Source organism: Eucalyptus grandis, chromosome 6 (assembly GCF_016545825.1).
Source record: "Eucalyptus grandis isolate ANBG69807.140 chromosome 6, ASM1654582v1, whole genome shotgun sequence".
Taxonomy (NCBI): domain Eukaryota; kingdom Viridiplantae; phylum Streptophyta; class Magnoliopsida; order Myrtales; family Myrtaceae; genus Eucalyptus; species Eucalyptus grandis.
Genome location: NC_052617.1, coordinates 31,899,674 through 31,971,762, shown reverse-complemented (window position 1 = coordinate 31,971,762; position 72,089 = coordinate 31,899,674). Strand labels below are relative to the sequence as shown.

Below are 72,089 nucleotides of genomic sequence, written 5' to 3'. Positions count from 1 at the left end.
TGATTTTGGTTGTGGATTACTAGAGATTGAGATTAATGGACACTCGGACCCTTGGAGTGCCAAAAGTTAGCACAAATGGATGCTTAAGTGCCAAAAATTACGAAAGTGATACTTAAATGACAAAATCGAGTAAAATAGTCATGTAAGTGCTCATCCGGCCAAAATATTGATGTGGCGATTTTTCAGCAAAGTAAGCGCAAAACATCATCATTTTGGTGCTGACGTAGTAAAATATTAATATAAAATTAATTATATGAAATTTAAAACTAAATTTATTTAAAATATTTAAAATAAAAATACAAAAATTAAAAAATTAAAAAATATATATTTAAAATTTAAAAAAGTGAGGCGGCGAAGGCTAAGCCTTCGCCACCATTGCCGAGAAAAGGGCCAACAACGGAGTGGGGAGGGTTAGCTAGTGACCCCGGTCGACCAGCGACAAGGGCCTACGAGCCGTTGCCTCAATTTGGGGCAAGGGTCGATGGCCCTTGCCTTAGATTGGGGTGAGGGCTCGCAGGCCCTTCTTGTTGGTCCGTTGGGATTGCCGGCCCTTAGCCTAGGGGCTCGGCGACCCCGGCTGACCCTCCCCTTTGTCACTAGCCTTTCCTAGCGGCGGCGGCGAGGGCTCAACCCTCGTCGCCTCTCCCTTTTTTAAAAATAAAATATTTTTAAATGTTTTAAATAAATTTAGTTTTAAATTTAATTTTATTAATTTTTACACGTCAGCATCAAAACGACGTTGTTTTTGTATTGTTTAGCCACATCAGCGTACAAAACGACACCGTTTTACACTTACTTTGCTGGAAATTGCGCACGTTAGCATTTTGGTCGGATTGGCACTTAAGTAATTCATTTTGCTCGATTTTGGCACTTAAATATCACTTTCGTAACTTTTGACACTTAAGTATCCATTTGTGCCAACTTTTGGCACTTGAAGCGATCTTTTGTGGACATTAATGGATTATGCTCAGTATCTTCGTGAACGCATTAAAGGGTATGTGAGTATGCTCATACTAGTTTAGGATATTTTTGTGAGCCAAGCTATCGGCTAAGAATAGGTAGAGACCTAATCAAGGGGGATTTTGGTCGCCTTGTCACAGGTGTTATGCGTGATCATTGTTGAATATTTAAGTATGAGTTTGGTCAATGGAATGGACCATTAATGTTTGTTTTGATGAGATTGATTAATGAGCTGGACCATTGGTGTGTGCTTTGATATTATCTTGAGTATATTTGCTATATATTAGAGTAAGAACTATCATATTTTATTCTTCATGATATGTTAAATTTTGGATTTACCGAAAGTCAATTATGTTTGTTTTAGTTGTGCATAGTGATTGTTCGACTAGAAGAAATGTATTACTCATTGGGCCATGGTAACTTAATCCTTTCATCTACTTGCTTTTCAAGTTCTTTAGCGAGTTGTAAGTAAGAGGTGAGTGTTTCATTACTAGAGAGGACTTTTTGATAATGGGGATTTTTTAGTATGAATTATCTATAATTGATAAGTTTGTGAGTTAGTTTTTTATGGGGGTGTAGATATTTTGCTGATGGTTTATATAAAACTCTAATATTGTAACCAAATAACATTTATGTCGAATATATATATATATATAGAATATATATATGGATGTATATATGTTGATATCAGGTTGAACTTTGGTTATGTTGAGGCTACATCATTTCTTCAAAGGATAGTCGTGTCATGCCCTTGTCTTTGTTGAGTTAGAAGTGTGATAGTGTTGGATGGAGCCAAGCACACCCAATGGTAGTGATGACATCATAGCATCACTAGGTAAGCTCGGTCGATTAAGAAGAAAAAAAGAAAAAAAGGAAAAAAAGGTAGAATAAAAAGGTTATTCGATTTATATCAAGTAGGGATATGTAATAAGTCTTAAAATTTGTCGTAAAAATGTAGTTGAGTCTTAAAACTTTCAAAAAGTGTAATTAAGTCATAAAATTTGCCAAATTAGTGCAATAAAGTATTTATGTTAACACTATCAATTTGTTTAACAAAAAATGCCGACGTGGCATTTTTAAATTAATTTATTTATCATACATGGCATTTTTTATTACATTTTTCTTTAAACCTTATTTAAATAAACTTAAACAAGGCTAAAATAATTTAAAAAACAAAATTGGAAAACAAAGAAAAAAAGTGGCAAGGATTATGACTAGGCACGCTGCCACCACTAGTGGTGAGTGCGGTTCCCAGTAGAACTGGGAATCATAAAACTGAACCGGAGGGTAGGGTGGGAACCGGAGAACCCAATCGAGGGTCCGATTCGGTTCCCGATTCCAAGGGGATCGATTCCGATTCCCGGTTCTTTTTTATGGGGGAACCGGAACTGGTTTCGTAATGGGTTAGGGCTCCAAACTAAAAGGAAGAAGACGCGAGTATCTTTTGCAAAATAGCCCCAAATTGACTCTTCATTCAAATCTCACATAGTCACGCTGCCGGACGCCGCTTTGAGTCTTGCCGTCGGATGCCACTCATCTTTGAGGCCGCCGTCGCGATGCCGTTGGACGCCCGTTGCCTACGCCGCTTGCCCAAACCCTCGCCGTTTGATGCAAGCCGCTGCCTAAATCTCAAGAGTCCGATTTCGAAGTTCGAACACCACTCTGAGTCTCGTTGCAGGATGCCGCTTGCCCTTGAGGCTGTTGCCATCGGACGTCACCGGGCGCTAGTCGCCGATGCCGCTCGCTCGAACCCTCACCGCTCGACGCCAATCACTGCCAAAATCTCAAGAGTCGATTTTGAAGTTCGGATGCCACTTTGAGTCTCGCTGCTAGACATCGCTCGCCCTTGAGGACACCGCCGGATGCTAGTTGCCAACGCGCTCGCTCGAACCCTCACTACTCGACGCTAGTTGCTGCCCAAATCTCAAGAGTTTGATTTCGAAGTTCGGACACATCTTTGAGTCTTGTCGCCGGATGCCGCTTGCCCTTGAGGCTATTGCCGCCGGGCACCAGTCGCCGATGCCGTCGCCCAAACCCTTGCCACTCGATGCCAATTGCTGCCCAAATATCAAGAGTTCGATTTCGAAGTTCAAACGCCACTCTAAGTCTCATTGCCGAACGCCGCTCGCCCTTGAGACTACCGCCAATGGATGCCGCCGGATGCTAGTTGCCGACGCCGCTCGCTCGAACCCTCACTACACGACGCCAGTCGCTGCCCAAATCTCAAGAGTCCGATTTTGAAGACAAGGTGGCGCTTTTTTTTATTCCTTTTTGTTCCCTTTTTATGTCTTGATGCGGGTCAGTTTTTTTTTGTTTCGTTCTTGCCTTGTTGATAATGGGAAAGTCGTGGAATTTTTCGAGACCCTTTTGTTTCGGCAGTGATTTTCTTCGTCGTTCTAATGGGAAATATCATTTTGGTTTGGTGTTATCGATTGAGAAGCAAATTAGTGCTGTTGACATAAAAGAAAAGCTTAAGGTAGGGGCATAGCTCTAGTTGTTCTGTTTACGATGTTACCGGTGTTGAGGTCTTGTATCGGCATCACGTTATTCTATGTTGGGTGACTGAGTAGCTTGAGCTATGCCCGGAATCAAGCTGCTCTATGGGCTGATCTAATTTGCTTCTCAATCGTAAATAATTTAGTTGTTTTGGATTTTGAATGAAATGTTGCTAGATCTTCGGATGATAAGCAGTTTTTTATAGATCATCTTAGTGCAATGCCAATTACTATGGGTTAGGTATTTGTAAATGTTGGATTTTTTTTCTTCTCGCAAGTGACTTCTTTTTCCAACTTTTATCCCCTTTCTGAGTCCTAATAATTGATTTATCCTTTCTTCAAGAGAGAGGAGTTGAGAAAGCTGATTGGTTCACTTGCTTATATTGAGTGCAGCTCAAAGATACAACAAGTACTTGTGCATGTAAAGTAAAACTTAGCATCTTTTTCTACAATGCCTTTGTCAATCGTGTTTTGATATGGCCACGTTTTGTGACTGCAAAACATGAAGGCAATGTTTGATCAAGCCATAAGAGTTGTCCTTCAACCACCCAAACAAAAGAAAAAGAAGAGCAAAGCCCAAAAAGCTCACTCCATATTGTGATTAATAATAGCTCGAAGATAGAATAGTTGGTCCTTACTTATCATTTCTTCACATTTGAAGTCAATCTACTTGATGGTATGAAGGGAGTCCCATTTCTATGCTAAACATTCTTGTTCTAGTGGTGTTTCATTTCTAGTTTGCTCTTTGTTTTGAAATTTCTAATTATATTTTATTATTATTGTGTAGTGGGAAGTTAATGTATCAAGATAACACAACAATAAAGGTGGAAGGACGTGAGGAGATGACTCTAATTACAGAATGAGAGTTTTCTAGTGATGAAATTGAAGAAGAGGTACCACCTACTATGAGTGCCACAAATAAGGCACCTGGTTCTCATCTTTTCATGATAAGAAATATACATCCAATTGCTGGAATCATTATTTGAGAATCAATGATAAGGATGGAAAAATATATCAAGTGAAGTGCATCCATTGTGGGTCTATGCTTAAGTACCATGTTGCTAACGGTACTTCTACAATGAGGAAGCACTTGACCACATGCAAGAGGTTTCCCCGTAATGTGGATAAGAGGCAGAAATTCTTTGCATCACGTAATGTTAACATGCCTGGCAAGACATGAGGAGATTCTAATATTGGTAGCATCTTATTGACATGTTCATTTTATCAAGAATATTGTAGGCACATATTTGCTTGGTATGAGCAATCTTTTTCCTTGGTTGAGCGTGTTGGATTTCGTGAATGTGTTATTGAGTTACAACCTCTCTTTAAGAGGCAGAAATTCTCTACATCACGTAATGTCAACATGCATGGCAAGACATGAGGAGATTCTAATACTGGTAGCATCTTATTGACATGTTCATTTTATCAAGAATATTGTAGGCACATATTTGCTCGGTATGAGCAATCTTTTTCCTTGATTGAGCGTGTTGGATTTCGTGAATATGTTATTGAGTTACAACCTCTCTTTAAACATGTATCACGTTTTACAGTGGTAAAAGATTGCATGAAGTTGTATTTATGTGAAATAACTTATTTAAAGAATTATTTTGGAAAGATTAATTCTAGGATTGCACTCACGACTGATATATGGAGTTCCAATCAAAATCTGAATTATTTGTATCTCACTGCACATTTTATTGATGAAAATTGGAAGTTGCATAAAAGAATCGTCAACTTTGTGGTGATGCATAGTCACAAGGGTAGGGAGATTGAGAAAATGGTGGAGAAATGTATTGAGGAGTGGGGAATAAAAAAAAAAGGTGTCCACAATTATTGTGAATAATATTAGCTTGAATGATGTTACAATTAGTTATTTAAGGGAAAAACTTCAAAAAAAAATGTCATTGATATTAGATGGCAGTGTTTTGCACATAAGGTGTATAGCTCATATATTAAATTTAATTGTAAGAGATAGCTTGACTACAATACGTGACTCCATTGCACGTATCCTAAATGTGGTTAGGTATGTAAGGAGTTCTTCCACGAGAGCCAAAGGATTTTAATCTTGCATTAGGCTTCGGTAGTTCTTGATGTTGCCACTAGATGGAACTCCACTTATCTCATGTTAGACACTACGATAAAGTTCAAATTTTTTTTCGAAATGATGGAAAAAGATTATCCATTTTTGTAAGTGAGCTTAATTATGAAACTCCTAATGATGATGATTGGGAAAATGCTATTATTATTTCAGAATTTCTAAAAGTATTCTATAATGCCACCAATTAGATGTCTGGGAATCCATATGTTACTTCAAATGATTATTTTAAAGGGATATCTCTTTTATATAAATATTTGAAAGATGCGGTCAATGCTTCGGATCCTAAAAGTTATGGGTGTGAAAATGAAAGAAAAATTTGACAAATATTATGAAAACTTGGATAAAGTGAATATGATGGTGTTGTTTGCGGTTGTGTTAGATCTTAGAGCTAAGTTAAATTATATAAGTTTATTGTATAGATAAATTTATGATGATGAATAAAAAACTAAAAAAATGTATTACAAGGTGAATTATACATTGAGGTGTTTGTATGAATTTTATGAGCAATTTTATCTTATTTCAAGTAATCAAAATTTGGGTGGCCATAATTTGGGTGCAAGTAGTAATAGTTCCAATACCGATACATGTGGTAATGAAGGAATAAAAAAGTATGACGGCCAAGTTTGGAATAAAATGTTTTTATACTCGAATGAACAAAGATGCGATGACAACAAGTCCGAACTTGATGAGTATCTTCAAGAAAAAAAATGAAAATGATCTTGATCTTGACATTTTGATTTGGTGGAAGACTAATGGCTCAAAATATAAGATCCTTTCATTAATGGCTTGAGATATTTTGTCAAATCCTGTAACTACCGTTGCTTTAGAGTCAACTTTTAATATATCGGGTCGTGTGCTTGATAGCTTTTGAAGTTCTTTAACTCTCAATGTAATGGAAGCTTTGATTTGCACTTAAGATAGGTTGAGAGCCATTTGTGTATCGCTTGATGTTGAATAATGCATAAAAAACGCAGAAAAATTTGAGTTGGATAAGTAATGTTTATATATTTATATATTGCAATTCTTTTTGTATATCTAATAAGTGAATATTTTATTTAATATATTATTCTTCTTTTTTTGATATTATCGTTGATAAATAGAGTTGGTGGTGTCACATCTGCAATGGGTTCAGTGGTTGAGAAGTGAAGCAAGGTTTTTTTGTTGGTTTTGTGCTATTTTAACTGTGCATAAGTTGATTGGTGAGCAACTTTGTTTGTTGTAATCTTAATGTAGGCTCCTCTTATGTACATTGAATTTTTGAACTATGTTGTCAAAGAGTTTATGAGCCCTTAGATGGGCAAAATGGCATGCTTCATGGAGTATTATCGATATTGATTTTTTTTTGTGTCTTTACTTAGAATTTTGACTGATTTTCATCCATGTCTTTGTGAGGTTTTGTTGTGTCAAATGAATCATAGGAAAAAGTTGCAGAGTTCACACTATGTAGTAGATGAAAATTTGAGATTTTGTTGGCACTTTAGGTTTTTCATCTCCTTAGTATATTTTGCTTCATTATTTTCATTTGACTTAGCTGATAAGGCATATGGTATATGACAAATGTGACGATTTAAGCTTTAGTGCATATATATTGACATATGTGGGTACAATAATTATAGTTGATCAAGCATCTCCTTTCCTCTTTGGAAACTTCTTATTAAATTTTGATTATGTATGTCCAGATTCTTGGCAGTTGGCACTGGTATGTTTGCTAAGATGTAGAAGTTATCATAGAGTTATGCGTGTACGTTATAGTTCAAATCTGAAAATGAAAAAAAAAAAAAAAAAAACTTGTTAGAACCTGAAACTGATATTGGAATCTGTGACAGGGTATGTTCTAGGTTCTTGGTTTTAACGGGTAGGTTTTAGGTTCCAGAAAATGAGGAACCTGTACTTGAGGGTAGGTTCCACGTTCCATACGGAACCGAACCGGAATCTGAAACTGCTCACCTCTAGCCACCACCCATCATTGGAGAGGGCAATGGCCTTTCCCTGTGGCCAACAAGCTTTACTAACCCTAGGTGAGGGCTAGCTACCCTTGCTAGGCCTAAGCGAGGGTCGGTGTCACCCAAATTTGGCGGAGCCTCGTTAGTCCTTGCCTGGGTTGGCAATGGCCTCACCCAGGCCGGCGAGGACTGACCCTCCTCCACAACTTAGGTTGGCGAGGTCATTGGCCCCTTCGATGATGGCAGCAGTGGTAGCGCCTAGCCACGATCTCTATCCCTTTTGTCTTTTTGTCTAGTTTTGTTTTTTAAAATTATTTTAGTTTTTTTTTTAAATTTTTTTTACTATTGTTTAAATGAGATTAAAAAAAAAGTAATAAAAAAATGCCACATAAGAAAAATAAATTAACTTAAAAATGTCACGTTAACATTTTCTATTAGACAAATTGATAGTGTTGACATAGTGACTTGATTGAATTAAATCGATAAGTTTTAGAATTTGATTATATTTTTAAAAGTTTTAGAATTTAATTGTATTTTCGCGACAAGTTTTGGGATTTATAGTGTCCATATCTCTATTAATTAAAATTGGCATTTCTAATAAGGGTGTTCAACTGAATTGGTTCTATCCAAGAATTGGACCAAAGCTGCGTTTGGATTTGGCTTTTTCAAGCCACTTTAGGCTTCCAAAGCCCTTTGGGCTAAAAATGGGTGTTTGGCAAAAAAATTTGCAAACACCTTTGGCTTCAAATTTGCCTTTTGAAGGCTGAAAGCCCAAGGTAGGGGTACCCCTGCCTTGGGCATTTCAGCTTTCTCAGTAAGCTAGTGGGGTCTTTGTTCAATTTTTATTTTATTTTATTTTTTCGAAATTATCCTTATGAACATTTTGTTTTCTGTTTTTGCCCTTGTGAGGAGCACTGTTCATCTTCTCGTCGAGGGTGGCTTCGCCCGCATTTGCTCGGGTCGTGTTCATCTTCTCCGTTGAGGGTGGCCCGTAGCTACTCGGGTCGCGCGACCCGGGCGCAGCCCTCGCCGAGCTCGTGTGACCTCGGGCGAGGGTTGCGGAGCCTGGCGACGGCCGATCGGGGTCGCGCGACCCGGCGCGGGCCTTGTCGAGATCCCCGATCTCGGGTGAGGGTTGCGCAGCCTCGCGAGTGTCGGAGGTTGTGACAGGCGTTGCGCGACCTCGCCACCCTCAGATCCGGGGTCGCCGGAGGTCGCAACGGCGTCGCGCGACGTCCGCGACCTTGCCGGCCAGATCCGGGGTCACCGGAGGTCGCGTGGGTCGCCGCCAGCTGCCGGATGCCGCCTGCCCTTGCCGGCCTAGATCCGGGTCATTGGAGGTCGCCGGGGTCGCCGCCCGGGGCCGCGATGTCGCCCGCCTTGTCGGTTTTCATTTTTTTATTTTTCTTTTGATAATTTTTTTTTTCACAAAAGTCCTTTGTCTCCCAAACACCATTTTGCTCAAAGGTACTTCACAAATGACTTTTAAATTACAATTTACCAAACACGGTTTGCATTTTGGAAAACACCTTCAACTCAAAGATCTTTGCATTTTCCTAAAGACTTTCCCCAAAAGTCTTTCCAAACGCACCCCAAATCACCCAAAAAATAGGTTTGGGAAGCCTTCCTTGTTGGAATTAGTCTAGGAACATGTTTCAAGTGAATACCTAGTTGGGAATCAAACCGGACCATCATATTTTAGAATCAATTCTATAAGCTAAGAAGCCAAAAACCTAATTTTTTTCTCCTCAATTCTAATCTCAGCACTCATTCGTTCTTTGTCCTTCCTCAAGACTCCTCCTCCTTTGTTTTTCCTCTTTCCCTAAAATTTATGTTTTATGTTGCGTGTTCATCTCATGGATTGTTGATTTTGGTGGATAGGAATTTCAAGATGCGTTTGGTAATCATTTTATTTTCGGAAATAATTTTTGCTCAAAAATAGTTTTTCTTGATTTTGTTCCTAGAAACAATTTCTAAGTATTGGAAGACACTCAGTAAATTGTCCAAAAATTTTATTCCCAAAATAGAAATGCGTTTAGTAAAACCCTTAAATTTTTTAATACAAACAAATTTCTTTTAATCTTTTAATAATTTTATTAAATTTCTCTTCTTCTTTTTTCCCTTTTCATCTTCTCCTTTCCCTAGTCGATGGCCATGGCTAGAGGAGGGCTAGTGAGCTCGCCAAAGTGTTGCCGGCCGAGCCTCATCATGATTTTGTGAGGTTGAGCTCAACTAGCAACTCGTGAGGCTCGACCTTGTTGACGCCTAACCAAGGCGAGGCTCGACTCGAGCTTTGCCATGGCTCGGTGTCGCCGAGGGCTAGTGACGCTTCGGCGAGCTTGCTGGCTCTTATCTAGCCGGTTGCTAGCCATGGCCAAGGTTGGTGATTAGCTAAAGGAAGAAGAAGAAGAAGAAGAAAAAGGAAAGAGAAGAAGAGGAAAGAGAAGAAAAGAGTAGAACGAAAACAAAAAGAATTAGGCTTAATTGTAGGAATGGTTTCCTAAAACAAAAAATAATTCTTTTTTTTTTTTTAATTTTCAAGAACAAAAGAATAGAGTCGGTTTACCAAATAGGGCTTTATTGTTCATCTTTTACTTTGAACCATTTTGTTATTCATAATCTTATATGATTTTGCTGTAAAAATGAATGGAAAAAAGTAATATGAAAAAAGATTCTCAAGTAGACCCTAGAGTCGGAGTAGAAAAGTAGGTTTCAAAACCAGTTTCAGGTAAATAGAGTAATTTTAGGGTTCAAAGACTAAGAACCAATTATAACATGGTAGGTTCCAAGTTCCAACTCTAAGACCTACCCATCTTGAAACTAATTACCCATAATTTCTAATTCTCAAAAAGTGTAATTTATTGAATAAGCGAGTTATATATGAAAACACACGGTGTGGCATTTCTTTACACATAAGCCTCACATTGACTTATATTTTGAAGTTCGGATCCTTAATTGAAATTGCATTTTTAAAGTGTGAAAGAAAATTCATAGTCAGAACTTATGTCTTTCATAGCTAGATATAATGGGACGAGCCAATTTTATTGTTTCCAACTTTTCCTTTTTGGCTCTTCTCATTTTTGACTTTTTATGAATCTTGAGAAATTCATACAAAGACTTTAATTTAACAAAAAATATTCATAAATTTTCAAAGTTCTTAAATATTTTATTTTTATAATTTTATAATACTCGAATAATCTTTATTTTTATTTGAAAAGAGTCGAAAGAGGAAGTAAGAAACGAACATCGAGCTTGTTTGGTTAGGGCTTTGGGAAAATCTTGCTTAGAAGAACGAAATACTTTTGAGGTAAATGGATTTTCCGAAATGTTGGACTTTAGGAAAATGCAAGATTGTTTAGTAAACATATATTTGAAAAGCCCTTTAGTGTAACAAAATTAAGTTTTTAGTTTTAATATTTTTAAAATTGCAAAAAGAAATAATGACTATATAACCTTTTACATTTTCATGTTGAGAGTAATGTAAAAGATATATATTAGTAAATTTATTTAAAAATTATATTAAAAGAATTTGATTATAGATTAGATACAAAGCTCAACTTTTGGCCTAGGGTTCTTTTAGGTTTGTTTTCAACTTTGAATATTTTTCTTTAATTATTGTAGTATTAATCATCTTCGTTAATTAATGATCATTTTAGTGTATTGATAAAAAGTTGGGTTATTAATTGTCAAAAGATAAAAATGACAAAAAAAAAGGCGAATCCAACATTTATAAAAAGTTATTATTTTTTAAAATATAAAAATAAAATTCGATGAAACTCCGTCGCCGATAAGTGTGGCGGTTGGGTGTGGAGAAGATGGTCAATTTAAAAAAGAAAAATGAATAATAAGGGATGGACTTGCATTTTGAAAATATGAAAACTAAATTAGATCCCATCTGTTTTGGGCTTTCAGCATTTAATGTTAAATCAAACAACTAAATTGGGCTTTCGCGGTGGGAATGCCGAACCAAACAGGCCATCCTCTGCTGCCGTAGCGCGCTGCATAGACTGCAAGCAGTCGCCACCAGTGCCGCCCTAACGTCGCGGCGTCGAAGACGAAGACGGAGGGGGTAGCAGAGAAAATGGACGACGAGATTGAGGAAGGCATGTTGGTGGACGAAGACGTCCGCTCGCCGGAGCAGCAGCAGCGGCAGCAGCAGCAGCAGCAGCCGCCGCCGCAGGAGCGGAAGGCGGAGAAGTCACCGCACGATATGCTGAGAGAGAGCAAGAGCTCGGTGGAGGAGATCGCGGCTCAGATCCTCTCGATCAAGAAGCAGGGCCTCCCGAGGTCTCAGCTCAGGGAGCTCGCCACCCAGATGTTCCTCCACTTCGTCACCCTCCGCCAGGTCCTCTCGGAGCCCTCGCTCGCCGTTTTCGTTTCGTTGCCTTAGGGTTTTGCTCTCGCTTGGTCTGGAGTGGCGTTCTTTCTGTTCTGCTTTGTTTTTATGTGGGCGCTGTTCTTTAGTTTCGATTATGGCGGCGAGATTTTGTTCGAGCTCGGAGGTTGATTCTGTCGATTGAGGAAAATTGGGGGCTTTTGTGCTGAATTTTGGAGGCAAATGTGGTTACTGAGGGGTTTAGAGTCAGGGGTTTGTGGAGGAGATTGCCCTCAATTTTTGTGGTCGCACTGCGGGAGACATTATCTGGTTGTCCTTGATTATTTGCTATTTTACAAATGGATTCGTGGTGATATATGATGGAATGTGGAACCGAGGACCGGCTTCTGGTTGTAAGTTGGATGCAAGGAGGAGGAGAATGGCTTGTATAGGGAGCTTTGCAAAGTTGGAGCTTTAATAGTCCTGTTTCACTAATCGTCCCAAGTCCCGAGCTAATTTTGTAAGCGGTATTACTGAAGGCGATGTTTAGGATGAGTTCAGTTGACCCTATTCTGGTCCTGATGAGATGGAAAGTAACTGTTCTTTGTAGCTGTCACCGGGAAATTTTTCGTAGGATTTTGTTACAATCAAGATTTTTTAATTACATAGCGCTATTTGAAGTTGCGTGGAAGAAGGGAAACGATTCTCAAGAAAATTCTTTGAAGCCTTAGGAGAGTAGGGAGTGGTAAGAAATGAAGTTCAATATTAGAACTTTTGAGGTAGATAATATAAATATTATGACAAGGAAAGATCGATGCCATGCTTGTGAGTTGAAAAGGAAACAATCATCAGTGACTCCTTAGTATAAGGGCAGTAATTGTACTTCTCCTTTATATCCTCTTGCCCTACCTTAATTAGGTCTCACTTTTATTGCTCCCATCTCTTTTCTTGTGCTTTGGTTTTCACCTGATCCTAATTGGGATTGAAGATAGAATGGCTATAGTACACACATTCAAGTCTGCTGCTTGTTTTGTAGATGCTGACTTATTCTTATGTTGCACTACATATTTCATGATCTAGATAAAAACTTGATCATTTTTTATAATTTGATTTGTCTTCTTAACAGGCAAACCGCTCAATATTGTTAGAGGAAGACCGGGTAAAAGCAGAAACAGAGCGAGCAAAGGCACCAGTAGACTTCACAACCCTGCAGCTGCACAATCTGATGTATGAAAAGAGTCATTACGTAAAAGCAATTAAGGCATGCAGGGACTTCAAATCAAAATATCCAGATATTGAACTCGTTCCTGAGGAGGAATTTTTTCGTGATGCACCTGAAGATATTAAAGACTCAGGATCCCATAATGATGCACATGATCTAATGTTGAAAAGGCTTAACTTTGAGCTCTTCCAGGTGACTGGTGATCGTTCTGCTGTCTGCAATAGTATGTGTATGCTTATGCATGGTTTCTGAAATATTTATCTAGGCAGACAGTTTACAGTCAGCTTTTGATCACTTTTCAAATTTACTGCTTGTTCTTTTATAATTTATTGGTTGCATAATATTGGCGAAAAATCATCTCGCCAGTGATTTGTGTTACCTGGACATGGCCCAGCACTGAGATGGCTGGTGCAGTCAATGGTTATTACAATATGGAATTGGTTAAATTTCTTAGATAGGCAGTTGGAGTATTGAAACAAGTTAATTTCATTTTCATATTTTGTATGACCCATTTTGCTCAAGTTGATTAGAGCGTTTAACTTTGATGTCAAGTCTGTTTGCTTCTCAACAAAATTTAAGCCTAGCTAGCGAAAGTTTTATCTAGTGATGATCAATTTGCTAAAGGCCTGGAAAGATTTTCTCATTTGATCTTTTTGCTATCTTTCTTCCTCTGGTATAGTTATTGTCATCTTCTTTATTGTTCTTTTTCCCTCATGCATGTTACATATTGTTGACAATCATAAATAGACTGAGACAGAGTATATTACTTGGAACAGCGCAAAGAGTTATGCAAACTTCATGAAGAATTGGAAAAACGTAAAAAAGGCCTTTTGGAGACCATTGCTAACCGAAAGAAGTTTCTCTCTAGCCTTCCCTCACATCTAAAGTCTCTTAAGAAGGCATCCTTGCCAGTGCAGAACCAATTAGGGGTTTTGCACTCAAAGAAGCTGAAGCAGCATCACTCGGCAGAGTTGCTTCCACCACCTCTATTTGTGATTTACTCACAGCTAGTGGCACAAAAAGAAGCCTTTGAAGAAAGAATTGATGTGGAGATAGTTGGAAGTGTGAAAGACGCTCAATCCTTTGCACGCCAGCTAGCCAACAAGGATTCTGGTAATTGAGAAAGAGATTTTCTCCATTGGTTTTATCCTTTTGTTATTAATGATTGCTGATTTTATTGGGGAATTCATCTTCCCAAAATGCGGAGATAGTGATCAATATTATTGATAATGTTAGAAAGTTCAACAAAAATGCTTTAAGCTTTTGACGGAGGGACACTACTTGCAAAAGACCTAGACAACTCTTAGATAGGCGATTTTGGATACTTCAACACTCTTAGATAGCAAATTGGATATATGATGGCACATGTAATAGGTGGATGGGGAATAAGATATATAAGAACCATACTGATGAAATTTTTAAATGGGTCATGGATAATTGAGACTTGGCTTTGAAAACTAGAAAGCCCAACTTAAAAAGGTTAAGCTATTAGGGGAATGGACGCTATATGGATATAGGCTCACAGCAACCTTGTAGGTAATCCATGTTGCATACTTTAACAAGTTATACATAGAGCAATGCGTTGGTAGGTCATTACAACTGTTTCACAAGGTATTCTTTACTGCTGGAGCTTGTAAATAAATCTACTTGATTATGTTAGACCAAATTATTTGCAATTCCATTAGCCATAAGTATGCTGTCTCTCTGAGGTGCTTTAAGTAATTAGTTTCAAACCAGCTTCATCTTCAGACCCAAGACAGAAAGGGAACTAAAGTTATGTTCTTTGATGGTCCAGGGATCTCTGCCAACCCGGACAGCTCAAGGTTAGATGATGATGTGGTTGATGAAGATGATGATGGGCAGAGAAGGAGAAAAAGGCCAAAGAAGGTTCCAGTCAAAGAGAATCTTGAACAGACAGGGTTTTATCAAGTTCATCCCCTGAAGGTCATCCTTCATGTATACGAGGATGAAGCTTCTGATCAGAAGTCGTCAAAACTCGTGGCATTGAAGTTTGAGTATATGTTGAAGTTAAAAATCATATGTGTTGGAATAGAAGGTTCCAACGATAGACCAGAAGATAACATTTTATGCAACTTATTTCCCAATGACACCGGGCTTGAGCTTCCTCATCAGGTATGTATGTCTAATCATAGCTCTTCCAAAATCAATTAACTTTGTTTCTAGGACTAATCTCCTTCGTGTCTACATGTTTTGGACATTCTCATTTTCCCTCTAATGGGATGTATTTGGTGTGATTACGATGCAGTCAGCCAAACTAGCTGTTGGTGACGCCCTTAATTTCGATGAAGGAAGAACTTCACGTCCATATAAGTGGGCCCAACATCTAGCAGGAATTGATTTCTTACCAGAAGTTTCACCATTGCTTGCTGGCCACGAGAATGCAAATGGTGACATTTCCAAAAGTGAGGTTGTTGCATCTGGTCTTTCGCTATACCGCCAGCAAAATCGTGTACAGACAGTTCTGCAGAGAATTCGGTCACGAAAGAAGGCTCAGATGGCTCTTGTGTGAGTCAACATCTGTAGGATCTGAATCTTGGGTCACCCCTGAAGCTAAGATAATAAATTTTCATTGGGTTCCAAAAGTTTTGAATTCTAAGTGACTGTTCTAGTATGGATCCCCTTGGCTAGGATTGTTGTTGTTATCATTTGGTGAATATGGAACGATGGAAATGCTGATTTTGCCTTAATTTCCTGTCACATATCTACTTTATTTAGTCTGAGTTACATCTGCTGAGCTGTTTTGGCTTTGTGGAAGCATGTTCTTATTACAATAATTAGTGATTGTTCCCATTGAATCCTGTGAATATTTTATTTGTTACAGGGAACAACTTGATGCACTTGCAAAGCTCAAATGGCCTGCACTAAATTATAAAAGTGTTCCGTGGGCCTCACATTTCCTCTCATGTAATTTGCATGGGTGGTCATCCATAGGCTCTGTTTCTAGGGAGCCTTTAACTTTACCTGTCGTTGATGTGGAGCAGGCTTCAGAGCCTATGGATGCCAATCCTGATGGATCATCTGGTAAAGAAAAGAATGAGCTAGAGACTCCGAGTGAGGATGGGGAGCTTCCGTCATTTGGTGTTGCTGCATCTGTTGCAATCGATTCTAGAACTCCTTTCAGGGGTTCCAGCCGTGAAAACTCGAGGCAGCTGGCTATGATTTCAAAAGGCATATCCCCAATTAATCGGGCAAAGTCTCTGAGTTTCAAGAAACAAGATGAGGATTTAGATCTCCTGTTAGACACTGATAGCGATAAAGACGAACCTTCTAAATTTGAACCAGAGGCAGAAAATGCAGCTTCTACTGAATGCGACAAGGTGGCAGAGAATTCATGGGTGAATTATGGGGTCAGAGAGTTTATTCTTCATCTAACGAAGAAACTAAATGCTGATGACCAGAATGTAAAGCTGGAAGCAAAGGTGGAGTTTTATTAAGAATTGTTCACATTTACAAGGCACTGAATATCTAGTGCCATGCTCTTTTACCTGAAATTTTTAAGAGAACTGAGGAAACTTTTGTTCGCGTATGTTAAGCATGAGTGAATATATCTCCTTAACTTCGTGAGAAATTTTGCTGCTGTCTGTGTCTGGTCATCTATTTCTTTTACTTACTAGAATGCCAAATTTGATAATGCCAGATAAAAGTAAGCATGGAATATCCACTCAGGCCTCCACTTTTCTCATTAAGTCTTTACCCTGATTTGTCTGGAGGAAATCATTGCAAGATTGACGATGTTGGGTGGACTAATGAACTTCGTGCTATGGAAGCAGAGGTAATGCACATTTCCACATTTCCCTAACAGATGCTAGTAAAAGTCTACCTGTAGTAACATTGGAGGCAATGTGCGTATGTACTTGCTGTGATTTATCTCTGGGTAGTTGCATGTCTTCTGTATAATGCCTATTTATTTTATTTTTTTGAGAAATGGATGTACATCTTCCATTACTTTTCTGTTTTGTATTACTGTATCATAAAGGTCATACATATGCATGTTTAGCCACACACTTCAAGGGCCTGTGCGCTGATCATTACTGATATAGTGGTCATGACTTCATAGTTTTGTGTGTACTCTACTTCTCAAATATCTTCAATATTACATTAAATATTAGCCTTGACCATATCTTGTTGGATGTCACAGGTCAATCTTCACATGGTAAAGATGCTGCCTTTGGTCCATGAAAACTATATTCTAGCTCATCAAGTTCATTGTCTTGCTATGTTGTTTGACTATTACATGGATGGAATATCTCTATCTGCGGAAAAAAGAGAGAGCACTTCCATCGTTGATGTTGGTTTGTGCAAACCTGTCAGTGGTATGCTTCTTTCTAGATCATTCAGGGGACGGGATCATAGGAAGATCATATCCTGGAAGAGTACGAAATAGTTCACATGAATCACTGAGAAAAGCTCACGTTTTGATCAGCAGAGGACACTTGCTGCTACCGTCCCTGTCTGTTTGCCTGTATTCAATTTTATTCAATGTTATCAAATTCAATGGCATTTAGTACCTGTTGAGACAAAAACTTCATTTCTATCTCCTGAAAGTAGGTAGCTGGTGAGCAAATGTTCCTTTGACAGAATAGAATACTATTTGCTGTGTTAGTGTACAATATAATTTACAATATAATTTCAGCCCATGGCTTGGATGAGGAAAACTTTCGTCCACATTTTAGAGTACTTACTGTGTGGATGTTAAGCTGTTTTTTTAAATCCGTTTCATTGATGTCAAACTGGGTGGTGATAGCCTGGATTTCATTCTGCGGAAATGGCTTCAGAATTCTTGTAGCTGTCGAAGGTAATATAGCAGGGTATTTGTTGGTTCAAAAGTGACTTTAGGATATGCAGCTTTTCCTTCTCTCTTGTGGAGAACTCTCTCGACGGCGTCTTGCCACGATTTTCTGTTGAACCTTCATCTTCTTAGCTCACGTCTTCAGAAATATGATTTGCTTTTCCTGAGATCAGATGTTTGGAGAAGTTTGAAAAGCCTTTCTATCGTTTTGGTAACAGTTGACTTTACATCTGGAATCTTGCTGATACAGTCTGCTGACCATTTAATGCAGAAATACTGGTGTTTTCTCCTCGTGAGAAGCACATTCAGACCAAGTTGGAAGTGGCAATTTATATCTTGAGCTCTAATTCAACTTGAATTCTAGCGAGATCGAGCCATTTAGTATGTTCGCACCCAATCTTATTTTGATATGGACTTTCATCAAATCTAATCCAAGAAAAATTCTAGTTTTGTAGATTTTGCTTCTCTACTTTAGATTTTTATTTTGAAATATCTAGAGACTGAATCTTTAAGTTGAAGAACAAATTCCTGCAATCTAGTTTTAAAAGGAAAAATTAAAAAGAAAAGTTTGCATGTTTTGAACCTCTAAGTTTATGGAATAAATTCATGCATCTAAGTTATATTAACAGAAAAATTATATTAGAATATCTAGTGGTGCATTTTGAATTTTTATACATATAATGTTCATGTCCATATAGATTCTATACTGCTTTTTTTAAGCTAATGGAACAAATTCAAGCATTTTAGTTATAAAAGGAAGAAGGGTTAATATTACGAAAAATCTCAAATTGGTACATCTATAACAAATTTACTATAAACTGATTTTTGGATCACCAAAAATCCTAAATTAGTACATCGTTGCATATTTATTCCACATTAATTTGTGGGTCATTAAAAACCTCAAACTGATACTTTGTGACAAATTTACCTTAAATGATATGGATTCATGTCAATTCAATTATTACCATGTGTTATCCGAATGAGCTATTTTAGGGTAAGATTTGACAGTAGCTAACTGAACGCAAATGTGTTATGGGTATATTAGTTTGGGATTTTTGGTGACCTAAAACTTAGTTGAGGGATGTACCAATTTTGGGGGTTTTTGGAGACTCAAAAATTAGTTAGAATAAATTGATCACAGATATATCAATTTGAGTTTTTTGTATGGTTTTTTAACCCAAGGAAAAATTAAAATGTTATACATATATTTCAATTGAATTCTGAAAGTTATATTAAAACTCTAATTTCCTACATTTCGGTTTTCATTCATACGCTGTCTCTGGAGAAAATGATACTAAAAATGATATAATTTTGTATGGTATTCACTTTGGTGTAAAAGCTTTTTGAGCAATCATTCCAATGCCACTTTGGTTAAAAAAAAAAAAAAAACAGATCATGTCAATGCTATAGCCTATTTGGGTTACCCAAAAATTTGATTTGGTTATATTTTAATATTTTCCAATTGACATGGCTTGTGAGTAAATGAATTTAGCAATAGTGCGAAATGAGGTTATCCAGCTATTTGTTTCCCTCAAATTAACAAAGTGAGGCTAAATCCTAAATGTTTCTAACATAATATCTTAATAAAGATACAAACAATTAAAGGGAGATACACAATAAATGTGAAATATTTAGAGATAGATAATTAACAGATATATCATAATTATCTTTAACATAGAAAAATATTAAATAATTCTAACATCCCCTCAAATTCAAGATATATAGAACTCAACTTTAGTTTGAGTACAAGTTTGAACAGGGTCTAACGGAGAATAGAAGAAACTGTTGGAGGTGAACTATGGGAAACTAGATCCATCAAATGTCGCAAAAGCGAAAGCCCCTACCACAAGATCAATCTTCAGGGACGGAGCATGAGAGCAAAATCATGAGAAGCTGACGACCTCCGTTGAAGCACATCCGAGCAAAGCAGTGCAAGCAATGCTCAAATCTTTCTCGGGTAAAATCTACAAGATGCAAAAATAGAGAATCCGGCATTATAACAAAATTTCACATTAAAAAGATATATTAAAATCTCTAATTCTGCATATGATTGTTATGTATATTTTCTGTGTATATATCGTTTACAATTTGATCTATAGACTGAATTTTTAAATCGATAGAGCAAATTTATGCGTTTAAGTTGTGAAAGTAAACATTTAATATTCTGGCTCTTTAACTTGAAATTCTTAGATTAAACATTTAAGTTATAAAAAAGTATATTGTTATGATTATTACATGATTGCGTATAATAAGGTGTAACTAATTTTATAACAAGCTATGACTTTCTTGATTGAAAATTTGAATGATTACCCACTACAACAAAATATTTTGTCACATTACAGAAGTGAATAATTTGTAAGGATGCAGATGTCAAATGATTAGCAAAATGAAAAGGGATTATTTTCATTAAAAATAATTTGAAATATAGGGGATCAGAGGATAATCTTTAAGAAATCACCTCTAAATCTCTTTAAAAAGAGCGGAGTGAATGAAGAAGAGAGATAAAACCGTTTTACTTTCGAGGAAGAATTACATAAAAATAACTCGATCGTCTTTTATATACCAAGTTATTTGGGTGTGTGATGGGGTGCTTGAGGTGCACTGAATGCAATGTGCATTGATGCACTTTGGATTTCCACAAGATCCATAGTTTTTGGTACCAATTTAAGAATAATAAAGTGAAGGAATATGAAAATTAATGTATACTTCAATGCGCATATTAATGAAGTATACATCAATTGACAACTGTTTTAAGATAATATCTCAATTAAAAAAAATAGACAATCAAAGGGAATAGACGTGCATTCTTGTGGAATACGGTAATCAATATAAATATTATAATTATCTCTAACATAAGAAAATATCCTATCGAAAGTCCTAAATAACTCTAAGACCCCCTCAAAATCAAAGGTGCATAGAAGTCAATTAAGTTTGTGTACAAGTCTGAACGGTGTCTAGTGGGGAGCAGAAGAAACTACTGGAAGAGATATGGGAAATTAGATCCATCAAATGTCGCGAAAGTGAAAGCCCTCTACCACAAGTTCAATCTTCAGGGCATCTTCACGGAGTATGAGAGCATAAGTAATGAGAAGCTGACGACCTCCATTGAAGCACATCCAAGCGAAGCAGTGCAAGCAATGCTCAAGTCTTTCTTGGATGAAATCTACAAGAGGCAGAAATAGAGAATCCAACGTCGCAACAAAATCACACTTTACAATGTCATGTTAAAAGCTCTAATTCTACATCTAAACCTAATGTATATAATGTTTGTGTATATATTGCTTCTATTTTGATCTATAGATTGAATTTTTAAATTGACAGAACAAATTTCTATGTTGAAGTTATGAAAATAAAATTTAAGTACTCTGGCTCTTCAATTTGAAATCTCTAATTCAACATCTAAGTTATAAAAAAAAGTATATCATAAGAAGGTTTATTACATGACTGCATATATTTCAAAACTAAGTTATGAAGTGTATAATAAGGTATAACTAATTTTATAATAAGCTATGAGTTTCTTGATTGAAATTTGTATGAATACACATTGCAACAATATTTTGTCACATTTCACAAGTAAGTGAAAATTTGTGTCGAGGCAGATGTCAAATGATTAGCAAAATGAAAAGAAATCATTTTCATTAAAAAAAATTGAAATATGGGGAATCAGAAGATAAACTTACTTCTAAATCTCTTCAAATAGAGAGGAGCGAATGAAGAAGAGACATAAAACCATTTTACTTCCGAGAAAGATTTAACAAATAAACTTGCTCGTCTTTCACAAACCAAATTATTTGGCTATGCTCAAGGTGCAATCCGATGCACTAAGGGTTTCCACAAGATCTATAAAATTGATACTAATATAAAAAATATTAAAGTGAAATCAAGGACTATAAAAATTTATGTATACTTTGATGTGTATATTAATGAAGTATACATTAGCTTTTTCATAGCCTTCATTAGATAATTATTCTAAGATAATATCTCAATAAACATATGCACAATTAAAAGAAAATATATATGCAATATACGTGCAATGTACGTTCATTCTCGTGAGATACGAATAATCAATAAAAATATCATAATTATCTCTACTATAAGAGATTATGCTATTGAAAGTTCTAAATAACTCTAACGTCCCCTTAAAATCAAAGATGCGCATAGAAGTCAACTTGAGTTTATGTACAAGTCTGAACAGTATCTAGCTGGGAGCGGAAGAAACTATTGGAGGAGAACTATGGGAAACCAGACCCATCAAATGTCGTGAAAGTGAAATTCCTCTACCACGAGATCAATCTTCAGGGCGTCTTGACGGAGCATCAGAGCAAAAGTTATGAGAAGCTAACGACCTCCACTGAAGCACGTCCGAGCAAAGCAGTGCAAGTAATGCTCATCTTTCTTGGATAAAACCACAAGAGGCAGAAATAGAGAATCCACGTTGCAACAAAATTTCACATTAACAAGTTAAATTAAAAGCTCTAGTTCTACATCTAATTCTTTTGTATGTATTGTTTGTGTATATATCGTTTCCACTTTGATCTATAGAGTGAATTTTTAAATCGATAGAGCAAATTAACGCATTTAAGTTATGAAAATAAAATTCCAATACTCTGGCTCTTTAACTTGAAATCTCTAATTCAACATTTGAGTCGTGAAACTATATTGTTAGAGGAAAATCTTCAAGAAATCGCCTCTAAATCTCTTTATATAGAGAGGAGCACATGGAGAAGAAAAGTCAAACCATTTTCCTTTCAAGATATTTACACAAATAATGTGCTCACCTTTTACGCACCAAGTTATTTGGCTATGGGGTGTTCTAGGTGGACTTGGTGCCACGTGCATTGATGTAATTAGGGACACTCGGACCTCAAGAGTGTCAAAAGTTAGCACAAAGGGATACTTAAGTGCAAAAAGTTAAGAAAGTGTCAAAATCGGAGCAAAATAAATCACTTAAGTGCCAATCCGGCCAAAATGCTGACGTGCGTAAGTGCAAAACGGCGTCGTTTTGCATGCTGATGTGGCTAAATAGTGTCAAAACAACGTTGTTTTGGTTGTGACGTGGTAAATAATTAACATAATAATTAATTAAATTAAATTTAAAACTAAATTTATTTAAAATATTTAAAAATAAAATATGAATATTTAAAAAAATTTAAAAATTTTTAAAAAAGGGAGGGAGGTGGTTGAGGGCTGAGCCCTTCTTGCCGCCGTCGTCGAGAAGGGCCGGCGATGGAGGGGAGGGTCGGTTGGGGTAGGCGAGCTCTAGCTAGGGCTCGTGACCCCGGCCGCCGATGGCAAGGGCCCGCGAGCCCTCGCCCGATCGGGGGCGAGGGTCACGGCCCTTGGCTAGATAGGGTGAGGGCCACGACCCCTGCCGGATTTGGGCGAGGGCACGTGGGCCCTCGCCGCCGGTTGGTTGGGGTCGCGAGCCCTGGCTAGGGCTTAGCAGCCCCCGGCAGACCCTCCCCCACCTTCCGGTGACAGCGGGGAGGTGGCGGCGGTGGCGGCGGTGAGGGTTGAGCCCTCGGTCGTTGGCTGCCTTCCTCCTCCTTCTCCTCCACCTTTTTTAAAAAATAATAAAATAATAATAATAATAATAATAATAATAATAATAATAATAATAATAATAATAATAATAATAATAATAATAATAATAATAATAACTATTATTTTGTTTTAATTTTAAATTAATTAATTTTTATATTAAACTTCAAATTATACCAAAATGACGTCGTTTTGGTGTGTGTTTGGCTGAGTCAGCTTGCCGGCGAGCCACGTAAGCAAGAAAATTAATAAAAAAATGCCATGTGAGATTTCCGGCAAGGTTTGCCGGATGTGGCACTCAAGTGGTCCATTTTTAATGACAAGTGTCACTTAAGTGGCACTTTCGTAAGTTTTGGCATTAAGTGTCCTTTTGTGCTAACTTTTGACACTTAAAGCATTTTTTTACCAATTTTTTGGGGGCAATTTTTTGGGTGATTTACACTATTGTCATGGCTGTCTGTATAACACTCAAAAGTTGATCATTCTCCAAGAGATTCAAGGGACCTCTACCCTCTAGACCTTTCTCATGCATAGGGTATTTAGGTTTCCATGAAGGCAATGGTTGTTGAGTGGTTCACTATTGACTCTAATAGTCGGCTGGTTAACATTAATTTATTTGAAGTAATTTGAGTTGTAATTATATTCCATTGATCAATTATTTATTTTGCTACCTCAGTGAGATTGAAGCTTATGATTTTTTTTTTTCAAAATTGAAGCTTCCTCGAGTATAAATAATTAAATTTGTTTGTGATTTATAAGAAAAATTAACTATTGACATCTTTGTTCGATTTTTCTTTCACTATATCCCTCACTTGGAAAAATTCAAAATGAAACTTTTCAATATTTAATTAAATTTAAGATTTTTTTTTCTCGGTCAATTAGATCCTTTACGTGTAGCTTTTTGATTTTTTATGTTCCACGAGGATTGTTAACACTATGATTGGGGTGAATTGGCGATCGATAGTGGCTGTGGTGATGCTAGTGAGAAGGAGGCTCGCTTGATGTGCTCGCCTTGGCCTCCTCCTTCTTCTCCCAAATGGTGTCGATATGTTCAAATGTCGCCAACACTTCATCCATCGAGAGCCTTACTTTAGGATCGCCCTCCTCAGGATATATACAATTGCCATGAAGAACCAATTCTATCCAGGCTTTACTACATATATACCTTCCGATTTTAATTTGACAGAGATGGGTAGGATTATTCAACTTATGCTTCATATTTTTGTGGAACCTTTTTTCTTTTTGATAGGAAAAAAAACTAATTTGTTTGTTACCCAAGTTTGTCAGATGGAGTTAGAATCGTCAAATGTATCACCCGCCCCAAGAGTTATTCTAGAACAATCAAGAAATCCCTAGGACTCAGGGATACTAGTTGATTGTCGCTTGCTCTAAGGATGGGTCACGGCCGTTGTTTAGAACCCTCTTGGGTCGTGCCATGCTTCGGGCCGTGACACTGTGATTAACAATACATTAATATGTACACTTAATTTATGGATTACATGAAGCACAAAACCAAAAATGTGGCAGAGATGAATCATCTTCCACCATATCCATTTCCTGTCATGTTGTTGTTTAATTGACTTAATTTAGTAGCATAAGTGGAGACCGGTAAATTCTTGCCACCTTCTTTGTTTTTGCTCAACTCAAGAACTTGCAAAATCCTCACTTCTGATGGAATTGCTCGCTCAAGTTGAAATGAATTCGTGATCAATAAGTTGAAAAAAGGAATTAAGAGTCACCCCTTAATAGTCGCCTCTGTTTCAAATTAACGTTTTGTTTTAAACTACATTTTCCACATCAAATAGCAGTTTTTGAAACTATTAAAGCCCCGTACAACAACACTCGACATTATACACCAATAAACTATTCCATTGTATTTCACTTGTGAATGAGATGATACAATAAGGGGAGGAGACTCTTATATATACAAATATATGACAAATTGTATCCGTAAATCTTTCATTAATCTGACGGTGGAGATCGTATCTCTTCAACTACCATCTACCTGCGTGGTCACAATTTTACCACCTAATAAGAATGATAGATATGGAAAGATTTACAATTGGAGGGGAATTGTAGACATACTTGTTGTAATATTTGGACATTTAGCTTCATTTTTTTCAACATTAACTTAGTTTGTGTCTTGCATTTGTTAAGATGTTTGGTGTTTAGGGTTCCCTTTATGAATGAGTGGCGGGTTTCTAGTTAAGTAGCCAAGTGAGGCTAGGATTTCGTATGGAATGGTAGTAGTAATTGTAGATGGTCATCTAAGATCAAGTTATAACTGCCAGTTCCTGGTGTTACTGCCATATTTTCTATCACTGTTACAGACAATACGTGGAAAATAGGATTTGTCGATTAGTAACCTCAAATGAGGAATTTGCCAAAGCTGGAGTGATGCTGATGTGGAGGCAGGCTCAGCAACTAGAATGTATGCCTCAAGTGATTCAGGTTTCCTCAGACAAAAGCGACACGGCAGATGGATTTGCCTGTAAGAAGTTAACTTTCTTCTTATTGTTGTTTTTCTCTATTATATCTCTTAATGACCGTTTTTTTCTCATTTTGTCAGTCGAACGGCTTGCAGAAAGAGATAATGAGAAAGTCCTCGCTATCATCTACAAAAGGCGGAGATTTTTTTGCGGCAATTTATCGGGTGATTTACACTATTGTCATCGTTGTCTGTATAACACTCGGAAGTTGATTACTCTTTAGATTCGAGAGACCTCTACCCTCTTGACGTTTCTCATGTGTAGGGTATTTAGGTTTCCCATGAAGGGAACAATTGTTGAGTGGTTTACTGAAATGTTGACTCTAATAGTTGGCTGGTTAGCATTAAGTAATTTGAAGTAATTTGAGTTGTAGTTACGTTCCATTGATCAATTGTTTATTTTGCTATCTCAGTGAGATCGAAGCTTACGATTTTTTTTTTAAAATTGAGGCTTCCTCGAGATAAATAACTAAATTTCTTTGTGATTTATGAAAAAAATTAACTATTAACATCTTCGCTCGATTTTTATTCCACCACATCCCTCACTTGGAAAAATTTAAAATGAAACCTTTCAATATTTAATTAGATTTAAGGTTTTTTTCTAGGTCAATTAAATCATTCACGTGTAGCTTTTTGATTTTTTAGGCTTCCTCGAAAATAAAAAACTAAATTTCCTTGTGATTTATGAGGAAAATTAACTATTGATATCTTCGCTCGATTTTTCTTCCACCATATCCCTTCACTTGGAAAAATTCAAAACGAAACTTTTCAATATTTAATTAGATTTAAGGTTTTTTTTCTCGGTCAATTAAATCCTTCACATGTAGTTTTTTGATTTATTTTTTTATGTTCCATAGGACCGTCAGCAATGCGATTGGGGTGAATTGGCGATCAATGGTGGCTGTGGGGATGCTGGTGAGAAGGAGGCCCGCTTGACGCTAGTGAAGAGTGTCATCGTACAAGTACTAACGTGAGTACTTCTATGCACCACATAGATGTATTACATATTACATGGAAAAAGGAAAGTCATCCCTCCTCTACTATACTGGCGCTAGCAGATACAAGCCTCAGTTACAGACATTTCAAGCTCTTGAATAGTGAGTTTCTAACTTCCTTATTTGTTAGAATGATGGGTTTCTGGTTGATTAGCTAAGTGATTCTCAATTCGTTATGGCATTTATGCACAACATAAAAGCATTGCATATTACAGGGAAGAAGGCAAGTCATCCCTCTTCTCCTATACGAGTGCCGACAAATCCCTTATTTCAAAGCCCAATTTATAGACACTTCAAGCTCTTGAAGGGTGAGTTTCTAGCTTCTTTTGCTGTTAGAATGATAGGTTTTTGGTTGATTAGTTAAATGATTTTCAATTCGTTATGGCAGTCATACATCGCATAGAAGCATTGCATATAACATGTAAGAAATGGAGTGGCCCTATGCGGTCAAAATTTTACCACACGAGTAAACATGTGAAAGTTTTTAATCGAAGGGGAATTGCGGAAACACTTGCTATAATGTTTGGACGGTTAGTTTCATTTTTTCTAATATTCACGTTAACTCATTTTATGTCTTGCGTTTGTTAAGATATTTAGTATTTACAGCCACATTTTCTGTCACAATTACAGCCGAGACGCGGCAAGCATGATTTATCAAGTAATAACCTCACAGGAGCATTGTGCTCGAGCTGAAGTGATGCTAATGTATAGGTAGGCTGATCAACTAACCCGTATGCCTCGAGTGAGATTGATTATCCCAGACGATCGTCAAGTAGTGAAATGATTTGCCTGTAAGAAGTTGACTTTCTTCTTATTGTTATTTTTATTTATTATATCTCTTTAAACAAACTAATATGTAGATTTGTGATATAATAGAAATTGCATACTTGATAGATAAGTCCATCTCTATTGGATTTGACTAGAAGAGAGAGGTTAGAGATTCACTTAATTTTCTTGATTTTCGATTTAGGACAAAGCCACGAAAACATAAGAGAAGTTAAAAAATTAAAACCACACTCCAATGCCATGAAACTGAAACTTCAAATCCTCCATTCTTTTATTCAGCCAAATTTTGTTCCAACCAATTTATGTTTATTTATTAATTATTTGTTTTTCCTGATTTATAAATTATGTAATGGCTCTTCTGCATTTTTATCCAATTTGGGAATTAGCAAGGCCATGAATGATTGATATTTCTGGTTTTTGGCTTAACTTCCTGAACGTTTTTTTTCTTATTTTGTCAGTTCAACAGCTCGCAGAAAGAGAAAATCAAAAAGCCCTCGCTATTATCCGTAAAAGGGGGAGATTTTTTTGCGGGGATATATATGGTGATTCATCCTATTGCAATTGCTATCTGTATAACCCTCAGCAGTTGATCACTCTGGCAGAGATATGACAGACCTCTAGGCTCTGGACATTTTTAATGCCTAGGTTATACGGCCTTCCTATGAAGGTAAGTGGTGTTGATGGGTTCACTAAAGTGTTGACTCCAATAATTGGCTGATTAGCATTAAGTAATTTGAATTGTAGTTACGTTCTATTGATCAATTGTTTATTTTGCTATCTTAGTGAGGTCGAAGCTTACGATTTTTTTTTTTTAAATTGAGGCTTCCTCAAGAATACATAATGAAATTTCTTTGTGGTTTATGAGAAAAATTAAGTATTGATATATTCGCTCGATTTTTCTTCCACCATATTTTTCACTTGGACAACTTCAAAAGGAATCTTTTCAATATTTAATTACATTTAAGGTTTTTTTCTTGGTCAATTAAATTCTTCACGTGTAGCTTTTTGATTTTTTAGGCTTCATCGAGCATAAATATCTAAATTTATTTGTGATTTATAAGAAAAATTAACTATTAACATCTATGCTCGATTTTTCATTAACCATATCCCTTACTTGGAAAAATTCAAAATGAAAGTTTTCAATATTTAATTAGATTTAAGGTTTTTTTTTTGGGTCAATTAAATCCCTTACGCGTAGGTTTTTGATTTTTTATGCTTCCTCGAGAATAAATAACTAAATTTCTTTGTAATTTATGAGGAAAATTAACTATTGACATCTTCGCTCGATTTTTCTTCGACCATATCCCTTACTTGGAAAAATTCAAAACGAAACTTTTCAATATTTAATTAGATTTAAAGTTTTTTATCGGTCAATTAAATACTTCACGTGTAGCTTTTTGATTTTTTTTATGTTCCATAGGACCGTTAGCACCGAGATTGGGGTGAATTGGCGATCGATGGTGGCTGTGGTGATGCTGGTGAAAAGGAAGCCCGCTCAATATTGGAGTGAAGACTATCCTGTACAAATACTAACGTGAGTACTTCTATGCACCACATAGAAGCATTACATATTATAAAGAATGAGGCAAGTCCTTTCTCTTCGTCTATACTGGCACCAACAGATCCCTTATTACAAAGTCACTTCAAGCTCTTGAAGGTTGAGTTTCTAGCTTCCTTTTTTTGTTAGAATGATGGGTTTCTGGTTGATTATCTGAGCGATTCTCAATTCGTTATGGCGGTTATGCACCACATAGAAGTATTGCATATTACACGGAAGAAGGCAAGTCCTCCCTCCTCTCTTATATTGGTACCAACAGAACCAATCACTATTTACAGACACTTCAAGTTCTTGAAGGTGAGTTTCTAGCTTTTTTCTGTTAGAATGATGGGATTCTGGTTGATTAGCTAGGTGATTCTTAATTTGTTAAGGTAGTTATGCACCACATAAAAACATTGCATATTACAGGGAAGAAGGTAAATCCTCTCTCCTCTTGTGCCAGTAGATTCCTTATTTCAAAACCCTATTTATAGACACTTCAAGTTTTTGAAGGGTGAATTTCTAGCTTCCTTTGCTGTTAGAATGATGGGTTTCTTGTTGATTAGCCAAGTGATTCTCAATTCGTTATGGCAGTCATGCATCACATAGAAGCATTGTATATTACGTGAAGGGAGTAGCCTTATGCGGTCGAAATTTTACCACCAGACGGGACGAGTAGATATTGAAAGATTTTCAATCAAAGGGAAATTGTGGAAACACTTGCTGTAATGTTTGGACGGTTAGTTCCATTTTTCCCATATTCACGTTAACTCAATCTGTGTCTTACGTTTGTTAAGATATTTAGTGTTTACTGTGACATTTTCTGTCACTATTACAGCCAAGACGCAACAAACATGATTTATAAAGTAATAACCTCATAGGAGCATTGTGCCCAAGCTGAAGTGATGTTGACGCATAGGCAGACTGATCAACTAAGCCGTATGCCTCGAGTGAGATTGATTATCCCAGACGATCGCCAAGTAGTGAAAGGATTTGCTCGTAAGAAGTTGACTTTCTACTTATTGTTACTTTTATCTATTATATCTCTTTAAAAAAACTAATATGTAGACTTGTGATATAATAGAAACTGCATACTTGATAAATAAGTTTATTTCTATTGAATTTGATTAGAAGAGAGAGGTAGGAGATTCACTTAATTTTCTTGATGTACCATATTGGCTTCGATTTAGGACAAAGCCACGAAAACATAAGAGAAGCTAAAAAATTAAAACCACACTCTAATGCCATGAAACTGAAACTTCAAATCCTCCATTCTTTTATTCAGCCAAATTTTGTCTCAATCGATTTATGTTTGTCTATCAATTATTTGTTTTTCCTGATTTATAAATTATGTAATGACCGTTCTGCATTTTTATCCAATTTGGGAAGTAGCAATGTTATGAATGATGGACTTTACAAAAAAAAAAAAAAAAAAAGGGTCATGAATGATGGATATTTCTGGTTTTTGGCTTAACTTTCTGAACGTTTTTTTTCTCATTTTGTCAGTCCAATAGCTTGCACAAAGATAAAATCAGAAAGCCCTCACTATTATCTGCAAAAGGAGGAGATTTTTTTGCGCGGATATATCGGGTGATTCACCTTATTGTAATTGCTGTCTGTATAATACTCAGCATTTGATTACTCTGCCAGAGATACGACAGATCTCTAGGCTCTAGATGTTTTTAATACCATATGGCTTTTCTATGAAAGCAAGAGGTGTTGATGGGTTCATTAAAGTGTTGGTTCCAATAGTCGGCTGGTTAGCATTAAGTAATTTGAGTTGTAGTTACGTTCCATTGATCAATTGTTTATTTTGCTACCTCAGTGAGGTCGAAGCTTACGATTTTTTTTTTTTTAAAATTGAGGCTTCATCGAGAATAAATAACTAAATTTCTTTGTGATTGATGAGAAAAATTAAGTATTGACATATTCGCTCGATTTTTCTTTCACCATATCCCTCATTTGGAAAAATTCAAAATAAAACTTTTCAATATTTAATTAGATTTAAGGTTTTTTTTTGTCAATTAAATCCTTCGCGTGTAGCTTTTTGATTATTTAGGCTTCCTCGAAAATAAATAACTAAATTTCTTTGTGATTTATGAGAAAAATTAACTATTGACATCTTCGCTCGATTTTTCTTCCACTATCTCCCTCACTTGGAAAAATTCAAAATGAATTTTTTCAATATTTAAATAGATTTAAGGTTTTTTTCTCGGTCAATTAAATCATTCACGTGTAGCTTTTTGATTTTTAGGCTTCATCGAGAATAAATAACTAAATTTCTTTGTGATTTATGAGAAAAATTAACTATTGACATCTTTGCTCGATTTTTCTTCCACCATATCTCTAACTTGGAAAACTTCAAAAGGAAACTTTTCAATATTTAATTAGATTTTAGGTTTTTATCTCGGTCAATTAAATTCTTCACGTGTAGCTTTTTGATTTTTTTAGGCTTCCTTGAGAATAAATATCAAAATTTCTTTGTGATTTGTGAAAAAAATTAACTATTGATATCTATGCTCGATTTTTTTTTCAACCATATCCCTCTTAAATATTTAATTAGATTTAAGGTTTTTTTCTCGGTTAATTAAATCCTTTACGTGTAACTTTCTGATTTTGTTTATGCTTCCTCGAGAATAAATAACTAAATTTCTTTGTGATTTATGAGGAAAATTAACTATTGACATATTCGCTTGATTTTTCTTCAACCATATCCCTCACTTGGAAAAATTCAAAATGAAACTTTTCAATATTTAATTAGATTTAAGGTTTTTTTATTGGTCAATTAAATCCTTTACGTGTAACTTTTTGATTTTTTATGCTTCCTTGATAATAAATAACGAAATTTCTTTGTGATTTATAGAAAAATTAACTATTGACATCTTTGCTCGATTTTTCTTCGACCATATCCCTCACTTGGAAAAATTCAAAACGAAACTTTTCAATGGAAGCATTGTATATTACAAGTAATAAGGCAAGTCCTTTCGCTTTGCCTATACTGGTGCCATTAGATCCTTTATTACAAAGCCACTTCAAGCTCTTGAAGGGTGAGTTTCTAACTTCATTTTATGTTAAAATGATGGATTTCTGGTTGATTATCTGAGTGATTCTCAATTCGTTATGGCAGTTATGCACCACATAGAAGCATTGCATATTACATGGAAGAAGGCAAGTCCTCCCTCCTCTACTATACTAGTGCCAGCAGATCCAATCCCTATTTATAGACACTTCAAGCTCTTGAAGAGTGAGTTTCTAGCTTTTTTCTGTTAGAAGGATAGGTTTCTGATTGATTAGTTAGGTGATTCTCAATTCATTAAGGTAGTTATGCATCACATAGAAACATTGCATATTACAGGGAAGAAGGCAAATCTTCCCTCCTCTCCTATACTGGTGCCAACAGATCCCTTATTTCAAAGTCCTATTTATAGACACTTCAAGCTCTTGAAGGGTGAGTTTCTAGCTTCCTTTATTGTTAGAATGATGGGTTTCTTGTTGATTAGTCAAGTGATTCTCAATTTGTTATGGCAGTCATGTACCCCATATAAGCATTGCATATTATGTGTAAGGAAAGGAGTGGCCCTATGTGGTTAAAATTTTACCACTGGATGAGACGAGTAGATATTAAAAATTTTTTAATTAGAGGGGAATTGTGGAAACACTTATTCTAATGTTTGGATTGTTAGTTCCATTTTTCTCAATATTCACGTTAACTCTTTTTGTTTACTGCCACATTTTCTGTCACTATTATAGTCGACACGCGACCAACAGGATTTATCAAGTAATAACCTCAGAGGAGAATTGTGCCCAAGCTATAGTGATGCTGACGCATAAGCAGGCTGATCAACTAACCTGTATGCCTCGAGTGAAATTGGTTATCCCAGACGATCACCAAGTAGTGAAAGGATTTGCTCGTAAGAAGTTGCGTTTCTTCTTATTGTTATTTTTATCTATTATATCTCTTTAAACAAACTAATAAGAGAGAGGTTGGAGATTCACTTATTAGTTTTTTTGATTTATCATATTGGTTTTGATTTAAGATAAAGCCACGAAAATATAAGAGAAGCTAAAAAATTAAAACCACACTCCAATGTCATGAAACTGAAACTTCAAATTCTTCATTCTTTTATTCAGTCAAATTTTGTCCCAACCGATTTATGTTTGTTTATTAATTATTTGTTTTTCCTGATTTATAAATTATGTAGTGGCCGTTCTGCATTTTTATCCAATTTGGGAAGTAGCAAGGCTACGAATGATGGATATTTCTAGTTTTTGGCTTTAACTTCTTGAACATTTTTTTTCTTATTTTGTCAGTCTAACAGTTTGCAGTCAGAAAGCCATTGCTATTATCCACAAAAGGGAGAAATTTTTTTGCAGGGATATATCGGGTGATTTACCCCATTGCAATCGTTGTCTATATAACACTCAGCAGTTGATCACTCTGGCAGAGATACGACAGACCTCTAGGCTCAGAACATTTTTAATGTCTAGGTTATACGGCCTTCCTGTGAAGGCAAGATGTGTTGATGGGTTCACTAAAGCGTTGACTCCAATAGTTGGCTGTTAGCATTAAGTAATTTGAGTTGTAGTTACATTCCATTGATCAATTATTTATTTAGCTACCTCAGTAAGGTTGAAACTTATGATTTCTTTTTTTAAAATTGAGGCTTTCTCGAGAATACATAACTAAATTTCTTTGTGATTTATGAGAAAAATTAACTATTGACATCTTCGCTCGATTTTCTTCCACCATCTCCCTCACTTGGAAAACTTCAAAATGAATCTTTTCAATATTTAATTAGATTTAAGGTTTTTTCTCGGTCAATTAAATCATTCACGTGTAACTTTTTTTTTATTTTTTAGGCTTTCTCGAGAATAAATAACTAAATTTCTTTGTTATTTATGAGAAAAATTAACTATTGACATCTTCGTTTAATTTTTCTTCCACCATATCCTCATTTGAAAAAATTCAAAATGAAACTTTTGAATATTTAATTAGATTTAAAGTTTTTTTCTTGGTTAATGAAATCCTCCATGTGTAGCTTTTTGATTTTTTAGGCTTTCTCGAAAATAAATAACTAAATTTCTTTGTGATTTATGAGGAAAATTAACTATTGACATCTTCGTTCGATTTTTCTTCCATCATATCTCTCGGAAAAATTCAAAGCGAAATTTTTCAATATTTGATTAGATTTAAGGTTTCTTCACGTGTAGCTTTTTGATTTGTTATGTTCCATAGGACCGTCAACACTGTGATTGGGGTGAATTGGCAATTGATGGTGGCGTTGGTGAGAAGGAGGTCCGCTCGATGCTGGAGTGAAGACTGCCCTCGTACAAGTACTAATGTAAGTACTTCTATGCACTACATAAAAACATTACATATTACAGGGAAGAAGGCAAGTCCTCCCTCCTCTCCTATTTTGGCGCCAACAAATCCCTTATTTTAAAACCCTATTTACAGACACTTCAAACTCTTGAGGGTGAGTTTCTAACTTCATTTTTTGTTAGAATGATGGGTTTATGGTTAATTAGCTTAGTGATTCTCAATTCGTTATGGCGGTTATGCACCACATAGAAGTATTGCATATTACACGAAAGAAGGCAAGTCCTCCCTCCTCTTCTATACTAGCGGAAGCAGATCTAGGCCCTATCTGCAGACACTTCAAGCTCTTGAAGGGTGAGTTTCTAGCTTCCTTTTATGTTAGAATGATAGGTTTCTGATTGATTAGCTGAGTGATTCTTAATTCGTTATGGCAGTTATGTATCGCATAGAAGCATTGCATATTACAAGGAAGAATGCAGGTCCTCCCTCATCTTCTATACTGGTGCCAGCAGATCCCTTATTTCAAAGCTTTATTTACAGACATTTCAAGCTCTTGAAGGGTGAGTTTCTAGTTTCCTTTGCTCTGTTAGAATGATAGGTTTTTGGTTGATTAGCCAAGTGATTCTCAATTCTTTATAACAGTCATGCACCACAAAGAAGCATTGCATATTACGTGTAAGGAAGGGAGTGGCCCTATGTAGTGGAAATTTTACCACTGGATGAGACAAGTAGACATGGAAAGATTTTCAATCGGAGGGGAATTGTGGAAATACTTGCTGTAATGTTTGGACAATTAGTTCCATTTTTGACAATATTCACGTTAACTTATTTTGTGTCTTGTGTTTGTAAAAATGTTTAGTTTTTATTGTCTCATTTTCTATCACTATTATAGTCGATACGCGACAAACAAGATTTATCAAGTAATAACCTCAGAGGAGCATTGTGCTCGAGCTGGAGTGATGCTGACACATAGGTAGGCTGATCAACTAAGCCGTATGCCTTGAGTAAAATTGGTTATCCCAGACGATTGCCAAGTAGTGAAAGGATTTGCTTGTAAAAAATTGACCTTCTTCTTATTGTTACTTTTATCTAGACACCCGGATCTCTGGAGTGCCAAAAGTTATGAAAGTGACACTTAAGTGTCAAAATTGGAGTAAAATAGATCACTTAAGTGTCACCGGTGAGAAAATTCGGTCAAAATGCTAATGTGGCAATTTTCCAACAAGCTGCACACAAAACGACATCGTTTTTGTATAATTCGAATTTTAATATAATAATTAATTAAATTAAAATTTAAAAATCAATCAATCAATTAATTAATTAATTATAAAAAAAAGGGAGGGGGGAAAGAGGAGGAGGGAGGCAGCCGGTGGTTGAGGGCTCAGCCCGGCCGTCGCTTCCGCCATCTCCCCTTCGTCACCGGGGAGGTGGGGAGGGTTGGCTGGGGCCGTCGAGCACCGGTCGAAGGCCGGCGGCGAGGGCTCCGCTCTCGGCCGCCGGTTGCCTTCCTCCTCCTCCGTTTTTTTAAATAAATATAAATATAAATTATCATTATATTGTTTTAAAGTAAATTAAATTAATTTTCATATTATATTAAAATTCAAATTATGCCAAAATGACACTGTTTTGGCTGATTTAAGGGCTTTATTTTGGCCAACTATAGAAACGATGTTGTTTTGGGTGAATTAGAGTTGAGTCAGCTCTCCGGCGAGCCACGTAGGCAAGAAATATTAATATTTAATTGCCATGTATGATTTCCGGCCGGCTTCGCTTGAGGTGGCACTCAAGTGTCCCACTTTTCTTTAAATGTGGCACTTAAGTGTCACTTTCATAACTTTTGGCATTTAAGTGTCCCTTTGTGCCATCTTTTTACACTTTAAGCGATTTTTTGCTTGTAATTAGGGTTATTACAAGATCCATAGCTCTAATACCAATTTAAAAATAAAGTGAAAAGGGAAATATGGAAATTCATGTATACTTTGATGTGTATATTAATCAAGTATATATATTAGCCTATTTATAGACTTTATTAGACAACTATTTTAAGATAATATCTCAATTAAGATATAATGGAGATATATGTGCAATATAAATGGATTCTTGTGAGATATGGATAATCAATAAAAATATCATAATTATCTCTAATATAGGAGACTATCCTCTTGAAAGTGCTAAATAGCTCGAACGTCTCATCAAACTTAAGTTACAAACTCAAGGTACCTTCAAACTCAAGGTACATAGAAGTCAACTTGAGTTTAGTACAAATCTGAACAGTGTCTAGTGGGAGTAGAAGAAATTGTTGGAGTACTAGGGATGAGCATGGTCCGGGTTGGGCCGGTCCATCCCCTAATCCTAGGATCAACCCACACAGTGCTAATCATTAATTTTTGAGATCGATACCGGTCCTATTAAGCTTGGGATTGAAGATCGGACCGACCTAGTGGGTTCAGTTTGATTCCAAGGTCAACTTAGGACTAACCGATAATTTATTTATTTTATTTTTTGTACTCTCTGAAAAGGCAACCGAGGATTAGACAGACCCAATGGGTTGGTCCAATTCCAGTGTCAACCCGAGATCAATCGATAATTTTTTGTTTCATTTTTTGTACTAATTGAAAAGCGAGCGAGGACCAAATCGACTTTATGGTTCAATGACGAGTGAGGTTAGCTAAGAGAGGCGAGTGACAAGTGTTGAGTGGGGTGAGCGTTAAGTGTCAAATAGGGAGCAATAACCTAGGCGAGCATCAAGCGGCGAGCGGCACGAGTGACCCAAAACGAGTGAGATGAGTGTCAAGTGGCGAGCAAAGAAGTTGTTTCTTTCGATTTTGGCAAATTAAAGATTAAGAAGACAAATAAGACGGAAGAGAATGAGTATTAGAGGAGGATGCTGTGAGGAGCTATTTATGCCATTTTGAACACTGTGAGGGCTCATCATAACAACATTTTCCTTCTTTGTAAATTATGACTGTTGACACTGTGAAAGATATTAAAAGATCTAAGTTATTAAAAAATAGTATAAAATTACTTGAATTCCTCACTAAGGAGCTATTTAATATTATTGATGCCGTTTATTTTAGGGCTTTCTCTATATAAAAAAATTATAAATAATATATTGGATATATAATGTATATAGAATTAGGGTTGGTTTGGGTTGGATCGATCCTAAACTCTTAGGATCGATGACCAACCTGTATAGTGCTGGTTAGGAATCTTAGGACCAAGGACTGACCCGGTTTCTCTAGGAACCAGACTAGGACTAGCAGGGTTAGGCCGGTTTACAGTTGGTCCAAGGTTGACCCTAAACGATGCTCACCCTTAAGTAGAACTATTGGAAACCAAATCCATCCAATGTCCCAAAAGTGAAAGCCCTCTACGACGAGATCAATCTTCAGGTTGTCTTCACGCGGTATGAGAGCAAAAGCTATGAAAAGCTGACCACCTCCATTGAAGCACATCGGAGCATAACAGTGTAAGTACAGTCCTTATTGGATAAAATATACAAGAGGCAGATAGAGAATCTGACGTTGTAACAAAATAACACATTTAAAAAGTAGTGTCAAAATCTCTAATTAAGCATCTAATTCTTATGCATTTATTGTGCACGTGTATATCGTTTCCACTTTGATCTATAGACTTTTTATATTGATGAAGCACATTTTTACATTTAAGTTATGAAAACAAAATTTAAATGTTCTGACTTTTTTATTTAGAAATTTCGTAAGAATATGTTTGTTGAGTAGAACTTTAGTCTTTGTAGTTGGGACTTCACTTCGCAAAATAACTTGATTTTCTCAAGATCATTATCAAGATTGCCTCTAAAGTCATCACAAATCTTGTTAGTCGAGAGTCTATGCATGATAATGTTGGCCTTTCTTTACTTGAAGATATTGAAAGACCGTTGTGCTCTCACTTCAAGTTCAAAGTGCAACATAACTTTTGGGAAAAAAGTTGCTTTGCTAACTAGCTTGCTAATCTTGAAATCGATAAGGCCTTGGATATTAGATTTTTTTTTATTACCACCTAGAGAGTTAATTCATGTTTTATTATGTGGTAAAATAGGAATAGTAAATTGATGACGTTAATTTTTGTATTCAGTTTTAACGCTTTTCCATACGAAAAGGAAAAAAAATTACAATTTGATGTCTTATATTATCCATCAATCTAAAGATAAATGATAAGTGCACGAGAAGCGTTAAAACTTATTATAAAAATGCAATTGAATCTTAAAACTTAAAAAATAAAAAAGAGCAATTGAATTTTAGAACTTGTCATGAAAATACAATCATGTCCTTAAATTTGTTACGATAGTGCAATCAAGTTTTAAAATTTTCAAAAAGTGAAATAAACAGTTTGATAAATTTTAGGGGTTGATAACATTTTTTGAAAATTTTAGAACTCAATTGCACTTCGTGATGAGTTTTCAAATTTAATAACACTTTTTGAAAGATTTAGAATTCAATTATATTTTCATGACAAGTTTTAGAACTTCCAATGCACTTTTCCTATAAATAAACTTACATTATGAGATTTAGATTACAAAGAGTAATCTCCAACAATAGATAAAAGATGTGTCCAAGTCGGAAGCCACGACATTCGCAAAGACCCCTTCCTCTAGCAGAAGGTATTTCATGGGACATGTATTTTGTGTGGTAATGACATGTAGTGTAATTAGCTAATCAAAGTTAAACCCATACACATATTGGCGCCACATAAGATAAGATCCATAACACACGGACAATGGTAATTAATCGGTTACACCACGTTATCATTCTCTTGTGGTGTATTGGTGCATGAATTACTTTCTGCATCCTCTAGATGTAACAAAAGAAAGACACCCGAGGCGTCAATGGATGTGTGCGACTTTGCCAGGACGAGGCAATCGAGGAAACTCACCTCTCCATAGGTAGATTAGATACCATTGTCATTGTCCCCCCGCGCGTTGGTGTTTGCTCATTTACTGGACCGCTCAAACCACTTTTGAGTTAAATTCAATTGCTGCACTATGACTCGAATCATATCAAGCGGCAACAGGCGGGACATTTAACGGAGTCGAGATGTGCTTTGCAAACTTAATACAAGTGTGGCCTTTACTTATAATTATGCATCTTTCCAATTATAAGAACAAACACAAGATAAGCTTGAGCTTCATCGATATTTCCTTCTTAATGGAGAGCCAATCTAGAACAGCTGCCATGTGAACACATTCAAGTAAAGCGCAAACTAAAACCGAGTTTTATTAAAGCTCAAATTGATAATTTGACCTTAGATTTCACTATAGTTCCTTTCTATTTAGAGAATTCCCAAATATAAGAAAAGTTAATCATTGCACTCTTTCAACATCATTCCTCGACGAATCTAGTCCATCCTCGTTCCATTTCATTATCCCAAATGTCCTGTTACATATCTTACTTGCTCATTCGACATTCTTACAAGAGGGAGATCTTGAACCGAGATGATCCATAACAATCTAAAAAGAGGGTTATGGATCATCCTTGTGGCATCCGAGTAAAGATCTGGGAGCAATACACCAATCTCGCATTGGTTCCGCACCAGGTGACAAAGACTGTTGCCATGCAATACCAAACTTATGAAAAAAAACCCAGAAAAGGAAAAAACTCAAAGAGCTTTACTCAATTTACTTTTCGCTGTCGAAAAACATTAATCAATTTCAACCGGTTTCACATTTAAGATTTTACCCATGCTTGAGGACTTTCTTTTGGGTAAATTTCGCTGCAGTTTTTCATTAATTTAGATTGAGCAGATCGTTACTTAAGGCGACATAACAGAGAAAAAAAATGGTATAATGGAATCAAACTTCATTCGAAATTGATCGGCATCGACTTATAAGCTTACCTTGTGTTCCTTGGGTTAGCTATGTTCTCGCTTGACCAACTGCCAAGTCACTCAGAGGCCAAGTCACTCCACAGGAATGTAAACACATTGCTTCCACTGAATCAAAATCACAGGACATTCATTGTCAAAAGAGAGAGAATACTTGTCATCAAACCTTTTAAATCAACCCCTACACTTGCTCATTTTCCCGGTAATTCTAGAATCGATCCCAGGTGGGAAAGTAATAAATTAGTTACTGCTGGTAACCAAATCGGTTAAGCTAGAAACTGAGAGAACGGAAAAGAGGCCCGACCATTTCAAGTTTCTCATGTATGTAAACGAAGTTATCAACTGACGAAAACAAGTGCACGAAGTGCAAAAGCACAGTAGGTCACGTTTATCAATACCTGAGCAGACAAATTGCCTGAATTATTGTAAAACTGACATATTATATAGTGAGAACGGCATGCTCTATAAGTATTACATCTCGATAAAGTGCAGCCACATAGTTTTACTTTCCTTCCTATTGGTCCATAACTTCTAACGGAAGCAAAGAACATGTAGAGATCAGGAAAGTGTAATACAAAAGTAAAAAGGCTCTCATATTCTGCATCTACAACAGAGGTCATGTTTTTGCCTAGATATGTACAGTACCTAACCATACATATTTTCCTATACACAAAAAACCACTAACCTAACATCTCAATTACCATGGACCAGTTTGTGTTCTTCTCAAGCATCGCTTCTTAGCTCCCCGTTGCGTATTCATCATCTCTTTGACCTGTTAGAAAGGTAATGAATCAGCATAAGATAATTGTCCTTATCACACTTTAAGAAAATGTCCAGTCAAGAGACTCAAGAAGACTAAGCAGTGACACCCTAATACAATGCATTTACCAGATGATGCTAGTGGTTCAAATTTTTTGCTGAACTTCTAAATGCACGAACAAGAAGAGCTCTTGGCAAGAGAAACATGGAAAGACGGAATCTGACTATAATACGAGAAGTTGATAGCTTTGTATATTCAAGCTTAGGCTATCTGATACAATTAAATTAAGTCGCATCAGGCTGCTAATTACAATGACTCGATGTCAGCTGAGAAGGCTGAGTAGCATGAAAATAATGAGCCCTGGTTTGGAGATCAAGTAAAACTGAATGAGTTATGAAGAAGAAAGTGCGAGCTGTAGATATAGATGCTGCTCATTTCCTCTCAACTTAATCTTTTTTTCCTCAAAGAAGCTTTTGACAGACATGAGGAAGTAAAACTTTCCTAGCATGCTGGTTATATTGGAACCTTTGACCCAAAAACCTACTTTCTCGGCATGATAATGTCCAATTTTCAGTTTCCATGTTTCCTATACAGTTCCATTTCCCATCTTATACGAAAGCAACATACATCTCTTCGATGCAATAATATGTCGAAAGGCACATCACTTACCTGGTTTTTCTGTATTTCCATGATCTCTGCCTGCATCAATCAAAGAAAGAGTAGGTCAGCTACATTCTATTAGGCTAAACCCTTATGCAGAGTACACGGTGTCATCCAGACAAAGCAATACCTGCTTTTTTCGTAATTCTTCATTTTCATCCTTAAGCTTTGCTACCTCGGCTTCAAGTTCCATTGTATAAGCCTGATAATACCATTTCAAAGAATAAGACAGATGAAAGAAAGAACAGTGAATGCATCTCAAGTAAGAAGAAATATTAGTCCGAATAAATTGGCTAATATCAAAGACTCCCCAGCCCCCTTTATTATTACAAGTAAATGCAACATTTGTGAAAGGCCACATCTTTTTTTGATCCCATGTTTGGTTTCTCTGATATGACTCTAATTCTGCAATTTCTAGCAGTGTTCAATCACCCCATTTTTCATTACTTGTGAGGTCAGATTGTAATTCACATATCACATCTAATGGCCATTTCGGCTAAAGGAAATAGATCAAGCTCATTCGTCTTTCACCTGCTTGCGAGCACGCGATCTTGCAGCCGACTCTCGGTTCTTTATCATCCTTCTCTGCCTTCTCTCCACAACTTTCTCCACAGCACTGTTGCACTTTCTTCTCACACTGCCATTAAACACATATGGTACGGGTGATACCGAGGAGGTATCCCCGTTACTTCTTCCCATTCCATCGGATGAGACCGGATTAGCAGGTGATCCAGTTGGCATGCCTGCAGGTCCAGCTCCTAAACCGACCATCCCCATTCCTCCTCCATGCAAAGCGCCTCCCTGAATCAAGTTGTTAGTCATCACTTGATCCGGAATTGCCATCAGTCCGCCCCTAAATCCATGACCGTTGAGTTGAGTATTGTTAGGTGAAGGGATCTGCTGCGAGAATGGCAAAATGGGCTGCTTTGGGAGGATCTGTGGCTGATGCGCCTGTGGCTGTGGTTGTGTTAACTGCTGCTGGTTTGATCTGATTCCATTCGCATTCGCATTCACCGGCATGTTCAGAGGGTGCATGGAATTCAGATTACCGCCCTCCAAGTTCCTCATCCCCATCAAATTCTCAGCTTTTCCCGGCTGTGGGAATCCGAATTCTAATCCGGCATTATTCCCAGCCCGTGGCAATTCACCGAACAGTCCTCCACCATTTGGCTTTCCAGAGTATTGGGCGTCTTCTCTAACGACGCCGGCCCTGAACAAAAACTCCTCCAATGTCATTTCGCCCAGAGTTTGCTGCCGCTGTGGCACAACCGGTCCTCCAGTCACAAGGCCACCATCCTTCCCAACTGAATCTTCCTTTGAAATGTTCTTCCAGACCTCGTCAACGGTCTTTTGGCTCAGCGTCCGGGGAAGCGTCAGCGAGCCCTGCCGCTGCAAATGACCACCAGGTACTCCAATTCCGTCCTGTCCGCCGCCACCACCAGCGCCACTAGCAGATGCCATAGATTGGTTCTCCTCTGCAGACCAAATGTTCTTTATGAGCTCATCCATGTTCATGGACCCAAAGTCCTTGCCTATAGAGTTCTGGAACTCCTCAAAGGTCAGCGTGTACACCGACGGTTGCCGGGTTAACAGCGTGTTGCCAGGAGGCCTGTTATTCGTCGGCGTCGGATCGGTGCTGAAGTTCTTGAAGTTGATGTTACTCCCCATTCCGTCGAGGAATCCGAATCGAACAGTGCCGACAGGAAACCTGGTCCAAGCCGAGCAATCAGTTGGTCAATGAGAAGCAAAAGAATATAATCTCAACAGCCGAAACCCAGCACACGAGCTCAACAGTGATTCGATTTGCCCGCGACCTTTCTTTCGCGGGGTTAATCAAAACAAACAATTCAAGAAAGAAAGGCGTAAGGCGTCTCCTTAGAAAGAGGAAAGAAACTGATCCCCAGTTCAACACCACCTCAAATGACACGAAAAATCAGAGCCAAGAGAGCCGTCGCGGATTGATCTGAATTGAGATCGACATTGCGGCTTCCCAAAATCAAGCGTCAGCAGATGACCGGAGGAGCCCGTCACTCCCAAGAAGCTCAAAGCAACCTCAAAAAAAAAAAAAAATCTTACCCGAAAAAAGTCGACACGAGGAGCTGACGATCGAATTGGAGGATCAAGAAAGGAACCCGACGGTCAAACTCACTCCTTCAGCAGCGAAAAGCGAGAGCACCCAGAAAAACCAGACAAGAAACGGGGAGAGGGAGAGTTTAAGGAAGGGAAGCAAAGAAAAAGAAGCCCAGAGAAGTAGCGAGAGACGGCAATTCAGACAGAGCAGAGGGCTGCCCCTTTTTTACCTTGTCCTCTGCCTGCTCGTTTCTCAACGAATTTTCAAAATAATCGAATGCCCCAAATATAGAAAAAGGAGAAAGTCTCTCTCTCTCTCTCTCTCTCTCTCTGCGCGTGTGTAGTTGATTCTTCTCCTTCTTGCTCGCGCCGGTAGGGGCGCCCGGGAGAGACGCCAAGTGTCGCACTCTCTCTGTCCCTCTTTCTCTGTCCCTTCTTTCGCTTTCAATACATGAAAACGCGAACTTTTTTTACTTAAATTCTTTTCTTTTTCTTCCTTCTAAAGGCTTTTTCGTAAAAAGGTAAATGTATTATTAAAAGAAATAGTTGAGCGACCCTGTTGTGAGAATAATAATCCGTTTCGGATTACAAAAAATTAAATTGCTTGGAGGTCTAATTTTTCAAAAATTTGTGGGTTCTTATAGTCTCATTAATTTCTTAGACCAGAATAGTATATGTATTTTCTATATTTAATATAAATCGCGCAATTAGTCATTTATAAATTATTTTATAATGCTGAGTGGGCCAGCTGGCCGGGGGCGGCGTGGACCAATGACCGCGAGTTTGGAGGGTCGTGATGTGAGCGGCCGGCCAATGTGAGCGAGCTAAGTGGGAGGATCGCGGCCGCCCACGTTTTTCCCGTTGGACGGTCGGATGGGCGCCACATGGGTGGGACTTAATGGCGACGGACAGCGACAGGACCCCCCCTCTAATGAGTGAGTTAAAAGCGAGTATCTCGGTGTACTTCTGTCTTACTTAAATTAATCATTAAATATTAAGGCTGCCAATCACTTTACCAGTATCTTCCCAGAAAAAAGAAAATTTGGAAAAAAAAAAAACAGTATATATTTATAATGATTAATTGAATAGTTGCCCGTGCTACTCTTTTAAAGAACCTAAATTTTTTTCAATAAAATAATTTACCGAATCCGATGCCGTTCAACTGATTCTAGCTCAAAAGAGCAAATCAATGTGATCATAAAATGTAACCAATGAAAAGAAACGAATCGATCTAAAAAATTTTCTCTCGATAGTGACTGAAATCGATGCTCTAATAAATTTGATATTATTTATTTTGGTTGCCAAAATATCTGGATAGGTAGAGTAAGATGAATCTTATTAATTATACGACAGTACAATTATTATTTTAAAATAAAAACGTTCTAAAAAGACTATTAAATTGTGCTATCATCCTTTCGTTACGAATAAAGTCTCACCTCATTGGTACGTCTTATTAACAAGCTTCCACGAATATGGGACTACCTTAAGAAGTTATATGAATTAAGTAATGTAACAATTGATAGCACTATATTCTCAACTAGATTTTCTTGCCATCATTTTTAGCAAGATATTGAATTTACCTTTTTCTTCGGAACACCTATTAAGAACCTATGGCATCGTTTAGTAAAAAGGCAGGATGTTTCCATGCATGTAACAATTATATAGAGTCGACATTTTCCGAATTTAGGACATAATTATAAAGGGAAAAAATAGGGCCTACTTATCTCATCGACTTGTACAAAAATTGCAAAAGCGACCTTATCTCCACTAGGGCCATGTCCTTCCTATCCGTGAGTAGAAATAATCCATAAAATATGCGTTAAGCTAAAAAGTTATATTCAAAATGGAAATTCTATTCTATTCATTCTGAGGGAAAATAATTGAACCGAAAAAGTCATACCATCTTGAAATCCTCTTGGCATATATTACAAGAAACCCTATAGATTGCATGATATAAATTAATTTTTTATTTTTATTTTTTATGTTCAGGATGCAAACACAAGTTATGCTGTGTGAAAACACATTTATCTCTTAAATTGTGATAATTTTTTGGTTTAATATATAGCTCTGATTAGCCTATAAGATACATTGGAAGTTGTAAGTATGTCCCATTCATAAAAAAATTGTAACTACGTTTTCGCGAAATTCAGAATTTTCATTAAGGTTGGCTACAAAATAAAATTTCTGTGGTATTAAACAACCATAAATAAATCAACTTTTATTAATGGAAGAAGACCTAAATCACATTTTCACCTCAAACATTTCAACAAAAAGAGTATCAATAAAATCTATATCCTAGATTACATATTGGACAAAATGGTAAATTAAAAAGATCCATATGGCTCTTCTCAATTTAAATCCTACAATAACACCAATTACACAAGTTCCTTTCCTTATTTGTTTCTTTTGCATATTTTACACCGGTTAATTTCCTAAAAAACCCTAATTGTAGGTCCAATCCAATTCCACTATGATTTTTTTGGTCTAAAAGAAATACTCAATTTTCACTCTAGTCTAAAAAATGCTCACCCTTCTAAAAATCGCTATTAATTTCTTTAAGATTATCAATATTATGAGGCTACCGTTATTCTATCAAAGGTGAGAGTTTTAATGAAAACATAGGTTTTGATAACAAATCTTTAAATGTCGTTGATGTTAATTTTTGGATGTATGAGCAAATTTAAGATTATAATGAAATGTTGAGATTTATTTAGATAATTTTTTTTTGGGAAAGAACTATGATTAAACCTAAAATTTAGGGATTTTTTAAAAAAGAAAAGAACTAGACCTATTCTACACACGCGATTTCTTTTTCGCTCTTCTTATAAAAAGCAAGAAAAAAAGAAGCATAGGATATTCCAATTAGAAAAAAAAGCGACTTTAGAACTCTCCGCCATCTTTCGTAGTGTGATGTGATTGGGAACGGCACTAAATCAGGAACTGATGCCTATGATGCATGCGAAATGTGAAATTTATTATTGAAATGACCGAAAACGATGGGATGACGTAAGGATCGCGCAATGTGAACCCGTACAAGTTTTCTCGACAGGAAACCGTGCCTCACCTAACTTCTACCGGTGAAGAGGATAAGGCTTGTCTGAGGCAAAGTCAAAAGCACCAATCTCCCGGAAGGCTTAGCAAAGACCATTTTGTAGTTTTAACTTTTTCCCCTGCCGCCCTTGGATTCTTGCAAGAGGAGTAAAAGGCGATTGTGCCAGATTTTCCAAAGCCTGTGCTGTAACTGTATTGAAACTCATATAAAACGTTTGGTCAATGTGATTTAGCCATGAAACTTTTGGCAAATGGTAAGCAGATCCTTCGGTTAGTGTCGGGTAAGCAAAATTCAAGCGGAAAAACCTATGTGTTGGTATTGTGTGGCAGCATACAGCGCTCTCGGTTTGTTGCCTATTGAAATATGTTGATTTTTAAGGAATTTTTTTTTTGAATATTTGCAAAAATAGTCGGACCATATTATTGAAGTCAATAGGTTTCGATTGGATTGTGGTTTGGCTAATAAAGAAAGAAAAAGAAAAAGAAAATGTTAGGGTTCACCCTTTCCATATGAAAATGAGAAGTGAGAAGTTCGAATTTCCACATTTTCGAAAAGATTGATGTGTGGGTGATTTAACTTCAAATGTGAAATTGAACTTCCATGTCTTACAAGAAGATAATACAAAAATCTGAGATAGAGAGTCTAGAACAAGAGTAAAATATAATTGAAATAAAGAAAAATAAAAAAGTTGTATTTTGGCCATTATGACTTTTACATTAATTATCACGAGAGATCAAAATCCTGTCCATTAAGAAGAAAATTGAAGCATCTTCATTTTTTCCCCTTTGTACCAATTTACCTTCTACAAGATAGGTTGCTTAGTTTGACCTATGCTAAGCCTGTCTGACTCACCTAGATGATGCTGTAGTCTCTCATCGTTTGCAATCATTTGCGCATTTAAAGCCTGTAACTTGAAACATTAAAAGAAAATCACGATTCTTTTCCAAACGGATTCTATTTTTTTTTTTTCATCCCTCGCTAGAGGAAACTTCCTCCTACCACATCTTTGATCGGCAAGTTTCAACTTCTATAGTGATTCTACAGATTTCGAAGGGTATAGATTGAGTTTGAAGAGATGACGAAGTATGAAGGATTTGAAGGCACTTGTGACAGAGTCGCAAAAAGTACTTTGAGCAGTACTCACTAAGCCTTACATGGCATTGATTTTTTTTCTTCAATAAATTTTTTTATTTGATCCTATCCTATGTCTATTTTATAAGCCTATAAAAAGGCCACATAAAATCTTGGAAAAGTGGTGGAACTGGGTGACTAGCCAAGCAAGTACTTCACTAGATCTTTCTTGTGATTAAGCGGCCAATTGGAATTTTATGAATCGGATGCTTAGGGCGCGTTTAGTAACATTTCGTTTAAAAATTGTTTCGGGAAATAGAAATAGAAAAAAAAAAAGTATTTATGTTCCGGGGAACAATTTTTGAACAAAAAAAATACGTTTGGTAAACTTGTTCGGGAATAAAAATAAACAGAAACACGTTTGATAAATTTGTATAATTTTTTTTTATTTCTTTTATTTTTTAATATTTTTATTTTATTTTTTCTATTTTCTTTCTTATTTTTCTTATTTATTTTTCATTTTTCTTTTTTTCTTCTTTTGGCCGGTGAGGCTCGGCCTCGCCGAGCCTCGCAGCCGCCGGGCGAGCTCGGCCTCGCCGGATCTCGAGCGAGATCGAGCTCGCCTAGCCCGGGCGTGAGGTCGGCCTCGCCGTGGCTAGGCGAGGCTGCCGGCCCTCGTTGGCCGGTCGCTGGCCATGGCCGAGGCCAGCGACCGGCCAAAGAAAAAAAGAAAGAAAAAGAAGAAGAAAAAGAGAGAAGAAAAAGAAGAAGAAAAAAAAAAATGTTTCTAAATTTTGTTTAGAAACAATAAACAACTTTTTTTTTCTTGTTTCATTCCAAATGTGTTTTGGGAACAAAAAACAATTTTGGAACAAAAACGCACCAAAACGCGTTTCTGTTCCTTTTTGTTCCCAGGGAACAAAAACAAAAAAAGTGTTTAAAAACAGAAAAAGAAGTGAAAACAAACGCAGCCTTGATAGTCACATTGCGCCAAAAATTAGCCATTTGCAATGTGTCTAACGACTAGTTTGGCTTGGGTTTAGTATTAGTAAGACCTCTAAGATAATTGGAGGAATTAGAAAATTGTCCAAATAGTCTTAAACCTATTATATCTTTACTAATTCAATTCTAACGGTTCAATTTTGACAATTGAGTTCATTTGATCAATTTTGGCTAGAAATTATTAGTATAGACAATGGGTGTCGTGCATGGCATGACCATGCCAACGTGAACAATTTTAAATAATGTTTTAATATTTTTTATTAATTATTTATTTTATGTTGTTTTTTCTTCTTTCTTCTTTTTTTCTCTTTTTTACTTGTGGTAGGCGAGAATATGGGCGAGGCCATCATGACCACCTTGGCCATGAATCTATAGCTCAATTACCCATGGCAACTGCAAGCTTGAGATTTGGCTAGCTCGAGCTCAAACAACCATAGTCGTTGTTGGGAGTAGCCTAACATGTTCGGGAGTCAATTTGGAATATCCCAAAGATTGCTCATCAAGATTGCATAATAGAAAGAGAGTCTTATTATGGTAGGACACTAATAAGGAAGCAATCTAAATAAGAATTACTATTATTTAGAAAGAATACCATGATATAATTTTGGTGACTACCTAAATTAGAGGAATTCAATAAATTAGGAAAATTTCTAATTGGGAGATGATTACCAATTAGGCAGGATTCCTAATTTGGGTGGAGATCTACCACTATAAATAGAAGGATTGGATGGACACTTAAAGTGTACCCAAAAAAAAAAAAAACTCTAGAGAGATCACAAAAGTGTTCAACAATGTGAGTAAACACGAGAGTTCTTAAGAGTTTTTCAAAAGAGGATTCATTTTTGTGGCAGTTGTGAGGGTTTAATGCGAGAGAAATACCATTGGAGTGTTAATTGTAATCCTTTAATTATAGTGGAGAGTTCTTGGATTAGTGTCCCGTGGCTTTTTCTATATTGGGTTTTACATGTAAAAAATTTATGGTATGTTGTTGTTCTTTTCTATCATCTGCTATGTTATTTACGTTCCACATATTACGTAATTCTGACAGTTAGAATTCTGTTGCAATTGATTTTGATCCAACTTAATTTACAACAAGTGGTAACAGAGCCAAGTTGTAAAAGATGTCAAAAGACAAGGTCAACATGATATTATGCTCACGGCTACAAATTACGCAATATGGAGGTGTAAGATGGAGGATCATCTTTACATCAAAGACTTGCCCCCAAAGGGCATGGTAAAGACTCCGAGATTAGCTTCTAAATCGGCAAAAGTTGGAGAGGAAGAAGATGACTCCTCAAAAGCCTCGATAATAGCAGTAGAAGAAGAGGAGGATGAGTAGGATGAGTGGACTATCCTCAACAAAATATGCATTGAGGAGGATGAGTAGGATGAGTGGACTATCCTTAACAAAATATGCATTGGCACCATTAGAAGGTGGCTCGATAAAAGTAGCTTTGAAAAGGCCAATCAAGAAAAAAATGCCCCCAAAGGGCATGGTAAAGACTCCGAGATTAGCTTCTAAATTGGCAAAAGTTAGAGAGGAAGAAGATGACTCCTCAAAATCCCCAATAATAGCAATAGAATAAGAGGAGGATGAGTAGGATGAGTGGACTATCCTCAACAAAATAAGCGTTTGCACCATTAGAAGGTGGCTCGATCAAAATAGCTTTCAAAACTTCACTCAAGAAGACAACGCTTATGACTTATGGAGAAATTTGGAGCGGATATATGCGAGAAATACATCTCAAAACATAGCAAGCCCGATAAAGAAGGTATTGCATATAGAGTGCAAAGATGGAATGAGTGTCTCTAAACACATAGGCACTATGGGAGGTATGGTGAATCAAATCAATACAATGGAGAGGATGATCACTCCAAAATTGCATGTGCACTTCCTAACAAGTTCTATGCCGAAAAGCTGGGATATTTTAGTTGTGTCTATTCACAATTCCCACCTAATGGAACATTGACCATAGAGTTAGTGAAGGACAGATTGCTAAGTGAAAGAGCAAAGGCGCAAGGATAAGGGTTACTATAACCATGGTGAAAGAACTCTTGTTCTCAATGAATAAAAGGAGAAAATAGATTGTGGGATGAGAAAAAGTGGTGGACTTGAAGGTCGTTCAACCTCATGGCCAAGGGTTGAGAAGAGAGCTTGTTTTCATTATAGAAAAATCGAATATCTCATTATAGATTATTGATTGAAGGCAGCTAAAAAGCAAATTGGAGCATCGGTTGCAAATGTCACCACAATTTATGAAGATATGATGATTATCCGCACTAATGAAAGCATTTACTTAATATGCTAAGATACCACTTGGCTAGTTGACTTTGGAGCCTCCTATCACGTAATGCCCAAGAGAGAATTTTTGTCTTCATATATGGAAACTTCGGTCTCGTGAAGATGCGTAATGATGGCTTATGGAAGATTGTTTGCATATGAAATGTTGAGATTGAGACCAACAATGGATGCAAGCTGATCTTAAAAGAGGTAAGGCATGTCCCTAATATTCACCTTAACCTTATCTCCACATGAAAGCTAGATGATGACGGTAATGTGAGTCACTTCGGCGACGGGAAGTGGAAGTTAACCAGGGATAGCTTGGTGATAGTAAGAGGAGTGAAAAACATATCACTCTACACTTTACAATTGAAATTATGCAGCGGAGATATTAATGCAGTGAGGGACATATCAACCGAACTTTGGCATAGTAGACTTGGACATATGGGTGAGAATAAAATAAAGGTTCTCGCATCAAAGAATTTACTCCCAAAAGTAAAAGTAAAAGTAACTTTTATAAACCCTTGTGAAGACTATATTGTAGGGAAAAATAATAATGGAGTTGCCTTTAAATCTATTCTACCATTGAAAAAGGCTAATCGACTTGACTTTTTACATACTGATGTTTGTGCTATGACTTCGAGAACTACTGGTGGTGCTTCCTATTATGTTACCTTTATAGATGATTTCTCAAGGAAGGTGTGCGTTACCACATTGTAGATGAAGGATCATGTTCTTGATACCTTCAAAGATTTACATGTGGAACTAGAAAATGAGACTAGTAGAAAATTGAAGTGAGTGAGGACTAACAATGGCGGGGAACACCGAGGGCCATTTGAGGATTACTGCAGAGTTTATGGCATAAGGCTTGAGAAAATAGTGCCTAAGACACCACAACACAATAGTACTGTTGAGAGGCCGAATTGAACAATATGTGAGAGGATAAGGTGTATGCTCTTTCATGTGAAGTTACTAAATCCCTTTTGGAGGGAGGCAATGAGGATGGTGTTGGACTTGATAAATCTATCACATTCGATCCCACTCAAGGGTGAGACACCACAAAGTGTATGGAATGGTAGGAATTCATTTTACAGTCACTTGAGAGTGTTTGGTTATAGGGCATTGGCACACATACCAATAGATGAACGAGCAAGCTTGATGGAAAAACCAAGGAGTGCATATTCTTGTGATATGCTCATGATGATTTTGACTACAGATTGTGGGATCCCAAAAGTAAGAAGGTGTTCAAAAGCCGAGATGTGATATTCCTTGAGGATCAAACCATCAAAGACCTCAAGAAGCATGAAGAACCTCAAAGTGTGGAGGAATAATTAGTAGACTTGGAGCCCTTAGGCTCATCAGAAAATTCTATGGGTGGGGGAGTATAAGAAAATGTCGAGAATGATTTGGATGAGCAAGCACAAACCAAGATCGTAGCTAATGATGAGGCGGTCGAAGGAGTTGAGGCGGAAATTGATAATGAAGATGGTGGAGATGCACTTGTTGATGATGAGATTAAGGAGGAAACAATTGATGTTACCAATGTTCCTCAAGAGCAGTCAAGGAGATCAACATGAGAGAGGCAACCTAATAGAAAATACTCTTCAAACGAGTATGTGCTACTCACTGACAGAGGAGAACTCAAGAATTTCCAAGAAACGGAAATTGATACCCACAAGAAAGAATGGATGAAAGCAATGTAAGAACAAATGCAATCCTTGCTTAATAATCACACCTATGATTTGGCGAAGCTACTAAAGCACCGAAAAGCACTCAAGAACAAATGGGTATTTAGGTTGAAGATTGAAGAAAATGGCCTCAAACCATGTTACAAAGCAAGATTGGTGGTGAAGGGTTTTGGTTAGCAGAAGGGAGTTGATTATGAGGAGATTTTCTCTTTTGTTTTAAAGAAGCCATCCATTTGAGTAGTTCTTGACTTGGCAGCAACCTTGAACTTGGAAGTTGAGCAACTTGACGTTAAAATGACATTCTTACATGGTGATATATATATAGAGCAGCTCGATGGTTTTGTGACCAAGAGAAGGAAAATCTTGTATATAGGTTGAAGAAGAGTCTCTACAAGCTTAAAAAAGCTCCAAGGCAATGGTACAAGAAGTTTGATTCATTCATGGAGATGAATGAAAACAAGAAGTCGACGGAAGATAATTGTATGTTCATCAAGAAGTTTAATGACGGTGATTTTTTGATTCTTTTATTATATGCCGGTGATATGTTAATTGTGAGGCAATATGTCAAAAAAATCATAAAACTTAAGGAGGAGTTGAGCAAAGAATTTGCCACAAAGGACCTTGGAGCAACAAGGCAAATACTTGGGATGAGGATATCACATGATACAGCTTATGGAAAGTTATAGTTATCCCAAGAGAGGTATGTAGATGAAGTTGTGCAAAAATTCAACATGAGCAACGCCAAATTAGTTAGCTCACCTTTGGCTAGTCATTTTCATCTTAGTACGAGGCAATGTCTTTCAAGTGAAATGGAGAAAGAAGAGATGCTGAAGATCTCTTATGCCTCTACCATCAGAAGTCTCATGTATGCAATGGTGTGCACATGACCGGATATTAGGTATGTTGTTAGAATTGTTAGCTGATACATGTCAAATCCCCGCAAACAACATTGGGAGGCTATCAAGTGTTTCAAGGTACATCTAGTTTGTGTTTGTGTTTTGGTGATGAAAAACCGATAGTTGAGGGTTTCAATGATGTAGACATGGCGAGAGATGTAGATTCTAAGCAATCTACGTTTGGTTGTTTAATGACTTTTGCAGGTGGAGCTATCTCTTGGCAACCAAGATTGCAAAAGTGCATTGCACTGTCCACAACAAAGGCTGAATACATAGCGACCACTAAAGCTAGCAAAGAGATATTGTGGATGAAGAGATTTCTACAAGAATTGAGGCACAAGCAAGATGAGTATGTTGTAGATTGCAATAGCCAAATAATTATTCATCTCAATAAAAATTCCACATTTCATTTGAGGACGAAGCATATTGATATTAAGTATCATTGGATACGAAAAGTGTTGGAAGAGAAGTAATGGAAGCTAGAGAAGATTCACATTGAAAAAAATAGTGCTGATATGTTGACAAAGACTTTACTATAGAGAAACTAAAATTTTGTAGGAAGGAGGCTGACTTATCGAAGTGATAAGAATATTTAAGACCCTCCATGATGGGTTGCAGGAGATTTGTTGGGAGCAGCCCAACATGTTCGGGAGTCAATTTGGAATATTCCAAAGATTGCTCATTAGGATTATATAATAGGAAATGAGTTTTATTATGGTAGGATGCCAAAAAGGAAGATATATAAATAAGAATTAGTCTTATTTAGGAAGAGTATTGGGATAAAATTCTAGTGACTCCCTAAATTAGATGAATTCAATAAATTAGAAAAGTTTCTAATTTGGAGGTGATTATCAATTAGGTAGGATTCCTAATTTGGGTGGAGGTCTATCACTATAAATAAAAGGATTGGATGGAGATTTACAGTGTACCGGAAAATACTCCAGAGAGATCACAAGATTGTTCAACAACTTGAGTAAAATATGAGAGTTCTTGAGAGTTTTTTGAGAGAGGATGTATTTTGTAATAGTTGTGAGGATTTATTATGAGATAAACACCGTTAGAGTGTTAATTGTAATCCTTTAATTATAAAGGAGAGTTTTTGGATTAGTGTCCCATGGTTTTTCCCATCTTGGGTCGTAAAAAATTTCTGGTGTATCGTTCTTCTTTTCTCTCATCTGCTATATTATTTACGTTTCACATATTGCACAATTCTAATAGTTAGAATTGCACTGCGATCGATTGTGATCCAACTTAATTTACAATAGTCGTGAACCTAGAGATTGGGATTGAGCGGGCATGGCAATTGCAAGCTTGAGCTTCGGGTTTGCTTTGTAGCCATGGCTACTAGATCTAGAGGGTCACAAGTTAAAAAAGAAAACAAGAGAGGGATGTCGCTATCATGGTTGCTCGAGCTTGAGCTTTTAGTTTGTGACCATTGTCATTTGAGTCCAAGTTGGCTGATAGATCTCGAGCTTATAGTTGCTCGTTTGTGGTCACAGCTGCTCAGAGGGAGAGAGGGAGGGAGGGATAAAAATAATTAAAAATTCAAGAAATTATTAAAATATTATTTAAGAATTGTCCACATTAACGTCAACTGAATCACATAAGATGAATAGCGTTCATGTTAATAATTTGTAATCAAAATTGGCTGGATGGACTATCTGCCGCGGTGGTTCCGCTAGATAAGGCCCCATTGATCCTTGCCCTCAAGGTGAGGGGTTCGAAACTGAGCGGAGGCGCTTGGTGTCTTAATCGCTTGCACGGGGTGGTGGTTCCCTCGTGCGGCCCCAGGGTTTGCTCGCTGGCTGCTGGCTGCTGGCTGTACGAGTTTCCCTAGGTCATAAAAAAAAAAAATTGGCTGGATGGATTTAATATAAAAATGTCTAGTATGGCTAAATTGACAAAAATGCAATAGCTTTGAACTTTTTGGACAGTTTCTTTTAAGGGAACATATAGAATCTTCTATAGAATATCTGGATGTGGGAAACCTTTTGTACATTTATTTGCATTTGGAGATCGCAAGTGAGGTGAGATAATAGACTTCGAGCGTGAAGTGTAAAAGCCTTTTGAGACACGGCGGAGCGTTCGTATTTTGGAGAGTTTGGCTTCGGATCAACGCACCTTTGTAGTGGATTCGACGAGAGGGTTTTGGAGAACCTCTCTAGCAGATTCAGAGAATGGAGTAAGCGGGAGACGAGCCACTTTACATCACTTGAGCAAGCTTTTCTATCCACACTCTCTTTTGTATTTAAATCAAGCAAACAAACTTGAGTAAGCGGGAGACGAGCCAACATTATGGGTGTCACCGGCATGAAACTCAGTATAAATTTGGATAATGTTCATGTATGAAATCTATAGATTAGATGATTAAAGCGGATTTCCAGCAATAAAAAATGCAAGAAAATTCAACCCCCCAAATATTCATCTTTGGCACAGTTGTAAGACAAGGTTATAATTTCTCATTCTTGCCAATGAACGAAATCTGAAGATATTAAAACTTATTGTCATAGAAGATGACTAATTAGAAATGTAATGTAGTTTAGCGTTCTAGTAAACTTTCTCTTTACGGGATCGTTACGATTTCCTTCCCGTGAAGGGTACAACGAATTTACCGACCAAAAAAAAAAAAAAAAAAAAGAAGAAGGGTACAACGAAACACTACAATATAAATAAACCGGTTAAATTCAAGCATTTGCTTACTTTTCGCTCTCTTCCATCATCAAAGCCACAAAAATCGAGGGAAGCACACAGGTGATTTCATTAGCAGTAAATTGCCCTACCTACCTTTTTAATGGGGCAACTCCGTGTAATCATACTTAGAAAAAATCAATCCCCCCTGGATAAATTATTAACGCTTGCTAAGCATGTGTGGAAGGGTCTCTTTGTGTTCGATAATCATTATTCTTTGGCATTTCAGTCGAGTGCGGTTCCATTAATAAGCCCACTTACTCATTTATCATCTTTTCAAAAGAGGCTTTTGCACATCAAATTAAGTTCACCTTTTAATCAACCACAAAAGTCAAATTCGGGACTCCATGCCTTCCAAATCATATAGTTCCAAACGTTTTACCAGCTCAAGCACATGTCCCTTGGAGCATGTGCCGCGGTCGCCGCCCTCAATGATGTCGATCAGGCGAATGCAAAGGGAGAGTTAGTTGCTCCAGTGACGCTTTGTCATGATGGCCGTCCAATGCAATGGAGGGTCAACCGAGCTAGAATAAACGTAAAAGCCTTCGGTGGCCCAATTTCACGTGGACAGATGGAGCGGTGTGGCTCGATCTTTAGATGGGACGGCGCCGTGTGGGGCAGGCCAAAGAAGCAAAGATAGAAGTCTTCCATCTTCCAAGGCCGACCAATTAAGTCAAGACCACTCTTATCCGAGAGTACTATGCCGATATCGAAATCGAAATCGAAATGGACAATCGAAAGCAACCCTTTTATCTCTAAAAAATCCACAAGGGGACGAAACACGCTTTCCAAGCGATCTAATTTTGCGACCAAGTCAATGAATCTCACCACCTTAGTCACCCTTAAGACAAATATTGACCAACACGCAAGGGGATCGCACAAATTGATTGAAGATTTTTTTAAATAAAAATCAAGGAGTTGGGACATCTACGGGTCTCTTCAGACACGGTTTATACCATTCCACCTACAAATTCTTTCTGGCCATCATTAGAAAAAAAAAAAATACTCATCGGCTTAAATAGTTAGGTGAAGTAAATTAAGAACGGGCTTATAATGAAACACTCCAAAATATATTGAATATTCATTGTAAACGGAGAATCAAGTAAGAATATTATATAGGAAAAGTATCGGAAATATATCTTATCTTTCACCTAATAACCATTTACATATATCTATTTTTGAAAATATCATATGCATATTTGAGTTTTACCTTTTGGAGATCATTTTGCACCTTTACCTCAATTATTCTTGCGACCTTTTTATGAAAATAACGTTTTTCTTTCTAAAAATGCCTCCTAAATTCCAACATTCACCCCTAGACACTCAAAACTGATTAAACACCAAACCTTCAAACATTAAGCAATTGAGATGCTAAAATGAATTTGTAAGGGGGACAAATTTGGTATTTTCCAATGTGAGGTTTTGCTTAGAGGTATGTGAACGATATTTACAAAAATAGAAGTATGTGAGTGGTCATTAAATAAAAAATAAAACAAGTGTTATATTTTCCTGATTATATAGGACATTTATGTGATAATATAAATTTTTTTGTCAACAAATTCACACATAAAGCCACAAGAATTAAGATGGTTGATTTAGTTATATGGGTTAATACAATGAAAAACCTCAAATTGGTACACCTATAATAAATTTACTTAAAACTAATTTTTTGACTACTATAAATCCCAAATGGATATATTTGTGACAAATTCATCCTTTGTCACTTTTGTTAAATTATATCATCAAATTATTGAATTAGATGACATGTGACAACTGATAAGTATATTAGTTTGGGGTTTTACCATTCGTTTTTGTCATAGGTCTATTAGGTTGTTATTTTTCATCGTATTAATCCGATTTAATGAAAATGAGCAAAAAGTAAATTTGTTACAAATGTACCAGTTTGAGATTGTTGGTGGTCAAAAAATTAGTTTAGAGTAAATTTATTACATGCATATCAGTTTGGAATTTTTCATATTATTAATTTGAGTTATTATGGCTAAGAATATGTAGTGGAATAATTGTTGTCATAATTGGTGATATGACCGTTCTCAATTATCTTTAATACATTTTTTCAATATAAGATAGTGGCCATTTTAAAAATATAGTATCTAAATTTTACACTTTTTTTTTTAATAATCCAAGGGTGTGAACACACTATTTGAAAATCCATGGAATATCCTACAAGCCCTTTGGCGGTTAAGTTCAATGGTCTTAATATTGAAAATCCCTTGATACTCCAATCAATTGTTTCGGCCTTGGAAATTCCAAGCTTTATGTGAGTTGTATCGATACTAAACTTTCATTTGTCTTTTAAATACGAAAGCTATACGCAAAAGAGAAAATTTTCAATGGCCTGGAATTGGTTGCCTGGCCAAGTAGCCTTATCAACACGTGAAGATCGTGCTAATGTTCATGTATCCTTGGTGAGGTTGATCTCATCAATTGGCTATTGGTTAGAGGAAGGAGGAAGAGGAAAAAAAAAGGAAGAAAAAGAAAAGCAAAAAAAAGGAAAATGATAGAGAAAATAAATAATTGTAAAAATATTAAAACAATATTAAAAATTATTTACGTTATTGGGGCCATGTCATGTCAGTGTCGACTAATCAAAATTAACACAGTTAAGGAATCAATTAGTAAAATAAAAAAAGATTTAGAATTAAATTAGCATAGTTACAGAAAATTTAGGATTTTTTTTTGGGGGTAATTTTTCTCTAAAACTATGGACTCTGTTTGTTTTCTAATTATTCTCCTTTGGTCCAATCCCATCTACAAGGAAAGGGACTGTGAGTCGTGGATGGCAATTCCAATTCGGCCCCATTCCTTCTTAATCGTCTAATCACTCTATTATGTCGTATTCACTGGATTTTGTTTCTTCCCCGTCAACGAAGCTCGGTGGCTCTCACGTGCGGGTCAAAAAGGGGCCTTATCTTCTCTCCTCTCCGTTGGTGTAATGTTCAAGCGAGCAAGGGAAAGAAAACGTGGCGTCTGCTTGAAGATTAAGGTCTGTGTCACACGTTGCGACAGGACAGAGAGCCGTTCGCAATCCGCGCATGAATTGGATAATGGGAAAGAGAAGAAGGTACTACCAATTCTCAAAAGACAGTGGCATGACTATTGGTGATTATGAGGGTTTTCCACAGGACCGGGGTCGTGCTTTGCTTGCCGAACTCCCTCCACTTGGCAGGGTACGAAGGGCGCACTTTGGAGAGCATTTGGGGAAAAAGAAAAAGAGCATTTTACATGAGAAGATCAGAAGGTTTTCGCGGGGTATAAATATTGTTCGGCTAACATTTTTCTACAGATTTCATATCCAATTTGAAAAGTGATTTCACGATAAAAAAATTTAGAGAAGAAAGAAATATTAAATGATTTTTTTTCTTAAAAAGAGAGATTAACTTGCCGAGGGTCTTAGATCAAGCCACCCATCTTGAGTGCTAGGCCGTTGGGACCCCAGACAAGGGTTGGTAGAGGTTGCGTGATGTCGACTTCAAGGCCATGTGATCTCAGGTGGCCCTCACGCTTGAGACATGCGACCTCTGGCGAGCCAGCTTGAGGTCGTAGCACCTCGAGCCTTACCTAAGAGTGCATGACCCAACACTATGTAATGCCAAGGTCGAGGTCGCAAGACCATAGGCAAGGGCTTATCGTGTCAAATTGAACTTGCCGGCATTAAATTTGGTTTGTCAAAGTTTGATCTAGCTCGTCGGTGGTCAAATTCAAGCTCGTCGGCAATGTCGCGTGATGCTGGTCAAATATGCACAAAAAAAGCCGTTGAGGGAAAAATTGGACTTTAGATTGTTTAGTAAGGACAAAGCTAGAGGAAGAAATTTCATTATCCCCTGAAGTAGCATTGCAAAAAATGCTCAAAGCTAATGCTTGTGTGGGATCTGCTAGTTTTGACTCAAAGGCTTTTATCATTGTCTTGCCAAACACCTTAATTTTGGTGCCCGAGACCTTTAGAGGCCTAAAGTCTCTTTCGAAGCCGTGCCAGATGCATTCGAAGTTGTGTTTGATTCTGTCCCTGCTAGTTAATTTCACATGTTCGGATCCAATCATCACATACTTGTTGCAATTAATGAAAGCATGAATAGAAAGAGCTAGCACCCAAACGTTCATCATGTACTTCGATCTACGAATAGTTTACTAGTGAATGTGCAATGCAATTGACGACTATAAGTTATACAAGTGGACTAAGGTGGCTGGTGGTTGTTCTACACAAAGTTTAGCCATGATTCTTTGCATCGCCATCCTAACTTAAATATTCTGGATCTGCCATTGTATAAAGTGACCGAGGTAGTAAAATTGCGGGGCGAACCCATAAGAGTTGAGCAATCTTGTTTAAACGGTTCATGAAAGCAATGTTCGTGATTGACCTCAACTTTCAATCTGTTAATCACTATCGCTTGTGAACGCGATGAAATAGCATTTTTGAGCATGAAGGGTCAGATCAATTCGGCATATGCGGCTATTTCTAAATCCCGAATAGTTTTGCGTTTGGTTAGCTGGTTTGAAGGCCATCTCGAAGTCCATACGATTGCGAAGCCAATATCGGGCTAGTGGCTATCCATGCCAGTACGTTTCCTCAAGAAAACCTTCGGTCCCGTTAGACCTGGATTATCATTTGACGATAATTTCTCACTTTAACGATGAAGGAATTAAGTTGATCTCGAACGATAATCGAACGCCAAACCCATTCTGGATTCGGGCTTAGTGCTAAACTTCAAGAGGGAGTTGCTTCAGCCGGTTTTTTTAAAGCCCCAGCAAACCAAGGAAGACACGATTACGAAGCCTACGAGGCGTTTAAGATTCTCCTAGTGCAAGTTTGCAGCCAAAGAATTAGAAGAAGCGTTTACTCTGCTTCAACATTTTAGTCACCCGATCCAGTCCCAATTGGCAGAAGGGCGAAGGTTAAAAAACTTCGTCCTTATCACCTTCCTCATAAGCTGCCGCTGGGTTACAAAAGTTTGCTATCATACCTCAGCGAGAAAACTCTTAAAAGGACTTGAAGAATGTTTATGTGAACCAGATGGTTCCTGTGTTTGTGTTTTGGAGTTATTCTTTGAGTTCGGCTTGATCCTAAATTTTGTCATTTGGGCAATTTAGTTCTGTTAGCCTTGCCATCAAGAAGAGGGGGAGGGGTCTGAATTGGTTCTTCTGAAAAATAAACTGATTATTATAGATTCGATCCTGAATAAAGTTTTTGCTTTTGCCTGTTATGTAGACCTAGCAATGCAAAGTATGAAATAAAGAGTTGGGCAAGAGAAATGGAATCTCGACATTTTATATGGGTTCGACTCAATGTGTTTACATGCTATCTTTTTGCTCTAATGGGCCATAAAGTTTGAAACTTATTAGCTTAGTTTGGAGTACGTACAGCGTCTCGCTGCAAGTGCAAAGTTTGCCAAGCAGAACCAAGACTCCTACAGCAATCCCGCTGTACAAACTTATCACTATTGAGGCCTTTCAAAATATTTCTCACACTTTACATGCACAACATTGTGGCCACACTCAAAAAGATATAAACCACACCTTCAAGTTCTTACAAATTAAGGGTCAGTCAAACACTTTGTCTTATTTCCCAGTACAACTAATTTTTCTTCAAGCACAACCACTTCTGGCACGTTGACATATGGGTTTGCCACTCTCACTGATACTTAGGATAAGCATTCAAAGACTATCACCAATCATACAAAGGAGAGAGACTCGAAAACCTCTAAATACAATTTTTTTTTCTCTTTTTTCTCACATGGGTCAGCATGCCGTCCTCTGTCCCATTTTTCTCCTATGATATGCCTCCCATGTGAATGGTGCAGTTGAATACCTTAGAAATATATATCCATCCGTACATATGAAAACCTCGGCGAAGTTCCTTGTAAAACATGTGTAAAAACTTTCCTCAGTCTAGGCTGTTGACTAGACCTTCTATTACTCAAGATGACTTTAAGGAAGCATAAAATTACTTAAATTTCTTCTATTGCTCGAGATGACTTTAACGAAGCATAAAATTACTTAAATGTGTACGTTTCATCAATTAAAATGAAAAAAAAAAAGAAAAAAAAAGAAATTTTCACGTTTCTACTTTTATGGAGTACAACTTTTGATTAAGGTATATTACCAAAAAAAAAAAACTTTTGATTAAGGTAAAGCTACTAGTCTCATTAAATATAATTTAAAAAGCTCGTCCAAAGCTTGAAACCATTTTCGACTCAAATCCACTTCTTTCTTTTACTGTTTTGCGCTATATGTTCAAATTCTCACTGTATCTTTTGTATTATTTCAATCGTTTAGTTGACTAGCAAGTCCAATTGAGAAACCAGATTTTTTTTCCTACCTTGCAATGGAATTGTACGTAAGATGTGAACATTTTGGACCGGGCTCGAAATGGATAGATAGAAACCCGCCCGAAATGGGACCCAACAATTTGGGACCAAGTTCTCGAGCTTTCGAGTTTTTTTTATCTGCACCCGTAATTGGCCCAATTCAATCCAGGAATTGTTGCTTCGTTTGGCCGTGTTTGACTTTTCCTGCGTCAACGATCTCCTTTTTATCTTTCTTTCGTTTCTCGTACAATGACGACTCCCGACCCGTCTCCTCAATTTCTCTCTTCACGCCACTGCATTTCTTGCAAATTTACGAGCTTCCGGATTCTCTGAGGACCGGTCATGCCTCCATTCTTGTCGACCTGTAAGTCGGTGGGATCGATCGTGGTGCGCAAATATTGGAAGCGGCATGTGATTGAGCCTGCTTCAAGCTATCGGCAGCTTCACAGACCGTCTGATGCAAACGAGGACCTCCGGATTCTACGGGGGAGCTTGCATAGCGGTGATGCTGTGCAGAAGAGGTGGTTTCTGGGTTGTGGAGATGGCGAAGACGGAGGCGCTTTCTCTAAAGTCTATGAAGAGAGGCGTGTTCTGGGGTAATACTGATTATACGTTTGAACTTGTCCTTTTATGTTTGGTTTCTGTGCTTAAAAGTGTTACATTTCAATCAACGGGACTTTGGTCTGGGTGGGAATATTACTTGGTTGTTCTGATGCATAACCTTGTTTGTGCCTGCATACATGCTTTCACTGCTCTGTCTCTATCTCGGTGAAAGATTGTTACTCCCAATGGTTTGTTTGGAGAATGCAGCGATATAGGATGATGTTAAGCCAAACCTCATATTATTTGTGTGGCCAAACTCTGTGGTATTGAATTTATCTTTTTCTTTCCGTGTCGTTTGCATGCTTTACTATTTGAAATTTCATCAGTATTTATCTCTGACATCATGAATGGTCAATGTGTGAATCTGCGGGTGTTATTCATTTTCGCTCTCATAACTTCTCTCTCCCTGTTGTCATTGCTATAATGCGATACGTTTTTTTTTTAACAAAAAGAACAAATTTTGGTGTTTCCTCTGCTTTACAGGTATTCTCCAGTGCAGTTATTTGATGTTGTTGCAGCTGTTGATCTGTATCAAGATTTTGTTCCCTGGTGTTAGTGCTTGGAGATACTTCAGAGTTATCCTGATGGATCATTTGATGCCGAGCTTGAGATTGGTTTCAAATTTCTAATAGAAAGTTATGTTTCTCGTGTAGAGTTGAAAAGACCTCAGTACATAAAGGTAAAGATAAACTGACTCCCAGACTACTTCCTTGCGCAGAATCATGTTTCCTTGTGTTACTGCTTGGATGAATATACTTGGTCAACCTACTTCCCACTTCTTTTTGTTTCTCATTTGGTCATTCCTCTACCTTATCACTACAATAAAATTGGTGGAATCTGCTTTTCTTGTATTCTGAGTTCTATTGTCTAATCAAGCTATATTTCATTGTCAGTATCATGTAGGTGTTGAAAGCATTGTGCCTTTGTACAATTACATGAATTTGGACACGTAATATATTGTCCAACTCCCATTAGCTTGTATCTCTTCCCATTTAATCAGATTATATTATGTTCATTTTGACAAAGATCATGACTTTGTAATGTCTTAGGAGCCCTTTTAATTTGAAGTAATTTGATATCTTCTGGTTATTGAGTACTGGTAGGCATTTACTATGTATCTGCCACCAGTGTAGGCAATCATGTATTAGATACTCTCTCTCTCTCTGTGAACTTCAATCCCTCTGATGTTATTTTTCTTGTCACTTCCAGACTACAGTGTTGCAAAGCACCCTCTTTGACCATCTGATAAATATTTGGCAATACAATTCAGGACCAGTTCCAGGATCTTGCAACATTTACTTTTTGGTAGATTTCAAGTTCCAGTCACCACTCTGCCGACCAGTATAGTGCTCTCCTCTGTTAGTATTGATGATTAATTTACTTGTTTCTGTCTATGTGAACTTTGAAATATTCCTTTTTTTTTCCCACCAGACTTTCTGTTCTGTTTCTTTTGTTTGTGTTTTGCAAACTGAAACCTAGTGGAATAGCATGAGAGAAGATACATTGAATTGATTTATTTTTTTCAAAGACATAGTAAATGTTTATCAACTCGATTAGGTGAATCATACATGTTCTGCAACTCCTTTCTTTTGGTTGAGGCTTTTTCGTGTCATGATCCCGCTTTTGTTTTTTCACTTACACTTTTTTTTCTTTCTCTTGGTCAGTTAGGGGGATTGATTCACACATGGATTGTTAATATTTGTGATTAAATGGAAGGCTACATATTAGATAGCATTCTATTCACGTTCATTTTGTTGCTTGGGAACTTCTGTCCCCTTGGGAGGGCCTCTCAAGTCCTTCACCATGAGGGTGCTGTAGTATGATCTCTTGAGCTTGTCGTACTGGACAGTGTTGCCACTGATTTGTTTCGTCCATTGTTTAATATGCCCATCGGGTCCATTTGCTCTATGTATCATTCTCCTTCTGCATTGACAGAACTTATCTGGGGTTTTGTTTAGATTGTTGTATGTTCTAGCATTTCTCAAATCTCATCTCTGCGTGTATTTACTCTGATGTGGTCCTCATGACTGAAGAATGCATCTATAAATGATGGGTGCCATCGACTGTTAATGGGACCTTTATTTGGCTGGTTTCTTAAAGTCTCCATTGAACTGAAAATCATCTACCAGCATTTTGGATTGACAATAGCTTCCTTTTGGCAGGTTGCCTCCATGTTTTTCAGGGAAGTAGTCTCTAGACTTGTTGGTTCGCTCAGTGAACGCTGCTGTTTGATATATGGACTGGGGGTTCCCATTCAGGAAGATGCTTATGGGCAGAGGGCTCAAAAGTGTGGTTCCTGGTCTCGGCACATACTGCATAGGAAGGACGTTGGCGCATTATAAATTCTGGTGCAATAAATAAGCTAACCTTCATAGAGTTGTTTACCTTGCTGGTCTCTCATAGTCTGTTCATAAGTGTAATTGCGATTCCTTCTCTTTAGATTCTTTTGGACAGTAGTTGAGGAGCTGTTAGCTGCTCAATGTAGGCCTCACTCTGGCAGTGTTCCTAGCAAAACATCTTCGTACCACTTTTGCCATTGCTCTTCATTGATTGCTGTCGGGACTCCTACATGCTCAAGAAATAAGTATGACTTGATCCCTACTCTACTATGCTCTTTTCTTGGGTAGAAAAGGTGCAACCAACTTATAATCTCCCTGCATCGGATGAAATTTCCTACACAAGATTTAGTTCCCATATGGTGGTAATGTCTGGAGAGCTGATATAGGACTGTACTTCTTTCCTCAGAAAACCCTTCATATGCGTGAAACATTAATGGATTTCACACTTCAAATCCTTCTTAATAGACTCAATTAACTACAAGTGAGCCATCTGCAGACGTGCAAAGTCGTTCATTCTCCTTCCTCTGGGGGGTTGGGGGTGTACCGTACCCCCCTGTCAATGCAACCGGCAAATGCACTCGCTATAGTAAGGGAAAATATTGTAAATCTGATCTGATCACGATGCATTCATCATCAAATGTATGACAGGACAAATCTCGTACATGACTAGTAAAAAGTTTGTAGAATTTTTTGTCTTGTGATTGTGCCGTTTCAAGTTTAGGTCTTATTCAAACAGAAAAATTATTGAGTGGATTATATAAATAAATTTTTTACCATATTCAAATTAGACATCTTCTAGAAGAATGAATTCCTATGTGTCAATTTGTATATTAAAGTTTTAAGTAATCATACGTGTGCCAATCATAACAAAGGGTTACACTACATTCTTTTATCAAATTTACAAAGAAAATGATTTTGTTTACCACATAACGTCTATTGGCACTTGATTTCATTGCATTCCATTAAATTTAGGGATTGGATTCAATGATACCGATGAAATTCTATCATAACCAAGAGTATTGTTGCCTTATATTTCTGTATTCACTAGTCTCACTATGCTACCCTGTAGTTAAAAGCTAATATCATCATGCTTTTAGGATTATCAACACCCTTGCATAAAAAAAAATGAGCTTTCACGAGGTCGTTGACATTCTGAATTCTCACCCCCCTTCTCCCCAAAAAAACCAAATTAGAGTGTCAAATCGGGGTGAAACAAAAGGAGGCCCAATTACAGACCCACCAAGGCCTACCACGGTCGGCCCCATGATAAGGAATCGGCCCATTGATGGAAGGAGGCTGGCTCGTTTCTCTCGGCCGAGGGATTCATGTATGTTTTGGAAGGGATTCTTCACTTGCCTCCTGCCATGGTTACTCGATTCCAGCTAAGGCTAAAATTCAAGACCAATAAGGTCGTTGATTGGGCTGCTCAACTGGAAGGAAGTCCAAAAGCGCAGTCGCTCGGAAACGACCACTACGTGATCGTTCTTGGTTGGAACACGCCGGAATTTTGAAAAGATCTCTAACATACCAATACCTGGTTCCTCAATCGGAGCAAAGCGCGGGCACCTGAGGCTCAGAGCTTCACCTTTTTTTTCCTGTTGTGCGAATGGTTTAGTAGTCCGAAAGTTAGGTATACATAATTTGCTTGGCTTTCGAGTTTAGTAAGGCTTTCTTATCATTTTGCCGGGTCAAAGTGCCTCTGAAGACTCATGAAATTCGTAGTAATCAAGTGCGATTAGTATTTAATCCAACCTCAGGGTAGAGCTAGAGAAGAAGTAACCGCTTAGACATAGTCCCGATTCAATTTGTGTGCTTAACCGTCTGCCAGCTAAAGTACTAATTCAATCGCTTTTTTGCACATTAATATTGATCGTGTTAACCCGTACTTGTTGTAGTGACTTCGAGGGGGCTTAACCCTTGGTTCTGGTTTGGATGGAATATTTATGGAATCCCATGATTGTCAATCTCAAAGATTTGATTACTAATATCAAAATATGCTCTTCTGCACAGACCGGTTCCCCAGCCTGGTTAGCGGAGGTCTCATGCTCACTTCTCTTTGTGTTTTACTTCATGTATATAAGCGTTTAGGATATTTTCACGTGCTATTTTCACTTGTTATTTTCACGTCTTTCTATGATCCGTTTTGTCGTTGTTTGGAGTACAAAGTTTCAAGGCGGCGGGTTTCGATTTGAAGTCCATCTCGCAGTTTGAGTTCTTGCTCGAATGACTCGAAGGACTGCTCAAAATCCAACTCTTCTTTCGACTCCAACATACAAAAGGAATCGGATTTGAAGAGGGCGATCACAAAATTCAATTCAAATTTTTGTTTACATAGCCAGACTTTCCTGCACTCTAAAGAAATTTTAACAGATATTACAGAAAGGTATATATATATATATATATATATATATATATATATATATATATATATATATATATATATATATATATATAATGAGGAATGACAATAGACTATTAGTTTCTAATGAAAGTACATGATTGATTCTCTTTTCTGCCACACATTTTTACATGTATGTTTGCACTAGCATAAACAAAGCTAAATATTTAGGATGAGATAGAAAAAGAAATTATCACGTCACCTGCAGTAGTTCATTTTGTTCATGTAAACCCAATGCACAGAGTTTTCGCCAAATATTTTGCAGTTGACTTGCAATACCATTGATGCTCAATCGTTTTCCAGGCACTTCATTGGAGCAAGCTACTCCAATTTTATATACCATAACCAAACATTCTTGAAATATGATATCACTTTCGGAAAGCCAATAATGAGGACTATTGGGGTCGAAATGACTCTCCCTTTCTAGAAGCAGAATGTGATATGTAATTTCCAATGCTTCTTTAGGCAAAGCTACTGCGACAAAACTATGCAGAGTGAAATTGTCTCCGAATCTATCGTCGGTGGGACTCAATCCTGTGAACATCTCTAGTAAGAGGATTTCGTAATTGTAGATGTCTCCTTCTCTCGAGACCTTGCATCCCATTGCATATTCTACCGTGCATTTAGATCATAGTGCAAATGAAATTGGAAGAGCCAATCATTAAAAAGAATTTGGAGCTCATACCATTAGAATAGAAAGTGGAGAGATTACCTGGTGGAGCGCAACCAATTGTCCCTCTTAAACCCATAGAGCTCATTTGATTAGCTACGGTATCAAGAGACAATTCAGGAATGAACTTCACCAATCCAAAGTTGCCCACATGAGTGACCATTTGAGCATCTAAGAGTACATTACTCGGTTTTAAATCACAATGAATGATGGGAATGTGGCATTGGTGATGAAGATAATCCAATGCAAAAGCAACATCGATAGCAATACTTATCCTTTGAATGAAATTCACTTTTTTCAGAGGCTTATTTCCATGAGATGGCATTGCTTTTTGGTGTAACCACTATTCCAGGCTTCCATTATCCATGAAATCATATACTATCGCCTTAAAATCATTTCTTTCATAATCAACACTTGAGCAAACTGTCAGTATCTTTAAAAGATTTCGATGTCTGATATTCTTTAATACTTCACACCCAACTACGAAACTCTTCAGAGCACCGCGACCAACTAAATGAAGCACCTTCATTGCAACGGTAGTCCTATTGTCCTCAAGTATCCCCTTGTAAACAGAACCAAAACTTCCAACACCGACCATATTGGTTGAAGAAAAACCATTGGTTGCTTTTAGGAGCGTTCCATAAGATATGTTTGGACATAAGACAACCATAGAACTAAAAGCTGGCTCTTGTACTTGCCTCTTCCGCCAAGAGAGATATAGAATAGCAAGAACAAACGCAATTCCAAGAAGGCCACAAATAACAACAGTAGACAATCTCAATACATTGACTTTTCTACTCTTGGAGTTACTAGAGATGCATTTAGGAAGCTGAAATTCTAGCAGTCCACCACAAAGCTTAGCATTCCCAATAATAGGTGTAGATGTAGCATTCTCAAAGACTCCTTCACATGGCAACATGCCCTTGAAATTATTGTAAGACAAATTCAAAACTTTCAAAGAACGAAATGTCTCCAAGAATTGTGGAATCTCCCTGGAAAAATTGTTGTGTGAAAGATCTAGTTCTTCAATGCCTCTTAATGATCTCATCGACTGAGGAATGGACCTGTGGAAGGAATTTCCCCCCATCATCAATGATACTAATGCAACACAATCACCTAAACTATTTGGAATTTCACCTCCTAACATATTTTTTGAGATGCTTAATGCGGTCAAAAATCTCAAGTTGCCTACTTCCATGGGTAGAGCTCCGATCAAGCGATTATGAGACAAGTCCATAAGGATTATTTGTGATGATTTACTCATAATTTGTGGGGGTATGGTACCATTGAGATTGTTCCTAGAAAGATCGAGCTTGTTCAAAAAGTAGTAGTTAGATAGTTCAGAAGGGATCTGATCCTGAAAGTTGTTCCCACTCAAATTTAGTGCAGCCAACTTAGTTAGATTTCCTAGAGAAGATAGGATTGTCCCTCCTAGGTAATTAACACTTAAATCCACTAACGACACATTTTGTAGAATTCCCCAAATTTAAGGGGAGAACACCTGAAAACTTATTTCCGTACATAATCAATACTTTAAGGTTCACAAGGTGTTCAATCTGTCTAGGAATTTCTCCATATATTATATTCTGACTCACATCAAATGTTGTGAGGGTGGTGGATAAATTGCCTATGCATTTCGGTAGCAATCCGCTGAAATTGTTGCGAGAAATTAACAATATACGTAACTTCATGGCGTTTGTCAATGAGCAAACAAAGTTCAAATCTTTGGGTTTTCCATGCCCAAGATGATTTTCGAAATTGTTGAACACTTGAAGCTCATGCAGATTTTCGAAAGAAGGCATTTCCCCTGAAAGTTTGTTCCTTGCAAGTTGAAGAAATTCTAGCTTTGTGCAATTTGATATTGACGGAGGAGCTTGTCCCTCAAAGAGGTTCATAGCAAAGCTAAAATACTGAAGATTTGGAAGTGTAAAGCATATATATGCCGGAAGACTCCCTTGAATATGGTTGACTCCTACATCGAAGTCAGATAAAGAAGAGAGATTTAGAACCTCAGTAAGAATTGGACCGGACAGTTTGTTTTGTGCCACCATAAATAATTGTAATTTCGACAGGTGGCCTAGGGTTGGAGGAATGCTCCCACCCAAGTTATTTAGGGAAAAAACAAGCCTCTCTAGTGAAGATAAATTCCCAAGGGAGGAAGGTACACTCCCAATTAGATTATTTACATGCAAATAAAACAATTGTAGATTTGATAATGAACCAACTTGTGTAGGAATTTTTCCGAATAATTGGTTGAATGCAAGAGTGAGGCTGACAAGATTAAAGCAAGCTGCTATGTTTTTAGGAATCTCACCAACCAATGAATTATTCTCCAGCCATAAGATTTGTAGGCGGCTCAATTGGCTGATTTGCGGAGGGATTTCGTGATTGAGACTGTTGTTCCCGAGCTGCAATTCTCTCTAGAAGCTGAGGTTCCCAATATGAGGAGAGATCGACCCAGAGAGTTTCTGTGAATACAAGTCCAATACCGTGACTCTTTGGTGCCTACGACCACACTTAACTCCATACCATTGGCAAAATCCCATGCTATTATTCCACAAGCTGAGCACGCTGAGAGGATTCTCAGTTATTCCGGCCTTAAATGCAAGTAGAGAGAGTTTGTCAGTTTCATTTGTGGTAGAGGAGACATGGGCAAAGCACAACACAAGCACGATGCCAACGAGGGAGTGGCATGATGGAAACTCTACAAAGCTAATGCTTCGAGGCTCCATAACTTGACAATTGAGAAGAAATAAACGAAATGGGTACGTGCTAACTCAACTGGACGTGAAGAGATTTATAAGGAGGTGGCTGTTTTTGAGGCGGTAGCCAGCGAGAGCGGCCTATCAACCGTCATATTGCGGATGCCAATGATCATTGTGTGAATCGCACTCATTATGTCCACGTGGAAGACGCATGCCTCCGAAACAAACATGACGTTAGTTCGTAACAGGAGGTCTTGTAGTTCATGGGGAAAAGTACCAAAATGGTCCTAAACCTTTTATATTAGTACCAATTCAGTCATAAACTTTTTAATTAGACTAATTTAGTCCTAAACCTTTTTACATTGGTACAAATTCAGTCCATCCAACTAATTTAAGCCAGAAATTGTTGACGTGGCCGCCGGTGGTCTTATGTGGCGCCACGTGGATAAATTTTATAATTTTTTTTATATATTTTTCAGATTTTAATTTTTTTCTTTTTTTCTCTTTTTTTTTCCTTTTTTTCTCTCTTTTT

General features: G+C 37.2%; 3 protein-coding genes across 4 annotated transcripts; 2 read left to right on the top strand and 1 right to left on the bottom strand.

Annotated features, from left to right (window-relative positions):
• The first annotated feature begins 11,441 nt into the window (after positions 1 to 11,441).
• Positions 11,442 to 17,731, top strand: LOC104449322 (THO complex subunit 5B). The gene is made up of 8 exons (XM_010063446.3): positions 11,442 to 11,841; positions 12,938 to 13,225; positions 13,810 to 14,146; positions 14,829 to 15,166; positions 15,300 to 15,559; positions 15,876 to 16,473; positions 16,692 to 16,826; positions 17,193 to 17,731. Exons 1-8 carry the CDS (start codon positions 11,578 to 11,580, stop codon positions 17,436 to 17,438), a joined length of 2,466 nt encoding a protein of 821 aa, XP_010061748.2. The 5' UTR covers positions 11,442 to 11,577; the 3' UTR covers positions 17,439 to 17,731.
• Positions 17,732 to 39,851: 22,120 nt separating this feature from the next.
• LOC104449323 (ABSCISIC ACID-INSENSITIVE 5-like protein 5) lies at positions 39,852 to 44,186 on the bottom strand. Of its 2 annotated transcripts, XR_005552192.1 has the most exons (7): positions 43,848 to 44,186; positions 42,303 to 43,479; positions 41,902 to 41,973; positions 41,781 to 41,810; positions 41,037 to 41,123; positions 40,364 to 40,459; positions 39,852 to 40,073 (listed from the first exon to the last, which is right to left on the bottom strand). XR_005552192.1 is itself a non-coding variant. In XM_039315551.1 (6 exons), the coding sequence occupies exons 2-5, from the start codon at positions 43,437 to 43,439 to the stop codon at positions 41,049 to 41,051; spliced, it is 1,314 nt and encodes a 437-aa protein (XP_039171485.1). In that variant the 5' UTR covers positions 43,440 to 43,479; positions 43,848 to 44,186; the 3' UTR covers positions 39,852 to 40,459; positions 41,037 to 41,048. The 2 variants fall into 2 exon arrangements, 1 of the variants encoding a protein (XP_039171485.1); XM_039315551.1 differs by having other exon boundaries at positions 39,852 to 40,459.
• Positions 44,187 to 63,085: 18,899 nt separating this feature from the next.
• Positions 63,086 to 66,046, top strand: LOC104449324 (coenzyme Q-binding protein COQ10 homolog, mitochondrial). Its single transcript, XM_039315154.1, is given in 4 exon segments — positions 63,086 to 63,438; positions 63,929 to 64,124; positions 64,655 to 64,786; positions 65,608 to 66,046. Coding segments are annotated over 4 exon segments (762 nt in total). The 5' UTR covers positions 63,086 to 63,184; the 3' UTR covers positions 65,788 to 66,046.
• Positions 66,047 to 72,089: the final 6,043 nt, after the last annotated feature.

Bases quoted from the DNA above. Each gene is read 5' to 3' on its own strand.
- LOC104449322 (XM_010063446.3), top strand. From the start codon at position 11,578: ATGGACGACGAGATTGAGGAAGGCATGTTGGTGGACGAAGACGTCCGC. The intron at 11,842-12,937 runs GTCCTCTCGGAG...TCTTCTTAACAG, and splicing joins ACTTCGTCACCCTCCGCCAG to GCAAACCGCTCAATATTGTT. The intron at 16,827-17,192 runs GTAATGCACATT...TGGATGTCACAG, and splicing joins TTCGTGCTATGGAAGCAGAG to GTCAATCTTCACATGGTAAA.
- LOC104449323 (XM_039315551.1), bottom strand. From the start codon at position 43,439: ATGGGGAGTAACATCAACTTCAAGAACTTCAGCACCGATCCGACGCCG. The intron at 41,974-42,302 runs GTGAAAGACGAA...TGGTATTATCAG, and splicing joins GATCGCGTGCTCGCAAGCAG to GCTTATACAATGGAACTTGA. The intron at 41,124-41,780 runs GTAAGTGATGTG...CCTTTCTAACAG, and splicing joins TGGAAATACAGAAAAACCAG to GTCAAAGAGATGATGAATAC.